Raw genomic sequence first — 68,102 nt, 5'->3', positions numbered from 1 at the left:
AAGGGGATCAACCATTAAGTCTGGATGTAGTGGATCAACTTTCCCCATTACAAGAAGTGTATGAGGAGCACTGCAATCAAAAAATTCAAAGCTTTTAGCTTTTTCTAACACCAAAGAGAGTATTGAAATTTGATAATATCAAGTCAGAAGAATTAAACAAAAACCTTCCGGGAAGTGTATTGAAGTCTCCACATACAAGCATAGGAATATCAGCACTAGCAGCTATTTTCTCTAGCCCCTTTAATAAAGTATGAACCTAAAACCCAAAAAGAATTAAAAAAAAACATACAGTGAGGTGAATACTAATTCTCTTCAGGTCAATGAAACTAGATGCACATACCTGCCAGAGCTTCACGTCCTTTAGTTCTTGTTGAACATTAACATGTGTGTTTGCCACACAGATAAGCTGGCGCTTCCCAGAGGGATCAGTAGGTTGATTACCAAACTTCGCTTCAAGAACAACTATCAACGCAATGTTATCCTACAACATAACAATCAGTCATCACAAGAATCAGTCATTGTACAAAAACTAACTCTCTAATAATCAGCTATAAGCATGCCAAAAAACTACCTTCACAAGCCGGTTTAAAGCAGTTCTCTTCTGCGTATGAGGGATTATAGCCTCAGTCAAAGACTGAGCAGCCTTATTGAACTCAACCTAGATTAACAGTCCCATGAATTAGCATTGATGATATAAATAGATAGCACAAGTAAGCATATAGCATAATAGATACAAACATCATATTTCTTGACATGTGAAAATCTATCCCGTCTGAAAAACGTTGCACATCCGTCAATTACACTCGTACTTCCACTGAGAACCTAGCAACGTGTAAGATAAGGTTAAGAGACTTTCCAACATAAGAAGAAGGGAGTGTGTGGGAATCATCAAGGACCCAACCTCATTAGTCTTTCTCTTGTAGAGAGCTTGATACCCATGTTTATCCAACTCCGGTGCGAAAATTTCATGGAAATGATCACTTTGTACCTGCCACATAAAGGAATAAGAATGAACATTTTTTTTTTCATTTATAACACTTAAACAAGTGTCCATACAATAAAAACCAGATGTTCTAAAAATCGGTCTAGACAGCACCTAAACATCCACTTAATCGGCAAATCGTACCTAAACGAAACAATTTTTCTAGAACATTATTTTCTTAATTCCCGGTCTAGGTGCTAAAAAATCAGTTTAGGCACCCGCATAATCAATAATCTCAGATAAAACGCCTAGTTAAATACCGTCTAGCGATTTCTTGAACATTGATAAAATCGGTCTAGGTGCTACAAATCAGATTAAGGACCTGCATAATCTATAATCTCATATATAACACCTAAATACCGCCTAACGATTTATTGAATATTGATTAAATTGGTCTATGCGCTAAATAAATCGGTTTAGGCACACACATAATAATCAATAATCTCATATGAAACGTCCAACTACCACCTAGCGATCGATTTCTTGAACATTATTGATAAAAAACATACCTCTTGTAGGCAAACTACATCAGCACGATAACCAACAATCTCCCTCAACAGATTCTGTCTTCTGTACGGCCAAGAAAGAGCCCAAGGAGGACAGTAACTGTAAAGGTCGCTACTTGCCGAAGTATCAGACAAAATATTATAAGAAAGAACAGTGAACGATCCCGCACTCTGAATCCGACCATCTTGATCCAAGTGACCCATCACATCAGCTCCATTAACAGGGATAAGCCTACGTGGACTCGGAGAAGGCGCAGGGATCACACGCGAAGTCAGAATCGTACTAGGATGTCCCACAAACTGTTTAGTCTCTGCATTAGCCACGACACACTCGAACTTCAACACGTAGCCAATGTCATCAGCGGTCGGGGTGTACGTTTTGCTGCCCCCGACCTCGATCAGCGTCTCTCCTCCGTTCTTCTGAGTGATGCTTGAAGGATAGAACGGCGTGGGGCCGTTGTTGGCGAGGGTGAGATTCGACATTGAGCCGGATAAGGTGCTGGCGAGAACGCCGGAGCCTGTGCTGTTGAACCGAGTTAGCTCATCTTCCTCGTTTCCGTTCTCTGCAGCTGCTCGCTCGTGTAAAGTCTTGTGGTGCTGCCACGCGTCTGTGAAGCATTTAGGCGAGCAGTGGTAGCTTTTTGCGACGAGGGCTCTACGCTTTGAGCAGAATACACATTGTAAGGTGGCTTGTTCCGTTGGATGCACACTGCAGATAGTTACTTTCTTATCGCTCTGTACACGATACCTACAATTAAAACAACAAAGAATGAACCTTTAAGACAAGACCAGAAGTAAAACCATAGTCGATGTTGGTTTTTTTCACAATTGCAATTCTCTTAACGACCTAAATCCGAAAGAGTGAAACTTTAATACAAGAACAGAAGTAAAACCATAGTTGCTGTTGCTTTTTCCACAATTGCAATTCTCTTAACGACTAAATCAGAAAGAGTTGAACTTTAAGACAAGAACAGAAGTAAAAAACCATAGTTACTGTCTCTTTCTTACAACCCCAAACCAATTAGCAAATTCTATCAACGACCCAAATCATAAATCTCTGAACTTGAGACCAAAGTTTCAAACTTTGAGTAAGAATGAAACTTTAAGACAAGAACATAACTAAAATCATAGTTCCTGTCTCTTTCTTACAATCCCCAAACCAATTAGCAATTCTCTTAACGACCCAAATCATAAATCTCTGAACTTGAGACCAAAGTCTCAAAAGTAAGAATGAAACTTTAGGACTTTAAGACAAGAACATAACTAAAACCATTGTTGCTGTCTCTTTCTTACAATCCCCAAACCAATTAGCAAATTCTATCAACGACCCAAATCATAAATCTCTGAACTTTAGACGAAAGTAAAGTGAATCTCTCGACTTTAGATCAAAGTTTCAAACTTTCAGTAAACCCCAGAAGCAATCAGACAAAACCCACAATCCACGACCAATAAAGTTTCAAACTTTACCATCTGTATCTCAAGAAGTAGCCATCGAGGGGAGCTGACTCAGGGACATCGTCAGTGGCGGCGGTCTTATCAGGGCGGCGAACAAGGACGTAAGGAGTTAACTCACAGCCCACAATAGGAATCTCGGAAGGGAGATGCACTCGGATCACGCTTAGCATTGCTTTGGTCGAACACTATCGAAGCAGAGAATCGAAAGAAGAGGTTGACGAAGAAAGGGAGATGGAATAGAGTCGAAGGTAGGCTGATCCACCATTTACCTTTCCACACCTAAAAACCCGTCACGACCAAACTCTCCGAAACCCTAGATACAGTTTTTATTTGTCTCCTCTCGGAACTTTAGTAACCCAACTTGGAGGATCTTTGAGAGAGGAACAAAAAAAAATTCTGGAATCGAGCAAATCTTTAATTTGTAGAATTGAGATGTGGATGGTGGTCTTTGAGAAAAGTTTGAGGATCGATTCTTACGCTGCTAAATGGTACAAAGGGTTTCGTTTTTATTTTTTTCTGTTAACAGTGGGATCAATCGTGAAGTATTAAAAAAGTAGTACATATTAGCTTTAGGACTTCAGACCAAACCAAAAAAAAAATCATTTTGTTGATTTACAAAAATTTAGAAATTTCAAAACAATTCGGTTTTGGGATAAAAGATTGAAAGCAAACCGGTTTCTTATTTTTTGTTTCTAAAAAATAAATCAATTTGAAGAAAAAAAAAATAATCCACAGCTAAATCTATACTATATTAAAAAGATTATATAATCAACAGGGAGAGTGTCCACGTCGACATATAAATTCAACCAATGTGGTGTGTTTGTTTGTCCACCTCAGTTACGTTTTGGGCTTTTGAGTTCTGAGATTAGCTGGGCCTTAAGCGTCGTTTTGATACTAGGTTTGAACTTGCTTTCATCTCCGACGGAACCTGAGTTCTGAGAACGTGTTTCATCTTCTTCCTTAGAATTCGAAAAGCTACCAGTAAGTCCTTATTAAATCCATCACCGACGATCTACGATCTTCCCTCATGCAAGGAGGTGGAACTGCGACTATAAAAATGTAAGCTTTCCTACTATGAGAACCATCTCCTGAATTTTGAGTTGATTTGGTTTCATTTTAGATGTGGATATGTTTATTCACGATTCGCGTTTTTGATTCCTTTTTTGTTCACAGTGATTGGAGAGCAGTTTCATTTAACTTCGATATATGACAGTGACAATGATTGCGGCTGTATCAACATCGATGAAGGAGTTCCCGTGATCGGAATGGGTATGTTGATTTGATTCTGATCTGTAGATACCAATCATATATCGCAGTCTCTCTAAAACGTTGGTTAACTAACGGAGGGTGTAGATGGTTTTTTCGTTGATTACATATCAATCGTTTTATGTACCTGATGTTACGGGATTGCTACCGTATTATCTTTGTAAAAGACTGATTTGAGAAATTTTGAATTGTGTAGAGTACAAACTGTCTCAGGTGTTGCAGTTCTCTTGGTCATCATTGAAAAAGTCAAGTATAAATAAACATTGATAAAGAAATAAGCTTTCCATCGACTATCAAATTATTTTTTTCAGGAATACTTTACTGACCTGAAGGCGTTGAAGCCAAACTATGGCAGGTCAGATTTGTCTTCCCCTCCATAATGGCTTTGTATTTCGTTATGTTCCTGTGAGAAACTATGTAAATGGGTAATATAAGTAGCTACCATGTTCTACCCAGCACTAGGATTTGAGTCATAAGTAGTTTGTGAATCTTTAAGAAAGGATAAGACATTCTGACAATAGCTTCAGGCAATCTTAGGACCATTGCCATTATCCAAGTTTCTTAATTTTCGATTCTTGGCTGATGGTTTCTTTTAGCTTAGCAAGTTTAGATTCTAATTTTTTGTCTAGGTTGTTTAGCTGGTTTATGGCCAACTGAACCGGTCATTGGCATAACAAGATGAAACATTGGCCTCCAAAGTTTTATCATTTGTCCTCCAGATTGTTTAACAAAGATATATGTTTTGATTATTTAGTAACTGTTTCAAGTTCCATAAATCTCAGGACTGACCCCTTCTTATGGCATCACGTCGTTTTGGTGATATTCTTGCTGTGAATCCTTTTCAATAACCTGTGTTGCAGTTTTAGTTTATATGTTTTGTGACACATGAATTTCCAATTCACAAGATATAGTTAGGCTTGGCTACACAAATCCATGTGAATCGTTGACCCTGATGAATTGCTGTTTCACAGGTACCAGAGACGCTTCCAGAATAAGCACTCTCTAAGATGAGCACACCACCAAAGAGTGAATCACCAATCATCACACCTGACGAACTAACTGAAGCTGATGGGTTCGTCTTTGGATTCCCAACAAGGTACGGCATGATGGCTGCTCAGTTCAAAGTCTTCTTGGACACTACCGGTGGACTCCGGAGAACTCAGTCACTTGCTGGTAAACCAGCTGGATCTTCTACAGCACTGGCTCTCAAGGTGGTAGCCAAGAAACCACTGCGTAAGTTCCCATGAAACCATGAGAGTCGTGAGCCGTAGTTTGTCAATAATAAAGTAGATGTTTTTTTCTCAAGTCATGTTCACGCATACGTGAGGTCAGTAAGTACACAAAACTTTAGCTCATTATGTCTCCGTTTAAACTATAGATTATGACAATTTTTTGAGCTTCTGTGAAACCATGAACTCTTTTTTTTTATCAACTACCATGAACCCATATCAAACATAGCAGACACCATGGTTAATGACATTTCCAGTCCACTAAAAGATCAATCTGCTCATGTCTACATCATTTGTGATGGAGGAAACATTGAAGGATTTGCTACCAAGTCAGCTATATAATAAAGGACTTATGGTCATTGCAAACAACCTTTTTATTAGATTTTAGATGTGTTATATGATTTCTGCAGAATGACTGAGCCTCAGCCTAAGTACTCTACCACAGAGAAGCAAGTTTTGGACATGCTATAATCTCGATAGAGAAATGTACATATGCGCAGTATGGATAGGACAGGAAAAATTTACGTAGTCAGGGCTGGCACCATGTGGTTTTACAACTGGTTATGGCATCCTGATGGTGATTCTACTTCTTTTTCTTGAGAACCTCAATAAATATATCAGTTGCAACATCTACAAATATAACCGTGACTGATAACAGAGACTGACTGCTAATGGTTCTGAGTCATTCCCACTGCACAAAAGAACAAAAAAAAAAAAGCCAAGTTGAATAATAAGACACAAACCATCCATACATTACGTAAGACGTAGAAGATATACTTTGAATTTACAAAACCATTTAACGTAATAAAAATACAATAAAAGAGTAGATATAGTCATGCACTGAAAAAATCTAAATAGATGTCAAGAACCCAAAGAATATCTACATTTAAAGAAAGAAACACACAACAAAATAATAAGCAACCAAGCTTTGTTGTTGTCAATATTACCCTTCACGCAAGCATCTCTAACCAGTAATATGTCTGATCTGCACTAAATGATTGAACCACTGAAAAGAGAACATCCAATATCAGCATGAAAGTGGAGAAGGGAATGGTAGCAAACAAAACAAACAGTGTAACCTATAACCTATAGGATGAAACAAAACTAAAACCAAGAAGACTTGGATGAATAAGAACAACGAAAACTATAAAGATAATGGTGATGATTGGTTCGACTGTGGCTTTAAAAATTTAGCTGTCGATGTTTAGCTATAGATAAATTGGTTGTAGCTGTAAAGTTGTTACTGTAGATTTTTTCTGCAGAGACTTTTGCTGTAGTTAAATTTGTTGTAGTTGTAAGTTATAGGCTGTAGATATTTTAAAATAAAATATATGAAATATGTGTTGTATATATAAAATTATTATTTTATATGAATTAAAATAATTTATATTAATATTTTTTTATAAATTATCAAAATTTATTGTAATTTAAAATGTGATATGTAAATAATATTTATATTATTTAAATATCTTAATAATTAAAAAACACTCAAATTCAAAATTAAACTATTTATAAAATTTTTTATTATGATTATATAATTTATTTGATATTATAGATTTTTTTTTTCATTTTACAGATTTTACAGACTATAAAAAGATGATGTAACATTTTTGCCTAAAATACATAAGAAAAAGTTTTACTTTATTTTTTTTGCTGTAGCTTTAAAAATAAAGCTAAAGCATGATTGGTAAAACTAAATAAAAACTTGATGTAGACTTTAATTTTTAAAAGTAAAGTTACAATATGATTGGTAAAATTTAGTGATTTAAAAATAAATAAAGCTAAAGTAGGGAGATAAATCTCAACCAATCACCCTCAATATATTTGTGTCATACTGTAGTTATAAAGTTAATAATATATTTTAGAATGAAAAACTAATAAATATAATTATTCTTATGTGTAACAACTACAGTAACCAAAGTAACCAATTAACTTTTGATGTGAGAGATCTAATGTAGAAAATAAATTTGTAAATAATAGTAGAAATAGATAAATAGATATTTTAAATGTACACAATACAATATATATATATATATATTCATATAATTAATTCAATTAATTAAAACAAAGAGGCTCAAAATCAACATGATATACTATATTTACTATTAAAATTATGGGCTGGAAAAGAGAAAATTATTATTAAACAGTTAAAACACATGATAAAATAAACCAAAACAATAAAAATTTAAAGATCTACACATTTTAAAAAATATAGCTAAACTAAATAGAAAATAAGTCATACGAATTTATAAATAAAATTTATATTATTTCAATATATATAAATGAAGAAGTTTAGATTAACCATTTCAGAAAAAACAAAATGACAAAAATAAAAATTTGTATCCTTGAGAACAAGTAACTTTGTTCAGTATACCCCACTCTGCGGAATTCTTGATAAAATAATACAGTAATACTAGGTGTTTGCCCACGATTTCGCAAATGATAATATTATATGAAAAGTACATGATATGTTTATAATGATGTAATTGTTGAATAATAATTATAAATATTAAAAATTAACATTTAATAAGTTGATATTAAAAAATTTCAGTATCTATTTTTAGAAGAGCTGTGAAATTTAAGATAATTACATAAATATAAGTCGCTAAAAATATTTTTCTTAAATGTAAGTATTATTACAATTGGTTCAAATAATTAGTTGTTAATACCTTTTTGTTTATTTAACACGTGGAAAACGAAAACACTCTTACATGTTCTTGTGTAGTTCCAAAAATATGGTTAGAGGCTTATATAGCTCTGGCTACTTCGTTAATGATTTGTTTTCTTTATGTTTATATAGATCTAATGTAAACAATCAATTCGTGAATAATAGTATAAATATATATTTTAAATTTACACATTACGAAATATTAAATATAATAAATATATTCATATGATTAATTCATATTAATTAAAAAAAAGAGGGTCAAAATCAACATGATATACTATATTTACTATTAAAAATAATTTAGGCTGGAAAAGAGCAAATTATTATTAAAAAGTTAAAACACATGATAAAATAAACCAAAACAATAAAACTTTAAAGATCAACATATTTTTAAAAATATGGCTAAACTAAATAGAAAATAAGACGTACAAATTTATAAACAAAAAATATATTATTTCAATATATATATATATATATATATATGCAAAAGTTCAGATTAACCATTTCTGGAAAAAAAATGACAAAAGTAAGAATTCGTACCCTTGAGAACAAGTAACTTTGATCAGTATACCCCACTCCGCGGAACTTTTGATTAACTAATACTAGGTGCTTGCCCGCGATTTTGTGGATAATAATATCATAAGAAAAATACGTGATATGTTTATAATGTTATAATTTTTGAATAATAATTATAAATACTAAAAATTTAACATTTAATAGTTTGATATTCAAAAATTTCAGTACCTATTTTTAGAAGAGCTGTGAAATTTAAAATAATTACATAAATATAAGTCGCTAAAAATATTTTTCTTAAATGTAAGTATTATTACAATTGGTTCAAATAATTAGTTGTTAATACCTTTTTGTTTATTTTAACACGTGGAAAACGAAAAACACTCTTACCATAAAAATGTATTTTTGTGTAGATCCAAGAATATGGTTAGAGGCTTCTATAGCTCTGGCATCTTCGTTGATGATTTGTTTTATTTAAATTTCTTTCATTTGTTTGATTGTTTCCAATTTATTTTAAATTTGACAAAAAAATAAATTGTTTTTATGTATTTTTTTCAAAACAAAAGTTTCGGGTATGACTAAAAACTCAATTTTATTTTTATATGTGAATAAGGTATTAAACAATCTTAACATTTATAAACCATTCACGTCCAAACATACTTTAAAACCATCAAAGTTGTTATATACACCTCTTACAAATCATCATAACACACACATACAGTGAAAATATACAATAATACGGTTATATATATATATATATATCACAATAATAGAGTGAAAATATGGATATTGGGTTTTTTTGGTCAAAACCAAATTAAGTTGTAGTTTAAAGATTGATTGGATCTGATATTTGATTTTTTTGGGGTGTTTCTATTTATTTTGAATCGACTGATGATTGAACCTGTCGAGTTGATTTTTGGGTTTGTATTTCCAGGCTAAATCTCTGTCGTCGACCAAACACTGATCATGAAGAAATCAGCAAACTATCATTTTCAAAAGCCAAGGATAACAGAAAGTCATCATCCAACTTATAATATTATAAGAGACATATAAAAACATACAAATTATATAAATAACACATATAACAAAAAAAATATGTGATGTTGAGATTAATAAAATATTTTATAAATAACTAAATATGTAAAAATATTTTTTGAGAATAACTTAGGTTTAAAAAATTATTTATTAATTTCACATTGTTCACTATCCCATACATATTTTAGATAGTAGAAGATAACAAATTGTGAGTTTTACTCATTTTAGTTCAATTTATTATTTATATTTTATAACATAGATGTAATATATTGTAATATACATATAAAATATATGTTATTTGTATATTTGACATGAATGTAATGAAATATTCATTCCATCAGTTCCAAAAATAAAAGGAATGGAATGAATTCCATAACAAATTTGATCATGAATTAATAGAATGAATTTCATTCCATTTTTTGATGTACTTCATTCCAACTATTTTAAATTCCACAAATTTCATATTTGTTTACCAGTTACACCCTTAGTTATTTGTGTATTGACAAAATAAAATTAAAACATTAAACTGAATCAATTGATTAGTGCTAAAACGACATCTTCTAAGAAATATGTAGGTGGTGTTATTCAATCATGTACTCTAATAAAGTTTAAATCTAAACATAATACATTGTTATTCAAATGATGTTTACAATTTCTATTTTAAAATATAATGTTAATCAATGAATGATTTAAATCTAGTTTTTAAAATCTAGTGTTATTCAACTTTTAAGGATTTAAAATTTTTTTTGTATTTTGGATTGATTTCAAATAATTTCTTATGGAGTCTTGATTGAACTCAAAATCCAATGCATACTGCAGAGATTTTAGAATCCATCAATTTAAACTATCTTAAATTTTTAAATTTTGTCATATTACAAAACATTAATAATTGATTTTAAATCACAATTGATAACACCCCTATATTATTTGAGATAATCTCCCACTTATCTTTATACTTCTTCTCAAACATAAAAAACTAATATACAGATAATTTTTGTTCTAATGCTTATCTTTATAATGTAAGGATTTTACTTTTGAAGAAAAATATAGATGAATGTTGTTTAGAAATGGATTAAAAGTTATCTCAAAGATCAAAGAGTCAAAATCTGCTCACGGCAGACAAGGTAGACATTTACTTCCAGCACCATCACCTCTTCTAATTCATCATTGCGGTGGTGATTCCTCCTCGCCGTCAAGGATTTATCGAGTCGATTGTATCTTGCGATCGAAATGATTGGGTTGAGGCTTCGTTTGTGGCTTCTAATCTCGTGGAAGGTAACGGTGTGGAAGTCAACGATGGTCATTTCAATGTGTGTCACGCTATTAATCTTGTTGAGCTAGTTGGCCAGTTGGCAGTCATTTTGCGTCGTTACATCTACCACAGGAATGGAGCCGCTAGCGTTTCTTGTTTTTACCATGTTTTTTAATACTTTTACTTTCCACTTAAATATATGTAATTCATCATATATGTAATTCGTCCGCTTTTTACCACAAGATTCTGTTATTGAATTTTTTCAATTTTCATTAAAAACAGTTTAAAAAAAATTAAAAACTAACGACGGAGACATATATAACTAGATTTTGGAAGATGTATGGTCAAGACGGAGTTGTAGTAGTTCATAAAGCACGACATGAACTACAACATCAGATGTGGATACAAGAGTTGGTCGAGACGGTTAACGAGCATTAAAGGAAGATTTACTGAAGATGTCAGTTTAAAGGAAGTATTGAAGAAGAAGCAATCGAGCTTAGAGGAAAGGTATATTGGCTTATTCGCTGACGAAGTATATATGGAAAGTTTCCATTAGGTAGATTTTACATCTAGGGTTTGCCTCTAAAAATATAAAGAGGAGTCTTGGCAATGTGTGGCCGTTTAACACACAGAGAGAGCTTTTAGCAATAGCAAGGTTTGCAAGTCCGAATAAGGAGAAGAAAAACCACTAGGGGTTAAGAGCTTGAATGGTTCATAGACTGCATCAAGTCTGTGAACGAGTGAGACTAGTCAACAAGTCAAAGTTTGTCTTGAGCTTACTTGAAGAATTGCTTTGAAGAAGAACTTGTATGTGCTTGTAAAAGGATTAATCTAGTCATATTTGTTGGAAAAAAATATCCATGTGTTACAGTGTGTTCTAGTTAGTGTAGTTTGATTATCTTACATTAACAGTTTTTACTTTTTATTACCAAGTAAGTCTTAAGTAAAAAAGTTATCTTATGATTTGGTTTCATCAATTTTGCAAGCATTAAAAATTCATATCAGTGCATGGATCTTAACCAACCTTCGTGTATTGCTTTTAATTTTAAGAGAAAACCAAACTATTAGGCAAATTCAAATTATATATCAAACTATTGATTAAGATTAGAAAAAAAATGCGACCATCAAAATGTTTCTTACTTTAAATTTTAACAATGTAAAATGGGACAATCAAATACCTTTAGAAAGCAAGACATGCATTTTGAATACCATTAAGTATGGTGTCTTCCAATTGTTTTTTTTAATGTTCTTGAAGATGTTATTTTGTGTCCTAAAGGTGTACATATAATGTGCCATAAGACTTATTATGATTCCACTAAGTATTTGGCAAACTGCTTTTTTGTTGAAATATTTATGAGTAGCATTGAGATGAGAAACTAGGTATGACTCACTTTCTTGTTTTTCATATAATATTTATCATTTGATAATAAAATATAATGAGATTTTTCTCCTCTTCAATTTTTACTTTTTTCCATAATATTAATAGATTAAAATTTACAACTAACTTAAAAATGAATATGTCCATATTATTTAAACTAACACACAATCTCATATCATAGCATGTATAAGAGATGTTTTTAGAAAAATATTTAGGATAACAAAAACAAATTATACCATAATATAGTACATAAGGAAAAATGAGTCAGTAATATTCATTAGGTTAAGCCCTTCCTCACAAAAAAAACATTCATTAGGTTGAAATTACTTTAAAACATATATTTACGGTTGATTGGTTAATAATTAAAGTCTAATTTTTTGGAAGTGAGAATTTAGAATCTGAGTATTATGATTTATGGTCAAGAATTGAAGAATTAGTATATAAAATTTAAAATAATAATACTTTAAAATAAACATTCAATGTATTATTAATTAAATGTAGCTTGTTTTTACATGAAAACTATTTTAGTTATTTTCTTTTTGACATCAATCTCTCTAACCAATAGCCAAGTTTTCTTGCTCACGGTTCGTTCGTCTCCGGTCATCGTGACTAATCGTGGCAACTTCAAATCCGACTCTTCGCGACTGAGCTATTGTATTTATACGCATCGTACCTGAAAAGTTCTCTCTTTTCACTCCCCTCCTGCATGAGCCTCACCCATGGAGATCTCGCCAACCCCAACAACCGTCTACTTAGCTTACGCAACGCCTGCAGAAAAGCTCCCACCTTTACGAGAACCAAAGCTCTCCACGCGCTTTCCATCACGTTATGGTACACCCTTTATCAGCCCGTTTACATCTGCAACAACGTCATCTCTCTTTACACGGAGCTCGGCGAGATATCACGTGCAGCCAAGGTGTTCGATAGAATGCCTGAGAGAAACACAGCTTCCTTCAACACGGTCATTAGCGGGTTTAGCAGATCCGGGCACGCGGAGAAAGCTTGGCGCTTGTTTTCTGAGATGAGGGAGTCTGGGTTTTCGCCGAGTCAGTTCACAGTTGGTGGTTTATTGTCTTGTCCGTCGTTGGATGTTCGTGTTGGAACTCAGTTGCATTGTTTGAGCTTGAAGTATGGGTTGTTTACGGCGGATGCATATGTAGGTACTAAGCTGTTGTGTTTGTATGGGAGGTTTGAGTTACTGGGAGTGGCGGAACGGGTGTTTGAAGACATGCCGTTGAAGAGCTTGGTGACGTGGAACCATATGATGTCTTTGTTGGGGCGTGGTGGGTTTTTAAAAGAATGTATGTTTCTCTTCCGTGAGCTTGTTGCGACAGGGGAGTGTTTATCTGAAAGCTCTTTCTTGGGCGCTCTGTCAAGTGTTAATGACTTGGAAACTATTAGACAGTTGCATTCCTCAGCAATGAAAATAGGGTTAGATTGTGAAACTTACATCGTTAACTCTCTTATCAGCGCGTATGGAAGATGCGGCGACACAGATATGGCAGAGAGAGTGTTTGAGGAGGCAGCTTCATGGGATGTAGTGTCATGGAACGCTATAATTGGTGCAACGAACCCGTTAAAAGCGCTCAAACTCTTTGTGAGTATGCAAGAGCGTGAGTTTTCCCCGAACCAAGGTACATACGTTAGTGTTCTTAGCGCCTCTTCTCACACGCAGATGTTGAGTTTCGGACGCCAGATTCATGGCACACTGATCAAGAATGGCTGCGAGACTGACATATACTTGGGGAACGCATTGATAGACTTTTATGCTAAATGTGGTAGTCTCGAAGATTCACGCCTATGTTTCGATTCTATACGTGACAAGAACGTTGTTTGTTGGAACACACTGCTTTGGGGTTACGCCAATAGAGACGATCCAGTCACTCTCTCGTTGTTTCTCCAAATGCTTCAAATGGGTTTCAAGCCAACTGAATATACTCTCTCCACAGCTCTCAAACCCTGTTGCGCCATAGAGATACAACAGCTGCACTCCGTTATTGTGAGAATGGGATATGAAGATAACGACTATGTCTTAACCTCTCTTATGAGATCCTACGCCAAGAATCAGCTGATGAACGACGCTCTTCTTCTGCTGGACTGGTCTAGCGAGCCGTCTTCTGTAGTCCGATTGAACATTGCCGCTGGAATATACAGCAGAACAGGGCAGTACGATGAATCGGTGACGCTGATCTCGATGCTAGAGCAACCCGACACTGTATCTTGGAACATTGCTATTGCAGCTTGGTCTCGTTCTGATAATACACACAGAGAGGCTACAGAGATTTTCAAACACATACTCCAAACAAACATCCGCCCTGATAACTTCACATACGTTAGCATCTTAAGCATTTGCTCCAAGTCCTGCGACTTGACGCTCGGAAGCTCTATACACGGCCTAATCACAAAAACAGATTTCAGCCGCGCCGACACGTTTGTCTGCAACGTGTTGATCGACATGTATGGGAAATGCGGAAGCATTACGAGTGCAATCAGAGTGTTTGAAGAAACAAGAGAGAAGAACGTCTTTACATGGACGGCGTTGATCTCGTCTCTTGGCATTCATGGATATGGACATGAAGCGTTTGAGAAGTTTAAGGAAATGGTATCTCTGGGTTTTAAGCCAGACTGCGTCTCTTTCATCTCTATCCTAACTGCTTGCAGACATAGGGGTATGGTAAACCAAGGAATGGAGTTGTTTCGGAAGATGAAGGATGATTATGGAGTAGAACCAGATATGGATCATTATTGTTGCGCCGTTGATCTTTTGGCTAGAAACGGGTACGTGAGGGAAGCTGAGCAGCTGATTTCTAGAATGCCTTTCCCTGCAGATGCTAGTATATTGCGTGCTATTCTTGATGGTTGGAATAGATCTGCAGAAGAAAAGCGAAGCACTCTCAATTTCGTCTCTGCACAGTAGTTTCAGAAAATTTCAGGAGAATTTTTCTTTATTTTTCTCTAGTTGTTTCTCCTGCAATTCACATGTTGCGTAATGTGTATGGTCATGGTTCTAAAATCGGTGCAGCGGCAAAATTATAACTCAACCGAGATAATAATTTTTTTTAAATTCAATTTATACGATGCAAATCGGTTTAAACCGTTGTAAATCAGTTACATCAAAATTAAAACTGATATGATCTAAATAAATTTTAATCTTTTAAACTAAACAATAATATTAGTATAAATCCACAAATTTGTATAACTTCTTATTTTGTATATCTAATATAATACATCAAACTAATTTTATAATTGAACTCAAAATTCTAAATAATATCTTATAAAAATAGAATAAATTAATAATTCGTTAACACCTAAATTTCTTTCTAAATCCCAAATAATCCGCCAAACCAGTAATCATCTATTTACGGTTTAGCTATTTTTTTGAACATTGTGTATGGCGAATAAATGAAAAGACTTGAAAGTATCTATCTAATCACAAGTTCAGAGAAATAGTCTTTGTATGCAATTGTACAGAAGGTGGACTCTCTCTCAAAAGCAAACAACCCAAACTTTGATCAGTCACATTACTTATAAAAACGATGCTTTATGTATGGTAAAATACTTAATGGTTAACTCAAATCAGCCTGCGGCTTGGAAATCTCCAAAGTCATCGTCTGGTGCATCTTCAGCGCCTATTTCTTTAGCTTCTTGGTCTTCTTTCTTCTCTACTTCTTCTCGCTTTGTATCTAGATCTTGTTGTTCAGACGATCTTTGGAGGCTAAGGCTTGATGGGGACTTCGGTGTGGTTGCCGCAGGAGAAAGCGGTCCAGGAGGTGGAGGCGGTGGGATGATTGGAGGAATGGTTTCTATTGACTTGCCCTTATCCTCCAACGAGAGATTGCTCAGACTCTTCTCTACCAATTTAGTCTTTGTGTCCTTTTCGTTCCTCTGTTTCAATCATTACCATGTGAAGAAAGAAAACAAGAAGCTTGCAGAATAATAAGTGTAAGTCTTACGTTTTTTAGTTGAAGAACAATGGTTTCTCCTTCCTTTAAGCTGTAATCAACAGATGAAGTGTTCTGAAAGTGTTGTTCCATCTCTTCTGCTGTTTTCTTCTTGTTCAAGTACCTTTTACCAAAGAGAGAGAGAGAGAGAGAGATTCAGAGATAATGTAGTTGTTCTAATGTCTGAATAGAAGTGGAATGTTACTTCATGTGGTCATGTAGTGCAGCTTGGAAGTCATAAGCTTCAGTTCTCTCCCTGAATCCAAGTCCAATAAAAGCATGACGAACACGACCACCTGCAATGCCTTCAAATAAGTATACTCGAAAACAACTTTACATCTCTATATATCTATGTGGTCAGTACCTATGTTTTCTTCCACACGGAGAACAAAGTATCTACAAGACAAAAACAGAGCTTCCATGTTACAGACCAAGTTTAAGTTATATGGTTCATTTTATTTTTTAGTTACCTGCTACTGTCGATTACGGCTTCTACTGGATGAAGTTCACCATCTCGGAGAAAGGCCTGAGCGTAAAGTTCTCCTGTGGTTTTATCAACAAGTTTGATAATGCACTCTTCTCCTTTGCTCACCACTTTCAACGCTCCTTCCCATGCCCATTTGTTCACGTCCCACTCATCTGCCCTGTAAGGATCATTCATATAAAAGGTATGAACGCATGTCTATCTCCATCTTCCGACAGGTTGGTTACTCACATCTTTGGCCTAAGAAGCCAAGTTGAGCTGATTAAAAGCAAATGTAAATAGAAAAGCGACTATATTGATACAAATTAAGTCTAAACAGACACTCCTACTAACTTAAGGAACTGGTTTAATAAGTTTGTTCCGAGTTATTGATCAGTGGCTAAGCAACAGAAACAAGGGCTCTTAAAGAATCTCCTAACTACAGATCAGACATTGTGTGATCATGAAGGCAGGAAAGAACCTGTAGGAAGCTGCACTTTTCCTTGGAGGTATCTGCATACACACACCAAAAAGACAAAGAACAGCTTACTTGCTGTAACATTCCCGGAAAGTAACAAACACAGTCACGCTCCAATTTTGTCTATAATCTAACTAACAGCACTTCACAATGTCAATGAGTTTTCAAGGCAACCAATGGTAATGACAATGATCTCAAGCAGCTAATATGATTGCAGAGACCCCATCAAGAAATCATCAATTAACCTAATCAAGATTAGAAATTTCAAATACCCATCTCATTATAATCTAATAAAGGTTAGAACTTTTACCAAATAAACATAGCATTCAGGCACTTGGAAGAGAGGAATCTCTATAGCTTCTCTCTCCTCGTTTTCATCGACGGTCACAGGATCAGTGGAAGATCTCTTCTCTTCCTTAACATTCGACGAAGACGAAGCTTGATCCATTCCAAGAACCACTAGAGAAGAAAACCCAGATGACTAAATCGATCAACCCACCTCGTAGAATCTATAAAGTTAAAGTCTTTCGTTTGCCCTACTGTGATCACAATCTCACGAGTCGAAGAAGACGAAGTAACGCAGAGGTTTCGCGTTAGTTGTAGTCCACCCGATCCTCTTAACTTTATTTTAATCCTGACCGTTGATTGTTTATGACTCTTGATATAGACTAGACACGTGTGTATTGTCCACCGCTGGGAAGTCAACATTAAAGGAGTTGATGCACCAAACTAATGAAAGAACGTTGAGATTTCGGCCTTTTGGACCTTAAAACAGTTAACAGGCCTTAATGAATGGGCTTTATCATTCCTCGGCCCAACTCGGGATTAATTCGTCCGTCCACTTGTATCGGAGATGCCCTTTATCACCCAATCTTTAAATCTAGACCGTTCATTGTGTTGTTGACCTTTGACTTGACACGTGTGTACGTCCACCGTTGAGAAGTCAACATTGAGTAGTTGATAGACCAGCCAAGGGTTGACATAACTACCCCGTATACTATTATCAGTACAAACATCCTCCTATGTACTACTTGTTTTTTTTCGTTCAAATGTACTACTTGTTTTTTTTTTGTTCAAATGTACTACTTGTTAATTCTCAATTGTTTTACTGATTGCAGGAGTTGGACGGATCCGAATATCCTAAAATTTCAGAGTATTTAGATCCGGAACCGTGATTTTAGTCTTTGGATTCATATATCCAAATTTGTATATTGTCTATTATTGTATTATTTGCAGATATTCAGACTGAGATCTGAATCCGAATATCCAAAAAACAGATATTCAGATATCCAAATTTGTATATTATCTATTAGTTGGACGGATCCGAATATCCAAAAACTAATAATAAGATTTTTAAAAAAATACATAAATTAAATATTTATACAATATTTAGAAACATATATACATGCATATAATATTATAAAATATAATATAATATTACAAAACTAATTGTATGGATAAATATTAGTATATCAAATATAATTATTAATAAAATTAAAAATTTAATATATTTTTAAAACCTAGATCCGGATATCAGGATCATAGATTTTACTATCCGGATTAGGATCCGGGATCCTGGAAATTCTATCTTCATAACGGATTCGAAACAGATTTCAAATCGGATATAGATCTTGGATAATTATTTCCAACCCTACACTAAACTAAACTATCAAACTAACAAAACTACATTTAATTAACACAATCGCGATTTGTTTAAGAATATTATCCAATTAGGTGCTTTCCTGCACCATATGCATTGATAATGTTTTTAAATTTAAATTTTATTTAAATTTTTTTAATTGATATTGTGGATTTTATTATTTTCTTACTAGTATTTTAATATAAATTTAATTTAAAAATATAAATTAAGATTAAAAATGATTTTGCTTATTTAAAATTATAATTAAAAAAATATATATATGTATATATTTAAAACTATAATCTTAGATAGATTTATCTAAAGAAATATCAAAAAAAAAAACGCTTTTCTCTCTCAAAAAAGGCGACGACAATGGCGATTTTCTAGGGTTTCAAATATGTTTCATGGATGGGATCCTGGTACTGATGGGGAAATTGGGATTTGCAGGGAGATCTTTCTTCCTTTCGCGATCGGCAGGGTATGGAATCAAGATGGATTTGTGGTGATACGGATTTTGGGAGTTATGGAGGTTCAATTGGGTAATGATTTCGGATCGGTGGAAATCTGGAATTGGGAGACTCAATCATGGAAGATTCGAGGTACGGCTCTTGTTATCATCACAACGAGAACCTTCCTTCTCCTAGCGGGGGTTTTTTTTTCTATAAGTCGATTCTGTGACTATGGAGTTTGGAAAGTCTGGATTTGGGTTTTCAATACTGATGGAAAGTTGGAAACTTTGATTTCATTAAGCAATCGGATGATTACGATTTTACGAATCAAGTGGAATGAAGGGGTTATTTATGGCTTAGATTTCAAGATCAATATCGATTCGAGTTTGTATCTATATATAAGGGAATGGGTCTTGAGCTATAGATTCATATTTTCAAAGTTCTTTTTTTCTATCTTACGAAACTGGTGGGTGCTTATTCCTTTTCTGGCGACTATGAATCAGGGTCAACTTGTGGGAAAGAGGGGCGTTTCAACGACTGGAGAAGGGGTCCGCAAGAAGCTGAAGGTTTCTGTTCCCCACTTTGACAACTCTGATTTGATCAAGAGTTATGCTATGACCTTGATTGGGCGGTGCATGAACCCGGAGAAACAAAAGATTGGTGCGCTATTGGTGATGATTCTGAAGATATGGAAGGTGGAGGAGAGGGTGACGGGTGAAGATTTGGGAAAGGGGATGTTCCAGTTCCATTTTGAGAAGGAGGAGGACATTGCAGCGGTTTTGGAGTCACAGCCATACCATTTTGATTACTGGATGATCTCAGTGGCTCGGTGGCAGCCAAGAATGTCAAGAACTTTCCCATCAGAAATTCCTTTTTGGATCAAAGTGGAGGGTCTCCCAACAGAGTTCTGGTCAACACCAGCATTTCAGAGCATTGGAGATGCGATTGGTGAGACAACGGACGTGGATTTGGACTATGGAAAGATGCGGGTCGTGGTTGATGGCTTTAAGGAGTTAACATTGGAGTCCACTGTGGAGTTCAAAGGGGGAGAATTTTATGATGAGGAAGAGGTGCCGGTTTCTCTTAAATACGAGAAACTGTTTGGCTTCTGTAAACTCTGTTTTAGTCTCTGTCACGAGGAAGATCTTTGCCCACTGAATCCAAAGAGCCCAGAGAAGAAGAAAGATATCAGAGATGAGCAGGTGGGCAGGAGAGAGGATCGAGCCAGGAGCTACAGAGGGGTTGTGATTAATGGTGAAGAGAATCATCAGGACAAGGGTAAAGATCAGAGGAGTTACCAGGGAAAGGGGAAAGGAAAAATGTATGAGGAAGAGTCACAGTGGGTGCGGGTTCCTGAGAAAGGGCATAAGCGATACTCAACTTATCGTGGCAGCAACAGAGCAGATGAGGGAAACATGAGGTCTCGGAACTCTAGGTGGGAGCAACCTCGGAACCACACGCAAGACGCAAGAGAGAGGGGTCATCGGGGCACACGACGTGAGAGGAGTCCTCGGGAGGAGCCAAAAGAAGAGGGAGAGATACAGGACACGGGTAGTACTAACAGGGGTGTGACGAGGGAGGGAAATACTTCTGCATCAAACAACCTGCAAGTGTCACAACAGGAGGAACGAAGAGGCTATGGCAATGTGGTTAAGGTAATTAGTAAACCTGTGGGCGTGGTGAATGGTGAAATTACTGCAATGGTTTCAGAAAATATTGGTACTGGATTAGAGCTGGCTCAGAAGCAGATAGGAGTTGGTAATGATCGCTTAGTGAATGAGGGTATGGATTTGGAGGAGATAGGGAATCATATTGATGGTGAAGTGGGGCTTATGTGCGATGATGATGGCTTCCAAAATTTAACTGATGGAGAGATGGAGGAACTTACTGGGGCACAGGAGGTGGCCTTAGTGGAGGTTGCGGAAGATTCACACGCAAAGGAAGTTGGAGAGAAGGGTCCTCAAGCAGGGGAGGATGAAAAGAAGAAAGGAACTCGTAAGTTGTTGCTTAAACAGACAGTCATGGCTGCTGGAACCTCCAAGAAGAAGTTCGTTCAAGCGCTACTTTCACAGAACAAGAGCGTTCAATCTCGACAAGGCAAGCGTCAGGGAGAAGGTATAAGATCGCAGGAGGAAAAGGGTCCCTTACAACCCAAACCAACCTCTTCCAAACCCTCAAATGCGCCCCATGGATAGTAAAATTTATGAAGATTTGAGGAGTGGTTCTTTTGGAATTTCTGGTTTTTATTATGTTTGGTCTTTAATAAGCTCTGTGAGCATTTCTTTATGATTTTATTTAGTGGTTGTTTTGCTTGTTATCTGGCTATGTGGTGGCTATTTGCTATTTGTTTTATCTGGTTATGAGTTTGGTTTATGGAATGATATTGGCTTTTTTGGTTGCTTTGGCTTTGTTTGGATGTGTTCTTGGCTTGGGATGCATGTTAATATTAATTATAAGGTTGGTATGTCTATCGGAAAATGGATAAAATGGACTGAGAGGAATACTATGGCGGTGCGTTATGGACATAGGGGCAAGGAGGATTGGTGTTAGGTGGGGATACATGGGGTCTTCGGGAGATCAATAAGGTTCAACGTAATGGATGGACATAAAGCATGTTCTCTGGTCTCATTAAACCAGAAACAGATGCTATATTATTCATACAAGATTGGAATTGGTTATCCGGATGGCAATCATTTACGACAGGCTAAGGTATTGATCACACTTTGGTCTCTGAGGAAGGTTGTTGGTACACGGTATACGTGGATGACATTTCCACGGACTACAGGTCTTTTATTGTATCGAAGGATCAGTCTGCGAGTTTGGGGGAGAGTGACTATATGGGAGAGTATTAAGGTTTTAAAAACATTGGTGCCGCATTTTTGTTTGTTTATTACAGAAGGGTGGTTGAGGTTTTCGGGTATCATTAAACCCAAATTATATAGCTCTACAGAGCTTTTTTCACATTTTTAAAATGAGAGTGCTTAGTTGGAACTGTCGAGGAATGGGAAGCAAATGGACTACAGCCTATTTAAGGGAGATATGGCATAAATATAAACCAGATTTTTTATTTCTATCGGAAACAAAGCAGGATTTTGAGTTTGTTCAAAAATATCAATCACATTTTGGATTTGATAATTTTGCCACAGTTGACCCAGTAGGGCGGAGTGGTGGTCTGGCGCTTTACTATAATAATGATTATCAAGTTACTGTTTTATATTCAAGTAATCGAATGATAGATGTGGAAGCAGTGATGCTGGGAAAAACAGGTTTTTTGACTTTTGTGTATGGGGATCCTGTCAAAGATTTGAGGGAACAAGTGTGGGAACGCTTAACTAGATATGGACTGTCAAGATCGGAACCGTGGTTCATTATTGGTGATCTGAATGAAATTACAGGAAATCATGAAATGGAGGGTGGAGCTATCAGGAGTGCGGATTCATTTGTACCTTTCAATAACATGATCAGGAATAGTGGATTACTGGAATTTCCGGCAAAAGGTAATAAATTGTCATGGCAAGGGAGACGAGGTAAAGGAAAGGGGGCAGTAATGGTTCGTTGTCGATTAGATCGGGCACTCGCTAATGAGGAATGGCATACGCTATTTCCATGCTCTCATACTGAATATTTAGGGATGGTGGCATCTGATCACAGGCCTCTGGTGGCTTTCCTAGATGATAAAGTTCAAAGGAAAAAAGGTCAATTTAGATTTGATAAGAGATGGGTTGGTCAAGAGGGTTTAATGGAATCAATTACAATGGGATGGTCGAAATATAATGAAGGCAGTGGAAATGGCATAGTGGAAAAGATTAGTAATTGTCGTCGCCAAATTGGAAAATGGCGGAAAAATAATCCACCTTATGGAAAGGAAAAAATTGCAGATTTGCAGAAGGCATTAGAGGAGGTACAAACTGATGATACTAGGTCTCAGGAGGATATATTGGAGGTATCCAGGAAGTTACAAGAGGCATATAAGGATGAGGAGGAGTATTGGCACCAAAAAAGTAGAAATATGTGGTACTCATCTCGGGATCTTAATACAAAATTCTACCATGCTTTGACAAAGCAACGAAGAGTACGTAATAGGATTGTAGGACTACATGATGTAGCTGGAAATTGGATTACAGAGGATAATGGTGTCGAAAAGGTAGCGGTAGACTATTTTGAAGAACTTTTTAGTACCACATCTCCATCGGAGTTTGACGATTTTCTTTCGGAAATAACACCGGGGATTACTCCTCAGATAAATCGATGGTTATTGAGGACGACAACTGAAGCCGAGGTTAGAGAGGCGCTATTCATGATGCATCCAGAAAAAGCACCAGGACCGGATGGTATGACGGCGCTTTTCTTTCAACATTCGTGGCATATTATTAAAAAGGATTTGGTAGAGATGGTGAATAACTTTCTGGTATCGGGTGAAATGGATTCCAGGTTAAATATTACTAATATATGTATGATTCCAAAGATAGAAAGGCCTACAAGGATGACGGAGCTGCGACCAATCAGTTTATGTAATGTGGGATATAAAATTATATCGAAGGTTTTGTGTCAACGGTTGAAAGTCTATTTGCCCTCTCTCGTTTCAGAGACTCAATCGGCTTTTGTGGCAGGGTGGTTGATCTCCGACAATATTCTTATAGCTCAGGAAATGTTTCATGGATTACGGACAAATAAAGCGTGTCAGGGGAAGTATATGGCAATTAAAACGGATATGAGCAAGGCGTATGATAGGATAGAATGGGATTTTATTAAAGCATTACTGCAGAAGATGGGTTTTCATCAACACTGGATTAAATTAATGATGGAGTGTATATCCTCAGTTCAATATAGGATTCTCCTCAATGGACAACCACGGGGACTCATTGTACCACACAGAGGTTTACGACAAGGAGACCCGTTGTCCCCTTATTTATTTATTCTGTGTACGGAGGCTTTGATTGCCAATATAAGGAAAGCGGAGCGACGGAAACAATTAACAGGGATTAAGGTAGCTAGAGCTTGCCCATCGATTTCACATTTGTTTTTTGCGGATGATAGTTTGTTTTTCTGCAAGGCTCAAAAGGAGGAATGTCACACTATTCTCAGGATTTTAAAGGAGTATGAGGTAGCTTCTGGGCAATTGATAAATTTTGACAAATCCTCGATTCAATTTGGACACAAAATTGAGGAATCGGTCAGGCAAGAACTAAGGGATATTTTGGAGATTCAGAATTTGGGGGGCGTGGGATCCTATCTAGGATTACCGGAAAATTTAGGGGGTTCCAAGATTCAAGTTTTCAGTTTTGTGCAGGATCGTCTAAATAACAGGGTCAATGGTTGGACTTTTAAGTTCTTTACGAAAGGAGGAAAGGAAGTGATTATTAAGTCAGTGATTACGGCATTGCCGAATCATACGATGTCATGTTACCGTTTACCTAAGGCCATTACACGAAAATTGACGAGTGCGGTAGCACAATTCTGGTGGAGCCCTGGGGGTAGTTCAAGAGGTCTGCATTGGAAATCATGGGATAAAGTATGTGTTAGTAAGGAAGAAGGAGGTTTAGGTTTCAAGGATATAACTGACTTCAATACAGCGATGCTTGGTAAGCAGTTATGGAGGCTGATAGAACAGCCAAACACTTTATTCTCTCGAGTTTTCAAGGGGAGGTATTTTCGTCATGCCTCACCTCTTGATCCGATCCGTTCATTCTCCCCGTCATATGGCTGAAGGAGTATTGTATCTGCTAGATCTCTGGTAAGCAAAGGACTAATCAAACGGGTGGGAACAGGATCTTCTATCTTTGTATGGAACGATCCTTGGATCCCAACCACTCGCCCGAGACCAGCCAATAAAAATCAACATAATTTGTATCCCGATCTCACAGTGGATTCACTTATTGACCCCACTACGCGAAGATGGAATTCGCAGGTTCTCAGGGATTTGGTAGATCCTCAGGATGTGGAAATTATAGAAAGAATACCACTGAGCAGGAATCAGATGGTTGATAGAGAAGGATGGCATTTCACAAATAATGGAAAATTTACGGTTAAATCAGGATATCAAGTGGAACGGATCTATCCGGATAGGGAACGATTACCATTATTGGTGGGACCAACAGTTGATGTATTGAAGGCATTTTGTTGGAAAATCCGGTGTCCACCTAAGATAAAGCATTTTCTTTGGCAACTGGTTTCAGGGTGTGTAGCAGTTAAGAAGAATCTGAAGGCGCGAGGGATGCAAGGTGAGATAAATTGTGCAAGATGTGGAGCGGAGGAGGAGTCGATTAATCACGTATTTTTTTAGTGTCTCCCAGCACTTCAGGTTTGGGCTCTTTCAAAGATTCCAACAAATCCAGCCATTTTCCCCACGAGCTCTCTCTTTACGAATATGGATCATCTCTTCTGGCGGGTTATCCCACAGCTGGAGGATCATCAGTTTGCTTGGATATTATGGTATATTTGGAAAGGAAGGAATAATAAGGTATTTAGTAATTTGGATATGGATCCTAAGGATACTCTTAAGTTGGCAGAAACGGAAGCAACACTTTGGGCAGAGGCACAGCTGTTGAACGAAAAGAAAACGGACACACACGTACTGGTTACGCCTCTTCCGGCAATCCCCGGACGATGGTGTTTTACAGATGGATCATGGAAAGAGGGCGATCTTTTCTCTGGTCAAGGTTGGTTCAGTTCTCTAGAAGGATTTGAAGGACTGTTGGGAGCTAGGAACGTCCGGGCATCTCTAAATCCCTTGCATGCAGAGATGGAAGCATTACTATGGGCTATGGAATGTATGAGAAATTTACGACAATCTCAGGTTACGTTTGCAACGGACTGTTCTCAATTGGTGAAGATGGTTTCGAAACCAGAAGAATGGCCAGCTTTTGCAAGCTATTTGGAGGATATTAAGAGTCTGCGAGAGAGTTTCATACGCTCAGAGATTATTCATGTCCCAAGAACGCAAAATACGAAGGCGGATAGCCTAGCACGCAGTGTCAGGATTCAGCCGTCTTTCGTCGTTCACATGGATCAACATCTCCCAGTTTGGTTTACAGGGTCAATATGAGTCTGTAATGTTGTCGACAAAAAAAAAAAAAAAAAGATAGATTTATCTATTTCTATTGGTTAAATATATTAAATTAACTTGTATTAATAAAATTGATATAAAATTGTATAATCATCAAAAATTAAAACTAAACCATATTTATAAAATTTATAGATTTATAAAAGAAACTAATGATTTTACGAATAAATTTATAATTTTTTAAAAAATTGTAATTTTTTTTTGAAAATTTTAATGATATAATTTTATAATTATAAAAATATAACTAAATAATATTTCGAAATTTATGACTACCCCGTATACTATTATCAGTACACACATCCTCCTATGTACTACTTGTTTTTGTTCAAATGTACTACTTGTTTTTTTTTTGTTCAAATGTACTACTTGTTAATTCTCAATTGTTCCACTGATTGCAGGAGTTGGACGGATCCGAATATCCAAAAATTTCAGAGTATTTAGATCCGGAACTGTGATTTTAGTCTTTGGATTCAGATATCCAAATTCGTATATTATCTATTATTATATTATTTGCAGATATTCAGACTGAGATCTGTCGCATAAAAAATATTTAAATTAATTAATAAGAAGGCAAAAAAGAAAGGTAATTTAGATTACCTTATATTAGCTACCAACTCAAACAGCATGATTGTCTAGGATAGCGATTCCCGACCATAGATCTTCACTTCAGGGAAGATCCAGGGACAGAGGCAGAAGAGTTTGATCAGAACTCCCCTCTGTAACCACCTCCCGCGAAATCACTCGCGCTAGAGGGAGAAGCGAAACAAGCAAAGCTTATTATCCTTCTCTCGGGTCTGTACCAATATATCTTGCTCGAACCCTGGTGGGACTCTCTCTTCATGCCGAGTCTCTACCATGTATACTGGGTTCGAATTGGTGTCTTATCTCGTAATTCAATTCTACTTGAACTTAAAATAAACCGGGTTCTCTATTCAAACACCGGTTCGCAAAATAATTCCACGAAGACGATCTCTCCTCATCCTTAACATTCGACGAAGAAACGCAGAGGTTTCGCGTTAGTTGTAGTCCACCCGATCCTCTTAACTTACTTTTAATCCTAACCGTTCATTACGTTGACTTCTGGGACTCCCTGATATAGACTAGACACGTGTGTATTATTATCACCGCTGGGAAGTCAACATTAAGCAGTTGATAGACCAACCAATGAGAACTTTGAGATTCAGGCCTTATGGGCTTTAACGAATGGGCTTTAGACATATTATAGAGATCCATTGTATTATTTTATTTTATTTTAATTATTTAATTAAATATTTACCACTTCGTCGTCTTGAGTAGAGAGGTGTGTGCTCGTTGTCTCTCCACCCTAATTAGCAATAATACACTGTGAGACTCAAAATGGCGGCTGCGACTTCATCCATCGCTCCTTCCCTCACATGCCCATCTGCTTCTTCCTCCTCCAAAGCCCTCAGGTCATCGAAAGTCTCAACCTTTGCTTTCCCCAACATCGGTTTCACCTCCTCTGCTTCCAAGTCTCTGAGGTCTCTCTCCGCCGCCGTCTCCGGAAATGGCACCGGATCTTCCCTCGCCGCGAGAATGGTCGCGTCGTCTGCGGTCAGAGCGCCTATTTCTCTAGACTTCGAGACGTCTGTGTTCAAAAAGGAGAAAGTATCTCTTGCTGGTCACGAAGAGGTTCTTATTCTATAAAGATCTTCTATTTTGGTTTAATCATTTGTGATTATTGCTAAATATTTGTTTTTTTTCTTGCTTATTAGTACATTGTGAGAGGAGGAAGGGACTTGTTTAAGCATCTCCCTGATGCTTTCAAAGGGATTAAGCAGATTGGTGTCATTGGCTGGGGTTCTCAGGTAGTTTTTTTTGTCTCTTGTCTTATAATGTCTGAACCTTTCCTTAATTGTGTCCTTACTAAATTGCTGTGCTTTGATTTGTGATTCATTACTTAAGAAGCAAAGCTTGTAACTTAGATTCTTAGATTACATCATGTGAATTATATTAGTCATGGAATTAAAATTCATGTATTTTCTTTTACATGCTTTCGAGTTTGAAGGAGAAAAATGAAATTAAAACTCATGTATTTTATTTCTCTTGTGTGTTTTTATTGTGCTAAACACACTATATGTATTTGCAGGGACCTGCTCAAGCTCAGAATTTAAGGGATTCACTTGTGGAGGCAAAGTCTGACATTGTTGTTAAGGTAAAATCCCCAACGGATTTTTGTTGGCTTCATATTTTTGTTTTATTAGATTTATCTTTGTTTTGTTATGTTACTTTGAAGGCTGTACCCTGACTTGGTTTCTTTTATTCTTTTCTTCCATGAAAATGTAGATTGGTCTTAGAAAGGGCTCTAAATCGTTTGAGGAGGCACGTGCTGTTGGCTTCACCGAAGAAAGTGGTACTTTGGGTGATATATGGGAAACTATCTCCGGCAGTGATCTTGTATTGCTTTTGATCTCTGATGCTGCTCAAGTAAGTGCATTTCACAATCTTGAATTATCTTGAAATTTTTTTAAACTCTAATGCGTCCTGTTTTCGCTCGCAGGCTGATAACTATGAGAAAATATTCTCTCACATGAAACCAAACAGCATTCTCGGTTTGTCACATGGGTTCTTACTGGGGCATTTACAGTCAATGGGACTTGACTTCCCAAAGAACATCAGCGTGGTAGCTGTTTGCCCTAAAGGAATGGGTCCATCTGTGAGAAGGCTTTATGTCCAAGGCAAAGAAGTCAACGGTGCTGGAATCAACGCCAGTTTTGCTGTCCACCAGGTTTTCCATCTCTCTACAGCTAAAGCTATTTATACCTTCCTATGTTCATTCTTTAGGCCTTGAATAATCCGCCTACTCCCTAGATATAGGTAAAGCTTTTATACCTCATTTGTTCATTTTTCTCATTACCTGTTTGCAGGATGTTGATGGTAGAGCCGCAGATGTTGCTCTAGGATGGTCAGTAGCACTTGGTTCTCCTTTTACCTTTGCTACTACTCTTGAGCAAGAGTACAAGAGTGACATCTTTGGAGAAAGAGGTGCGTTGAGGCCTCACTTATATAACTGTCTTTCTATTCTCAATCCCATGCCTGAAGGCTGAAACTTATCTTCAATCTTTTTGTTTGTTAAATAGGTATTTTGCTTGGTGCCGTTCACGGAATAGTGGAGTCTCTGTTCAGAAGGTACACTGAGAACGGAATGAGTGAAGACTTGGCTTACAAGAACACAGTAGAGTGCATCACAGGAAACATTTCTAGAACTATCTCTACTCAGGGAATGTTGGCTGTCTACAACTCCTTGTCCGAAGAAGGCAAAAAAGATTTCGAGACTGCCTACAGTGCATCCTTCTATCCTTGCATGGAGATTCTCTATGAATGCTACGAGGATGTAGCAGCTGGCAGCGAGATCAGGAGTGTTGTCTTAGCCGGTCGTCGCTTCTACGTAATAATAAGTCCTCTCTCAAACCTCTCTCTTCTTACATTTACTCAGTGTGATGGTAATATCTTGGCTTGTAACAGGATAAGGAGGGCTTGCCTGCCTTTCCAATGGGAAAGATTGATCAGACAAGAATGTGGAAGGTCGGTGAACGTGTCAGGAAGTCAAGACCAGCTGGTGACTTGGGTCCGTTGTATCCCTTCACTGCTGGAGTTTACGTTGCCCTTATGATGGCTCAGGTATGTATGTATGGATGTCTTTTGTTTATGTTCAGTTTGGTTTTGGTTTTAAAATCATTACAGTAGATAAATTAATACTCATAAATTAATAAATTATTTCATGTACACCAAATAACATAATAAAAGTCAAATTTCTAAAATTTAATTAATATATGTAAAGTAAAATCAACCACTTTTCTTATTTTATAAAAAAATTCTAAAATAGAGAATTTTAAAAAACTTTTCGTAAATTATATAACTCTATAAATTAATAAAATACCATAGTTCCAACATTCCAGTTTTTATTGTAGCTTTTTATTTGGTCAACGGAAACACTAAATCTTGGTTTTTGTGTTCTTATGCAGATCGAGATCTTGAGGAAGAAGGGTCACTCTTACTCAGAGATCATCAACGAGAGTGTGATTGAGTCTGTTGACTCTCTAAACCCGTTTATGCATGCCAGAGGAGTGTCATTCATGGTGGACAACTGCTCGACCACTGCAAGATTGGGATCGAGGAAATGGGCACCGAGATTCGACTACAATCTGACTCAACAAGCTTTGGTGGCTGTGGACAATGGTGCACCGATCAACAAAGACTTGATCAGCAACTTCTTTGCTGATCCAGTCCATGGTGCTATTGAGGTGTGTGCACAGCTCAGGCCTACCGTTGATATCTCTGTGCCTGAAGATGCTGATTTTGTTCGACCAGAGCTCCGTCAGTCCAACTGAGTGCAAGGGTTGTTAAACTTATCAGTTTCTATGAAAATGTAATCGTGTTTTAAAAAAATGACGAGAGCTTTTGGAAGTTGTAGGCGTGAGAATGTTTTGTTTGAATGGTTTGAATAAATGATGTTTCTTTGGAGTTCCACATGTGATGTTCTCTCTCTGCTTTCAATAATGATGTCTCTTGTGAATGTTTAGTTTGGAGAGATTAAAAGAACTGTAGCTCTTCCTTTACTTGTTGAAGATACATGAGAAAATGAATAAAGAACTTTCAAGAGGTTTAGATTCAGAGATGATCAGTGTGGTGAGAGCACAATGATTTGGTCTCTCTCTTTACTGTGAAATGAAAGAATCTAAATTATAAGAATCACATGTAATGGACATTTTCACTATATGTTGTCTTTTTCCCATTCCCTCCATTTAAAAAAAAGTTGAATAACAGACATTTTCATTATACAGTGGAACCTTTATAAATTATTAATGTTAGGATTACACTAAAACTATATTTTTTTATTAATTTATAAATATATTAATTTATTGATATACTAATTGAACAAAAAACTCAATTTGAAGTTTAAAATTATATTATTTTATAGAGATTTTTAGTGTATATTAATTTATAGAGTATTAATTTAAAGAGGTTACTGTATGTAACCACTTCAAATCATCATCAAACCGACTAAGCGATGTTTTATCTCCATTCGTCTAACACCTTGTGCTTGCGATATCCATTAGTACATTTCTACAAGGCGAGACCACATGTTCTTATGCTCAACCTTATGTTGTTACATAACGAGATATGGTTTTTAAACTGGGTATGTTTCGCCTATAGGTGGATGTGGACGAGAGCTTGGCATTGGCGAAAGCAGAGAGCATCAAGAAAGTTCCAACGTTTAAGGTATATAAAGAGGGAGAGAAAGTGAAGGAAATGGTGTGTCCTAGTCACAAGTTACTTGAGGACTCAGTTACACATTTCCTCTTATAAGAAATCTTTCTTCCCTTGGCTTGGCTTCTGTGTTTATATAGAGTGGCATCTATAGAGCTTAGAAGTTATAACGACTTGGCTTTTGTGTTTTAATAATGTTAGTAGCATCCAATGAAGTCAACATTGTTATATGATTCCAATAAGTCAATGTGTATACGTTGTTGCAATTTGAACTTTCTAGTTTCAAACATAAATGCAATTTGAACATTTTGAATTGGTTAGGGGACAGAGAACACACAATTTTTTTTTGAAAAAGGTCGTAACGTTTGATTTTTCTGTTGAAGAACATGAAATAAAGGCAAACAGCTTTATAGTAAACAGTGCAGTGCAGTGTGTACCAAACACTAAATGTTAGTATTTTATAGTCTTTTATTTTATTGATGCTGAATCCCTTTTGAAGTATTTGTTATATGCTCATTTGGTTATCATAGATATATCTATCCTTCTATACTTGTAAAATTTTAATTACTTGAAAGTTAAACTTTACAAACTAGTACAAAAATCAAATCAAAATACTAAGAATCTTAACCTTTTAATCATATCATTATAATAATCCCATCTCAAACTGTCAATTATCATTACATATAATCTCATATCAAATCGAATTATCAATCTGTTCCAGACATATCTCTACCATCAATGTTCCAAAACGAAATATTTTCAAAAACAGAGAGAGAGAGAGAGTTAAAAGAGATTTTGACCACTAAAAGAGACAAATCACAAAAATACAACCATGGTTAAAATTTAAGCCCATAAGTTCAAAGAAAATGAATTACGGGCCGAAAGAGTCAGGCCCATTAACTACCAGGGCACAGAATCAGCAACGTATAAATCTTTAAATCACACCCTTCTTCCCTCTCTCCCTCTTCCTTAAAACCCTAATCTCAATGACCACCACCGTAGCATCGCCGCCGCACCACCCAGAGGAACTTGTTCCATCTTCAAGAGTAAGCCCCAAGACCGTCGACACCGCCGTCACCGCTCTACTCAAATGGAGAAGCGAGAAATCAAAAACAGAGAAGCCACAGCTCCTCGAGCAAGACGAGTTCATCTACCTAATCGTCACCTTAAAGAAGATCCCTCAAACAAACCGCACGAAGCCTCACCGCATCCCCCTCCCTCACCCTCTCATCAACACCTCCGAAGACTCCTCCTCCTCCTCCCCCGAGCTCTGCCTCATCATCGACGACAGGCCTAAAAGCGGTTTAACGAAAGAAGACGCGAAGAAGAAGATCAAATCCGATAACGTCCCGATCACGAAGATCCTCAAGCTCTCGAAGCTCAGGAGCGATTACAAGGCCTTCGAGTCGAAGCGCAAGCTCTGCGATTCCTACGAGATGTTCTTCGCGGACCGGAGAGTGATCCCTCTCCTGCCGAGGCTGATCGGGAAGAAGTTTTTCACTTCCAAGAAGTTACCAGCAGCTGTTGATTTGAAGCATAGGAACTGGAAGGAGCAGGTGGAGAGGGCGTGCGGGTCGGCGATGTTCTTTGTGAGGACGGGGACGTGTAGTGTGGTGAAGGTTGGGAAGTTGTCTATGGAAGGGGGTGAGGTTGTTGAGAATGTGATGGAGACTTTGAGTGGGGTTGTTGAGGTGTTGCCTGGGAAGTGGAAGTATGTTCGGTCGTTGCATTTGAAGTTGGCGGAGAGTGTTGCGTTGCCTGTGTATCAGAGTGTGCCGGATTTGAAGATGAAGATTGATGGTGGGAATGGGAAGAGTGTTGTTGTTGTTAAGGAAGAGGGGGAGAAGAGTGGTGTGGTGAAAGGGGAGAAGAAGAAGAAGGGGAGGATTCATGAGGTTAGGTATATGGATAGTAATGTCTCTGAGGTGCTTGATGATGATGAGATTGGTGATGTTGAGGTGAGTAATGACGTTGTTGAGTGTGGTGGTGATAAGAAGAAGAAGAGGAAGAAGGTGAGTGAGGTTGCGGAGGCTGAGAAGCCTAAGAAGAAAGTGGCCAATGGGAAGGTGAAAGAGAATGAGTTAAAGCCGAAGAAGAAGACAAAGGTTATGAAACAAGAGTCTGGAGGTGGTTCGAAACCGAAGAGGAAGAAGAGTGCTTAGAAAGTAAGATCAAGGTTTTTGCTTCTTTTTCAACTGGGTAATTTTATGTTTTTTTCTTAGTGCTGATTACATTTTGGTGTATGCTTCTCTTTAAATGTTGAAACTGTGTTACTATGGTTTTGGTGGTTTTGTGGAGGAAACAAACAAATATCAGTTTTGAGCATTTCTTATTTAACCTTCTTCGTTATGAACTTGTGTGTTACAGCAATCAATCTTTTGATTTTCTAACAAAAAGGATCATCATATGTTTGATATGAGATGGCTCAAGCAAGGTTAACTCTCCAAACTATCTATCTAGGAGGTTTCACATGTGTAACTTTTATCCAACAACATTGACTATGAACTTGCTATGATTTTGATATTTAAAGATGAAACATAAAGGAAACTGATAATTTATGAAACTAAATTATTGTTTGTGAACCATTGTTCTTTATGCTGATCAAAATATTATCATACTAAACTTGTAAAGATGCATATAATGGAGTAACAAGTATGTAAGAACCTCTTGACCACAAATCAGCTAGCCTTCTGAATGGTTGACCAAGTTTTTTCTAGAAATTGGTCCTATAGAAGCTGGTGTGTTTTTCTCCATCTGCTCCTTCCAGTTCCTAAAAGCTGCTTCTTTTCATATTGGTTTATTCTTTCTACAGAAGTTGTGGACTTATTAATATGCACCAACTGATTTCAGCCAAGGCCAGATCCCAGCCACTTGGGAGTGGTTACAGCTTCTCAATTAAAAAACTAGATCAAAAATGGTGTTATATTTTTTTTTTAAATATTAATCGCTCTTTTGAGTGTGCTTAATTAGATGTATTTTGTTGTATGCTATATTATGATCTCTCTCAAGTATCAGTCCATCACGTTTATAAATCCTTGGGGTTAAGAATTTTGATCAATTCATCCAAGTATAGTACGCAGGATATTTGTTAGAAGTTGAACTATGAATCTATGATTTTGATATATGAAAATATAAAATGATGAAAGGGCAAGGATAGGTGGAACTAAAAATTTATGAAACTAAAATACATTGTTTGTGAGCAATTGTTCTAACAAAAAAAATTTATCATATTGAACTAGTAAAAGTGATAGTAAAGATGTATGTAGTAGTATAACATTTTATCATATAATGAAATAGGCTGAAACTGGTCACTGAGAACTTCTTGACCACAAGGCCTTCTGAATGGTTGACCAAATTTTATTCTCCTGATGATAAGCTTCTTCTCATTCTTTCTGCTCCTTTTTGTAGTCTCATTTCCTAATCACAGGACCTCTGTAAGGAACTTTCCATATCACAAAGTTATCTGGAGGCTGATACTCTTCAAGCCATGTCACATTTGATATCACTTCTCCATTCATCACTTCAATCTCACCTGGTTTCCATAGATCATCATCAACAACATTCTCCATAGTAACAAATGATAACCGTAAACCAATTATGTTAACCTATATAATCAAGAACCTATCTAAACCATGATTTATTTAACAAAGGGTTATGAAAGTAGAAACACTAAGGTGGTGTGTATTGGTTAAGTTTGTGTTATGGTTACCAGGCAAGTCACGTATTGGGGATTTGCGGAAGTAGTTGCAGTGTCTTCCATGAGTAGGAGAGTAGGGAGGAGATAAGATATCGAAGATTGCACAATGAGTAATGGCTTTGAAACAATGGATGTTCCCGCCGGTTGTTGGATACAGTGTGGTGGCTGGGCAAGGAGCCGTCATGTCAGTATCCTTGACAAGCTTTGCAGGTCTTGCTATGAATAAAATGAGAATAATAGATTAATCAATCAGAGATGGGTTACTGAAATTATACGGAAGTTACATTGGGCGGTTTACATGTGTTACCTTGTAATGGATCGTCTAGCTCTGATGGATCAGGCTCAACCCAATCATATGACTTCACGTGCATTGAGCCGTAGACTAGCTTGCTTACCACTGTCATGCCTGGATGATTATGGAGTGGTATGATAGACGAAGGTGGCATGCAGAAAATTCCAATCTGACAGAAGAATAATGATCAAGTCCTAAGCAGAGACAAGAAAATCAAGAAACCATACCAAAATGGGACCAATAAAGATGATGTTTCTTCAGTGTTTGACTATTTAAATTCAAAACCCTCATCATCACTACTCACTAGTAGTTCTGGCTACAACATGAGAAGTCTATCAATGGTATTCCTATGTAAACACTATCATGGTGATATGAAGGATGCATTTGTTTGAATATATTGATTAAGGCACACTCAAGAGCAGCACCAGCAATCTAAAAAGGAAGTTTGCATACCGAGAAGCTGTCACACTCATGTAAGTGAAGGTATTTAATGGCTGGGAGAGAGTTATGGTTTCCATTACGATCGTTCCCAGGACCAGACCAGTTACGCACTAACTGAGCTTCCTGTTCGAGACCAACATCAGACGGCTTGATTTTCTCTGAAATAAAAAAAAATACCAAGTATCACGTACGTCTGCTATTAATAGTCACCTGATAAACAACAGTAGCCTAACGACGGACACAAGAAACTGAGATACTCAAAACAGCACTGCACTTCAGACATAATGCTCAAAAATGGAAGAAAGTTGGGAGAAAACTTGCAAGACAGCTACAAGACTAGTCTAGCCACATAAGACCTTCAAACAAAAAAAAAAACAAAAACAAAATAGCACTGCAATTCAGAGATAATGCTCAACAAAAGTTCCTAAACACATGGCGAAATAGCAGTGCGGTTCAGACAACATGAGCAAAACAGAGTGCCTAAAGAACACGATGGAAGCAAGCTCAAAAACTGAAGACAAAAAGAATGAAAGAAACCTCAAAAAACGGTAGTCTAAGGACACAAGAAACTGAGATACTCAAAATAGCACTGCCATTATAGACACAATGCTCAACAAAAGTTTCCTAAAGAACACGATGTAGCAAGCTAAGGTGATGTGTAAAGAAGACAAAAGTGAAAGAAACTTCAAACAAAAAAAAAAAAAAAGGTAGTCGTACCCAACATGTTGCGAACCTTGTCTAAGGCCTCCTCAGACACAGGTCCATTAGTAGACAGAGATGCCTTGCAAGTATTGAAAAGTCTCTGAATATAATACGGCATGTTACAATACTTCCCCCAAGCTCAAATAAAAGGTTTGAACTTTGATAAATGGGCAGCGTCTGTTCCCAGTTCCACCAGATATATTATTATTACAAAAGGGCAACAACATAGACCAATCAAATCACCTTCTTCAAATGATTCTCAAGCACTGCCCTGATTAAAAGACAACAACTTTAAACAGATATCACAAATAATCAAGTAAATAATCAACCTTTTCTTGACACGTCGAATTTAAAAAAGAAAGTTTATATTGCTTTCACTAAATCTCAAATCGAAATGAATGGTTCACAACCAATAGGAACAGCTTAAAATAGAAGCAGGAGGAGAAGACAAGTGGATTTCAATTTCAAATGATTAAAGAGACAGAGACAGAGACAGAGACAAAGAGAGAGAGGGACCTTTCGAGCAGATGAGTGAAAAAAAAAATCAGAAGAACGGCGAAGGAAGAAGAAGAAGAAGGAGAATTGAATCGGAATCAGAATTTGATCCTGTTTTGTCTCTTTTGCTTTCTAAGTCATTAAACAATCTGGAGATTCACTTTCTTCGCCCTTACTTTTCGAAACAGTCAATTTACACCCTTGCTTTTATCACCTCGAATCAATTCCCACTGGCGTTTTCTTTTGTAGCAAGGAGGAAGTCAAGGAAAGAAGAAGACACCAACAATTACAGCTGTATTTTTTTTAACAGTTACACACACGTTAAAGTTACATATATACAAATTGATTGAGTTATGTAAAGAAGATGTGACAACATTTTAATGGCATTGATTGTATTTCCTATATATATGCAACCAAAATTGAGAAAAGAATCAAACAAAATCTCGTACTAATCAATAATCCAAGTTACTGTAGAAAAAAAAAGTAACCATTTGTGGATTTTACTTTGCAAAGCCCACAGTTTTGTTTTGAGTATTTCTGATCTATCTCTATATTTGTTTCTATAATTAACATTTAGAAATAAAACTACTCCAATTTATTTCTATTTATTCACCTAAAACAGAAATCACTATACTTCTATTTGTATAGGGAAGAAATTTTCTCTAATTTAGGTACATTATTTAAAAGAAATATATGAGAGTAAATTTTATATTTATTATAAATTTTCTTTATTTTTAAAAGTAAAAATAAATTACATTAGATATGATCTCATGTGGAAGTTCTTTTGGTCCGGTAATTTGATCAGGAGTTCATTAATACTTATACACTAGGAGGTTGGATTTCAATTTCTAAAAAGATGAATTATGCAGAAAATTGGATAAAATGTTAAAGAGAAATCTTCCGCATGACGCAAAGAAATACCGTCATGAATAAATTTTATAAGGCGGCTCAAGATGATGCAGGTAGAATTATCTGCTGTAGTTCGTCTATGTAATGTAATGTTTATCATAGTTTGTAACGTATAATTAAACAGTGTAAAAAAAACAATGATCTTATAATTGAGATGATTATGGTAAGAAGTTAATAGCCCGTTTTATTTTTCGGCCTCTCTACTACCAGGTCTAAACGGGCTTTAAGAAAGCCTCAGTGTCTCGGCAAAAAGATATTTTGTTGAGTATTCGCGGTAGACCCCATCAATGCTGACTATTTACTAAACTACCCCCAGAAAATATCATAGATATAAAATTGCAAAACGATATATTGTTTATCCAGAATCTCTCTCTCTCTCTCTCATTATCCACGAAGAAGGAAGAAACCCTAGAAAGGCGGTTTGAAGAAGAAGGATTAGAAGACATGGCAGGAGTAGGACCGATGACTCAGGACTGGGAGCCCGTGGTGATCCGTAAGAAGACCCCCAACGCTGCCGCCAAGCGCGACGAGAAGACCGTCAACGCTGCTCGGAGAAGCGGCGCCGAAATCGAATCCGTCAGAAAACGTTTGTCTTCCTTCTCGATCTTTGTGTTTTCTTTTAGATCTGGTTTAGATTTGGGCGTTTGAATCGAGATGAGTTTTGCGATCTGTTATGGAATCTAACGTTGTAGATAATGCTGGAACGAACAAGGCGGCCTCAAGCGGCACCTCCTTGAACACCAAGAGGCTTGATGATGACACTGAGAACTTAGCTCGTGAGTAATATAATTAATTTCATTTTATGTAGTTTAGTATCTTTGTTTGTTGATTGGTTATAGTGAAAAGAGCCAATAACTTTATGTATTGGATCGATTAGTATGTTGGTTGTGTTAAATGGTTTTTGTTTAAAATTTTCAGATGAACGTGTGCCTACTGAGTTGAAGAAAGCCATCATGCAAGCCCGTGGGGAGAAGAAGCTCACCCAGTCCCAGCTCGCTCAAGTATACACTACTTTCTCTCTTGTTTCCTCTTGTAATGATGATGCTAATATGAAGATATGTTGGTTGGTGTAGTTGATCAATGAGAAGCCGCAAGTGATCCAAGAGTACGAGTCTGGGAAAGCAATACCGAACCAGCAGATCCTTATTAAGCTGGAGAGGGCGCTTGGAGCTAAACTCCGTGGAAAGAAGTAATAACAAGAAGAGCTTTCTCTCCAGTTCATATGCTATTGAAACTGTGTGCCTGGTTTAATGGTTTAGTGGAGAGTTCTGCGTGGAATCTTTTATGGTTTGTAAGAAAACAAATAAACAAAAAGCTGTTTGGAACCTTTTGTCTTTATAAATAATCCGCTCGTTCTCTTTGCATATCCTCATTATCACAAGTGTAATTCAGAATTCAACATCGTGATTCAATTCGTACTTAACTAATCTACTACGTAGGCTGAGACAAAGTAGTATACAACTAAACATATTGTATCCGACACTGGTAGGACAATCCTAGCAATGTGTGCAAGCAGAAGCTGACTACAGAGCTCAAGTGGCAGACGTGGTGCAGTCACCGGTTCTATCAGTGAGAAGCCGTAGGTCAGGTTCAAAGCTTAGTGGCTGCTCTGGTACGTTTAGCTTGGATCAGACTAGTTCACTCGGTAAAGCACGTGTCGGTTCCAATAAACCAGAAAAATAACAAATATTCGGATCTTCGGGTCGGTTCTTTTCGGGTCCGGGTCTTTCGGGTCTAGAAAATTTATACCCAATAGGTACTTGAGAGTATCTTGGTTCGGGTCGGTTCGGGTTTAAAAATAAAAAACCTGTAAAAGAACCTGTTATTTTCGGATCACATCCGGTTCCGGTACAGGTTTTTCGGGTTTTTTCGGTTTGGTTCCATTAGTTTCGGGTATTTTTCTGTAGTTCTCGTAACATTTAAGCTATGACGACTTTTAGTCATCAAAATCATTTTGGAATAATACGGAGAACTGGTTGCTCAAAAAGAAAAAAATAACAGAGCAAATCTCAATATATCTATGGCCAATCCTCGCCTATTTTGGATGCAAACCGGGTATCCGGGTATAAACCGAAACCAAATGTTAAGAACCGCTAAGTCACGTGAGGGGAACGTGGGCCTTGTTGGAAGGACGAGGATAAAGTCGTCATTTCAGTAGTCAGATGAGATCTAGGGCTTATATATTTTGCTGCCGCTTCTTCGCTCTCTCTTTCGCTTCCAGCTTTAACCGTTCGTCCGCCGGAGTTTTCTCGCAACCGGAATCCCAAATGGTCCGTCGCAGTTCCCTTCTTGTGTTTTCGATGTTATTAGTAAAGATTGTGGTACTGATTCTTCTTTTCGTGTTTTGGTGGGGTTGAAACAGGCGTCGGAGAAGAAGCTATCGAACCCAATGAGGGACATCAAAGTGCAGAAGCTGGTGCTTAACATCTCCGTCGGTGAGAGCGGAGATCGTCTCACCAGAGCCTCCAAGGTGCTGGAACAGTTGAGTGGCCAGACTCCTGTTTTCTCCAAAGGTTAGTCATGTTTAGGACAACCAGCTTGTTCATGTTTAGTTACTTGTTGTTCTGAGTTTTGTCTTTGCAATCTGTTTTGCAGCAAGATACACTGTTCGTTCCTTTGGTATCAGACGTAACGAGAAGATTGCTTGCTACGTTACCGTCAGGGGAGACAAGGCAATGCAGCTCCTTGAGAGTGGACTCAAGGTTAAAGAGTATGAGCTCTTGAGGAGGAACTTCAGCGACACTGGTTGCTTCGGTTTCGGTATCCAGGAGCACATTGATTTGGGTATCAAGTAAGTGTTTAGACACAAACTTAGAAAGATGGGTTTTGTGTAATTATTCATTGATCTCAGGTATGACCCGTCGACTGGAATCTACGGTATGGACTTCTATGTTGTTCTTGAGCGTCCTGGTTACCGTGTGGCTCGTCGCAGAAGATGCAAGGCTCGTGTTGGAATCCAGCACAGAGTGACGAAGGATGATGCCATGAAGTGGTTCCAAGTTAAATACGAAGGAGTCATTCTCAACAAGTCTCAGAACATTACTGGTTAGACAACAAAAGATGTCTCAAACAGAGATTTGTGTTTTGTCCACCTGGTTCGAATCGTATTTTATCAGTTTTGTTTTTGCTTTTTTGTTCTTCAGACATTTGAGTTTTATTTATAGACATTACCTATCTACAATGATTGCCATTAAAACAGGTATAGAGAGCTAAAACACATTCATCTAATCGTTTATTTTGAAACTAGTTATATGAATGTTAATTTCTTAACTGAAAGGTAATGAACGTTCTTTAGATGTGGGGTTTTTTTGGACAACCTTTAGATGTAATTAAGTTAACTCAAACCATTTTTGTAAAACAAGATTCCATAGCTCAACAACTATGAGAGACGATTCTTCAAGGGAATGTTTCTTTTAGAAAATCTTCATTGATATTTTTGACTTGATTGTTCAAAATTATTTCTGAATTTGTTTTGGCTCTACTCTGATTCAGTTTTTTTTTAAGAAATAAATATAATGTAAAAAAAGATGATAGTTACAGAAAAAAGAATTAAAAAAAAATATTTTTAATGTTGTCAACAAAACCCTAAATCCTAAACCCTAAACCCCTGGGTAAATCCTAAACCCTTGGGTAAATCCTAAACCCTTGGATAAATCCTAAACTCTAAATAAAAAACGACTAAAACCCTAAACCCTAAACGCTTGAATGTTTTAGTGTATAGTGATTTTGATTTAGAGTTAAGGATTTATCCTAGAGTTTAGGATTCATCCTAGAGTTTAGAGTTTATCCAAGGGTTTAAGGTTTAGGATTAAGGATTTATGGATTAGAATTTAAGGTTTAGGGTTTAATGTTATACTGACGACGTAAAATATTTTTTTTTGTAATTTTTTTTTTTACCTTTTAATTTTAAAAATATAATATAATTTGACAATATTTTGTTTCCTTTTTTAAAAGATATCGAATATAAAATAAGATAATTTTATTGGTTGGTGAACCTACTCTAAGGGGTGGACCTAAGAATAAGTCATAAATTTATTCACATACACTTGACAGAACCTTAATTTGAGAACCTCTCAATTGTTTTTTTTTTTTTTTTTTTTTGGTAAAATGTTAAAATATTATACCAATTTTTCGTTTTTGACAGACATTACAATAGAAGACTAGTAGCGGGTAAGTAAACAACAACACGACACCGAAACAACTACGGACAACATCAACGACTGAATCTAAAAGCAATACAACAAAGTGACTAAACAGTTTGATAACGAGACAGCCTCGGACCAAACTACTTTGAACCTAGATGAGAAAACCGATCAGTTGCCGCGAGCTATCGAGAGAAGAGCGCCCTCAAACCCTGAATGCTACGACTCCTACAACTTCCGACTGATACCCCATAGCGAACCAAAGCATAGAATCCAAGCTCGAGCTCCGAAGCCTAGCACGGAAGAAGAAACCACCGGCGGTACGAGGAGAAGCTGAAGTCCGACGATGCCGTCGTTCAGTGGTTTGCGCTAGAGATTACCGCCTCTATTGCATTCCACCAGGACCGTATACACCCATCTAACCGCAACCCATATAGAGAAGACGGATCGAAAAACAGACAACCCTCCGGAGGAGACAAAACCAAAGCCTGGCTAGGGGCTTGTAGCCCAATTATCTCACAAGAAAATCACACGAGCTGCAAACAGCCTCAAGACACATTCACGATGATGTTGCAATTATTGAGTAGAGCAAGGTGACGGAGCAGGCCACAACACCTTCACCACATATATCTGAGGGATGTCATGAGTATACGGAAGCACAAGCTAACGCTCAAGCGAACCATAGACAACAAAACATCAACCCGAAGCCACTAGGAGAACACGGACAGCGAACCCAACGGCACCACCACCGACGAAACCCTACGCGCCACCACCACCGGAGAACTCGACGGCGGATCCTCAGAGTAGGCAGAGAGAAGACGACATAACCGGAAACCAGCAAGGCCATAACCCCAACACCACACACAGCCTCACTCACCACTAGACGACGCCAAGAGAGAGACAAGACCGACGAGGCGCTTGACGGTGCAGCACGCGCCACCATGCTTGGAGAAGGATGTCTTTGTCACGGGAAAATTTCCAGTAACACTACACCAGACAGAGACTGACCCCGACGCCGGAAGAAGCCGTCCTCAAGCGACTCCAGCCACCGAGAAGCCTAGATCTGACAGCAGCGCACCAGATCTGAAACGAAGACACACATCTCCCTCTACCGAGAACAACGCATGAGATGAGAAAGAGACACAAACAGAGAGGAAATGGAAACGGAGGTCCGGCGGCCGCGTAAAGGAGGCGGCGGCCGCCGGAGAAGACTCACGATTAGGGTTTTCTGTTTGGTTTAAGAGAGAAGGAGGAGAGAAAGAAGGAGGAGAGAGACTATAAGATATCAACCTCCTCCTCCTCCTCAATTGTTGCTTTACATTCCCCTTTTTCAATTTATGATGGCATGACATTCCGGTTATTTCTGTAAGATTAAAGACAAAACTCATCTTAACTGGATTAGAGCTCGGTTTAACTTTCTTACCGTATTTTCAGATTTTGCTTAATCCAATTGGGTATATACTGAACGCATAAAACAACGTGAAACTATCGAACAAATGCGAGAAAATACATTTTTACTTTTGTTTTCCTGTAAGAATCTTTGACTATGTGATTATATGCATATTTATAACAAGACGTGTCGATTACAAATTACCTTGTACTTTGTACACCATTATAATATAACACAAAAGCAACAACATTATCCAATCATGTTTCCATTGTCAATTCTCAACTGCATCAGATTCGAGCAAATTATTGATTGGTTCCACATTAACTATCATGAAGAGAAATATGACCAAATCAAAACATTTACATATATAAATTAATGAATAACTTACACAACCAGAAAATAAAAACTTTGGCTGCATTATGACAGACGTTGAAGACAATAATGGAGTAATTAAACTAATAATTGTGACACAAGCAATTATAACTTTTTATCTATTTATTATTTACAATTTAATAATGACTGGATGGATCTTGACTTGCTCCAACATATTATACTACAGAGTCATTGACAGCCAACTTTCCGCACACATTTATAAAAATATATATAAAGTCATATTTTCGATATAAATACATTTTCTCTTTATCACAAATAAGTTGCAGCTTTTATCTAAAGCCAAATCTCTGCACAAACACAATCAGATGTGTCAATCTTAAACTACATCTATTTGTCATAGAAAGGGTCCATCGCTCTCTGCGAACTTTTTGGTTAAGATCTCATAACCTCTTTTTATTGGATGGTACGAGCCAAAACACAAAAGCAAACAAATCATTGCATACAACTGATGTAAATTAGTAGTTTGTGTAAGGTTCTTCAGTTTATTATTCCAAGTTTTCAAATGCTAGTATTGGTTTCTTTCATTTTATGATATGAACTTTGATAGTTCTTTGACTCATTTATTCGGACCACAACTCAAATTTTTTTTAACCGGTATATTCATTTGATATAGTATTATATATATTTTCAATTTAAAACTAACTAATAACGAATTAATTTGTTATATAATATTTTGTTTTGTTTTGAGCAATATCGGTAAGAAGAATATTATACACAAAGTTTTGAACTATTATAATTTTTGGATGAAAATTACTTTTTTATAGAAATTAACCCAGATGGATTAGTTTCTGAGATAATTATTTCTCCACGATCGTTCTCCACCCAAATACTTTTATATATATACCAGACCTTTAATATAAGGTTTCTAAGGTCTTTTTGAGGTCATATATATATATATCCCAAATTAGTTACTAATTACAAACTAATAAATATGCATTAATGTATACAAAAATATCATGGCAAGTTCTCAACATGATTCATCCCGCGAGATTGACATAGACCAAATCAACTCATTATTTAAGGGGTCACAAACAGACTAATCGGATTCACTAGACAGCTTAAGATCCCACTTAAAAGTTGATAGTTTCAACTTAACAGCATCATGCGTTTATATCATCTTTGATTTGTGAGTTTTTTAAATTAACTAGAGTTAGTTTAATTGTACTTAGCTTCATTTTGGATAGTACAAAAACGAGCATGTGTGTGTGTGTGCATATATAATTTTCTTTTCTATTACATGGACAGCAAAAAATTTAAAATCACAGTCTACACTAGATCAGATGCGGATAAATTAAAATAAAGATTTGCATAGACTTAATCAAGATGTCCAGCTAATTTAACAAATCATTTGATCAGCAATAAGCAAGCCTTATAGTATAATAATTAAACTAGAGCTTGACCCGCCCGCCCGCGCGGGTATTAATTTTTATGTATTTATACATTGATATTTGTTTTTCATGATTAGTGTTATATATTTTATATATGTTTCCATATAACAAATTGCATTCAAAAGATCCGGATCGAACCGGATAATATGATTATTTTTGGTTCAAATATCCAAATCATTTTCAAATACATTCGTTATTTAAATATTTTTAATTTTCTGTACATGAGAACCAAATTCATACAGATCCGGGAGATGCAACTTGAAACTCACATATAAATTTATATCCAAACATGGCCTAATTTCAAAACCCAAAAAATCTATACTCGAAAAAATGACCCGTACCTAAATGGATACCCGAATGTCTATGCCTAACAGATTCCGTAAAAAAAATATATATATATGTGTTTGGCTAAACTAAGTGAAATAGAAAAAAATATATTTAGTAATATTTTTACAATATTAATAATGATAAATATATGAATATCGATTTGTTTAGATAAGTTTTGAATTGTAATTAATTAATTTAAATTGATTTTAAATGCAGTGGTAGAATCTGTAAATAAAAAAATACAAAAAGAAGTACCTAAAAACTTAAAAAGAAATTTCAAAATCCAAAAAATCTATACCCGAAAGAAACAACTCGTACTTAAATGGGTACCCGAATATTCGTCTATGCCTAACTGATTTCGTAAACAAATAAAAAAATATTTTAATGTGTTTGGCTAAATTAAATGAGATAGAAAATTTTTTATTTAGTAATATTTGTACAATATTAATAATGATCAATATATGAATATCTATTTGTTTAGATAAGTTAGATAAGTTTTAGAATTGTAATTAATTAATTTAAATTGATTTTAAATGTAGTGTTAAAATCTGTAGATAAAAAGAAATACAAAAAGAAATACCTAATTTATTATAAATGCAATGACTAAATGTGTAAATAAAAGAAAATACATATACTGCTATCCAAGTTTCCATAAAATTCTCATTTAATATTGTCATCCATGTTTCCAAACAAACCTCATTTTTAAACTGCAATTCATGTTTCCAAACAAACCTAATTTGTACTTCAGTTTTAATAATATAGATAATAATTCCCACGAGAGAACCTTTCAAAAGAAATAAACAAATGACTAGAATACAACTGGTCATATTCTATTCAAATAAAATACAAATACCGAATATAATAATAGTATAACACCTTTGATATTTGCCTGCACGTCCCAAAAAACAAGTCGAGAATAATAACCACATCTCGTTGATTAAAACCCTCTCGCTAATCACCTTCCTAATCATCTCCATCAACTGAAAACAAAAACATTATTCGTTCTCTTTAATCGTACGGTCGAGAGATCAACCATGCACCATAGAGGAATTCAAGAATCTGACGACGAAGAAGATGAGACTTACAACGACGTCGTTCCTGAATCTCCTTCTTCTTGCGAAGACTCCAAGATCTCAAAACCAACTCCCAAGAAGAGGTTTTGCTCCATGTTCTTACGAATTGTTAATGTTTTTTCTCAAAACAATTGTCTGAAAATGTGATGGTTGTGTGTAGTAGGAGGAACATGGAGAAGAGAGTTGTCTCGGTTCCGATTGCTGACGTGGAAGGATCTAAGAGTAGAGGAGAGGTATATCCACCGTCTGATTCCTGGGCTTGGAGAAAGTACGGACAAAAGCCGATCAAAGGTTCGCCTTATCCCAGGTACAATTACCGTTTTATCCTCAGTGGCGGCTGCGTATGTTAAGTGTAGACGGTGGTTGGGCTAACATACGCACATCGTTGAGTTTTAAAATAACGGATCGCGTCTGATATTGCGTGGTTTCACGCGCCATCTCCTTCATTCTTGGTCTGCTTTTTAATGTTAAAATTTTTTAATTACGAAACAATTTGATGAGTCATTCGCTAACTTAAGTTATCTAGAAGGTTTTGCTTTACTTTGATGATAATAACCTTGGGGGAGATGAAATATTAAAGTAGGTCTAGATCTTGTTGATTCTAATCACACAAAGCTACAAAGGGTAATGCGCACAAAAAGGAAAAGCATTTTACATTTATGTACGTGTTTAACGTGCCAATATTTTATATATTTTTTACTTATTTATTTTGCTGTGAGTTTTACGACAAATATTTTCAAACGGTTTGTAACAATTTTAAAACGATAACCGTAAATTTTAATTAATTTTAATATTAATCATAATTAACTTTATTAATCTTAGTATTATTCAGTTCATTAATTTGATTTTGTTGAAAAGTTAAGGAAATCGTTAAAGTTAATCACTTTTCTCGTATGTGGATCTCTCAGGGGTTATTACAGATGCAGCAGCTCAAAAGGCTGTCCGGCGAGGAAGCAGGTGGAGAGAAGTCGTGTGGACCCCTCAAAGCTCATGATAACTTACGCATGTGAACACAACCACCCTTTCCCCTCCGCCGCTAACAACAAATCCCACCACCACCACAGAACAAGCTCCGTCGTCCTAAAAGCCGCCAAGAAAGAAGAAAACATGGAAGAAGAAGATGACGAAGAAGAGGAGGAAGTAACCGCCGCCGCAGAGGAACCGGTGGGGCTAGACCTGAGCCACGTGGATTCTCCGCTGCTCTTAGGTGGCTGCTACGGCGAACTTAACGAGTTCGGGTGGTTCTACGACGCGTCCATTTCATCATCCTCTGGTTCATCTTCTTACGGTGGGAGTTTCCTCGACGTGACACTAGAGAGTGGTTTTTCAGTAGGCGGAGAGGAAGATGAATCACTGTACGGTGATCTCGGTGATTTGCCTGATTGTGCCTCCGTGTTCCGCCGTGGAACGGTGGCTACGGAGGAGCAACGACAGAGATGCGACTTTGGTGCCGTTCCTTTCTGTGATAGTTCTAGATGAGTTGTGTGTAGCCAAAAGCTATAAAAGGAAACTTTTTTTTGTCCCAGTGTAAAGGTGTATCAATGGTGGATTCATATGATTCATTAAAAATAATAATTAATAAAATAAATATAATGTTTTTGATACAACAAAGCGTTTATGATTTCTATATGCGACGAGGAATACCAAAATGGAAAGTTTCTCAAACCACAGAGATTAGGTCTAAACTCTAAAGTGAAGACTGAAGAGATCGTTTACTGTCAAAGAATGATGAATCTAAAAAGTGGACACTGTCCTTTGGAACTATACATTCCTCATGAAACATATGTTTGCATGGGGTGAGCGAGCATCATTGTTTCCTTAGGCTCAGAGTCTTTTTTTCGAATGATGTTATATTTATTCAACCCAAAAAAAACTTTGTACAAAGAATGCGTCTAGTCTCGTATCAAAAAAAATGCGTTTAGAAACAGAGTTTAAAAATAGAGCTCAAAGTCTTCTTCACCAGAGTAACCTTCAGAGTTTCTTGAGTTTTCGCTTCTTGAGTTCTTGTTTTTGTAGTATAAGAACCAAGACATTAAGAGCATGATAATATGATTAGAAAAATAGTCTACTGACTAAATCACTCTTGGACCTGATGATGATCTTGTATTCGAGTCATATCTATCCGATTGATTTGGAACATCAGAGTAGCTATTTCTAGCGTTGTTCTGGATAAATGGCCTTTTTGTAAGAAATAAAGAGATTACATGTTTTTGTAATTGTAATGCAAGTTCATATCGGATTTGATTTTGAACATCAGAGTAGCTACTTCTGTCGTTGTTCATAGCTGAACACATTGGCCTTTTTTGTTAGAAAGAAATGGATGACAAGTTTTTGTAATTGTAATGCAAGTTCATATCACTTTTTTTTATAACAACGGAGGTTCGAAGCCCGTAATCTCCCTCTCCCAGACCCGAAACCACATCATGTAATACCACTTTTCTTGCTTTGAGTTGTTGTTTTTCTACTTATATTAATTTCGTAACAGCTGAAAAGTTAAGCAAGGAAAATACCCTAGTGTGATATGATAATGCCATGTCTTCTCTCCTGAACAAGTACCATGCACACACATCATGAACTAAATCTTAAAGTGGTTGTGATGTTGAGGAAGAATCATACCAGAAAAATCAAAGCTTGTACCGAGTACATTTGTGTGATATATATAGTTTACCATAATGAACTTTTAAACCTTGATTCAACTAGAGAAATGCCAATCGGAAACGATACTGTCATCATCAATGTATAAATCTGCAGGTTTTTAAACTGAATATATACATAATTGCAGTGTTTTGATAGATTAGGTTTTATATCAGATTTGAAAGAAATAAAGAAATAAAACAACGGGGTTGGGCTAGAGGCACTTGAAGGCAACACCCAATACTGTGAACCCGCAGTTCGACTCCGTTGGCTACCAGGAGATTAAATTGTCAGCATCGCTGGAGTCCACATAATAGTCGGTTGGTTTCTGCCGTTGTGGTTAATTAAAAAAATGAAGAAAGAAATAAAGCTTGATATTGTGTCCTAATGTGTCAATATGGCTATTTCTTTATGAAGGTACCATTAAGCATCTTTACATGTCTAAGCCTCAAAGCTTCACAAATTATAGCAAAAGCACAATCCAAGATGATGCAATATTTCACCTAACATCAAAATCTATTTTATTTGAAGAAACATCAATCTGATGAATAAAGAAAAAAAAACAGAAACCAAGCAATCACCTCAGAAAATAATGTCTGCATCCTTCTCTCCACCACCACCAACAAGCAAGCTCCTAGCAGCGTTTATCGATATACCTCTCTGCATAGAGATCCCTTCAAGCACCATCTCCTCAGCAAACGCCTTCGCATTAGCCGCTTGTCTCTCAACCTCCCTCCTCTTGTATCCCTGAATCTTCTTCAACCTAAAGAAATCTTCCCTCTCAAGCTCATCAAGCTCCCCCTTGATGTAACTAATCGTATTCTCAATCTTCGGCTTCACCACATTCTCCAGAGCGTTCACCCTCCGATTAGTCGTCTTGATAGCCTCATCAAGCGTCAAGAACGAAGTCTGGAGAGAAGCAAGCTCGACAAGCACCTCGATAGCTTTAACGTAAGCCACACGACACTCTTGGACTTGTTGTCCACCTCTAGCTAAACACCGGTTAAGTCGTTCTTGGTCTCGCCTTCGGAGAAGTGGTCGAACTTTGGGAGCTTCACGCCGGCGATGTTCTCTTGTCTGGACCGGACTTTGAGCGTGGCTTCTTTGACGTTCTCGAGGACGACGTGTTTGACGTTTTCGCCGGCGACGTACTTGACTTCGGTTAGAGCGAAAGAGGATGTCTTCATCATGTCTCCCATTGATTCCTTGGCGGTAACGATTTTCTTGAGGAGGGCTCTGAACTGAACGGTTAAAGCGTCGCTCTTCTTCTTGAGGAGAGCGTGGCCTCTCGTGGCGCCAACGAGACGAGCTTTCATCACGCCGAGCATTGTAACGGTGGGAACCACATTCAAACGCGCGTTTTGGCCAGCCATGACTCAGAAACTACTGCAAATGAAATCATTATTAGGAGCAGAGAACAAAAACATTAGATCTTTAACAATAAATCAATCTAGTAAACTGATGAAACAGAGCAACTCTGATTTTAAGAAGTGTCGACAGGCGTGAGAAGAGAGAGCGATCCTCGTCGCTGAACGTGGAGGAAAGAAAAGATTGGTTTTCTATTACTTCAAAGTTAATAAGTATATCACAACATCATATTTTATTTTCCCATATTACAGAAACAACAAAGTTCTTATATCACACAAATACAACACTTTATTTTCATAACATATATATTACTTATAATTATATCCGCACCACCATATATTTTTTTTCCACATATTTGCTGATATAGGTTGAAGTTTATGTATCACACACATATACAAATATAGATTGAAGTTCTCTGTCTCACTGGCTAGTAGTCCCCATTTCAAGTTGATAATTAGCGTTCGAATCCAGATCACTTGATACTTCATTCTCTCACTGGCTCGTAATGCCTTAGCCACACTCCATTATAGGCCTGTGCAGCCAAACGATACAATGAGCCAATAAAAAAAGCATCTTGATCTATCAAAGAAGTAGATGTATGTATGCATAATATATCACCAATGAGCCAAACAACCTTTTTAAGTCATTGATCTATCAAAGAGTGTATTTACCTGCTGGGGTCTCATGATCTTAGTGTCAGGATCATCCAACGACTCACGCCAGTGCGACAAGTATCCAGCCAAACGTGAGACTCTGGTGAAATGTGATGGGACTCCCATTGCTCTGTGTTTTTGCCCATTTCAATTACCAAAACAAAAGTTTTAGGCAGAGAGCTAAATGGTTAAAATAACTCATTAGCAAGAATACCGTAAGATCAGATGACACATCAATGTCTCTTACCTATAGACTAATCCAGAGTAGAAATCAACATTTGGGTAAAGCTTTCTCCTAACAAAATATTCATTAGAGAGTGCCGTTTTCTCTAGCGCAACTGCTACCTGGTTACATAATAACATCAAAAACCATACATTTTCAACAAACCATCAAGCAAGAGATCATACAATAATCTAAAGTACCTCGACGAGAGGATCCTTTCCAACAATGGAGAACACTTCATCAGCCAGTTTCTTAAGGAATTTTGCTCTTGGGTCATAGTTTCTGTAAATGCGGTGTCCAAAACCATACAGCTTCCTCTTCCTGAGAGGAAGGAGTTAACATTAATGTAATGACTCAACACAATCCAAATACTATTGAGTCTTAAGTATATTTGTATTACTTGTTCTTCACACATTCGATGAACTCTGGAATATTTTCAACACTCCCAATCTCTGATAACATCTTAGGCACAGCCTCAACTGCGCCACCATGAAGTGCACCATTGAGGGCTCCAGTAGCTCCCCCAATAGCAGTGTATACATCAACACCACTACAAAAGTACATATATATATATACTGATTAAAACATAGATATCGTAGCAGAGAGTCGATGAAAAATCTCTAACCAATGATATTATTAGAGGAACTCCCTCAGTAGTATGAGGATGGAGTTCTAAAAGAGTGATTAAATGCTAATTATTATTAAAGTAATAGATGGGGTTCACAAAACCTTATCTTATAATTTCTCATTTGATCATTTTTTAGAACCCTATTTATTATTTTACTAATAATTAGCATTTAATCACTCTTTGAGCTCTTCATAACCATGGATGAAGGTGTTCTTAATACCTAGAGGAAAGATGCCGAGCAGCAGCAGTGGAGCAATTCATTTCATGTTCACAATGCAGTATGAAGATGATGTCCATTACTCGAGCTAGCCGAGGATTAGGCTTGTAATACCTATTGCCCCTGTATCAGTGGAAGATGAGAGGAATTAATATATATCCAGTTAAAGACACGATCAACACTGACTAAAGCAGTAAGTTTACTTCCTTCAAATACAAGTGTTTATAATCAAGACTTATTCTTGGGTTCACTCCCTAGAGTGAACCTCTAGGTTCACCAACCAATAGGATTGTTTTATTTTATATTCGAAATCTTTTAAAAAAGGAAACAAAATATTTTCTCAAGTTATAAGTTATATTATATTTTTAAAATAAAAAGGTTAAAATAAATAAATTTAAAAAGTAGTAATTAAAAAAAAAAAATTTTAACATTCTCAACAAAATACTAAACTCTAAATCCTAATCCCTAATCCCTAAACCCTAAATCCTAAACCCTTGGGTAAACCTTAAACCTTTAGATAAATCCTAAACTTCAAATCAAAAACACTAAACACTCAAGGGTTTAGGGTTTTAAGATTTAGTGTTTTTGATTTAGAGTATGAATTATCCAAGGGTTTGGAGTTTACCCAAGGGTTTATAGGGTTTATGATTTAGAGTTTAGGGATTAGGATTTAGGGTTTAGTGTTTTGCTGAAGACGATAAAAATATTATTTTTTTTTAAATTTGTTTTTCTCTAACTACTATTTTTTCTAATTTTTTTAACCTTTTTATTTTAAAAACATAATATATCTTGACAATATTTTGTTTCCTTTTCTAAAAGATATCGAATTTGAAATAATAAAATCTTATTGGTTGGTGGACCTAGAGGTTCACCCTAGGGGGTGGACCCAAGAATAACTCTATAATCAATCAAAGAGGGGAGATGGAGAGAGGCTTACATTGAATTCAGCATATAGAGTAAGTTCTCTGTATAAGAAAGGTTGCTCAAAGGAAGAACAGGAGGCTTGCCTACTGTCCTCAAAAAAGCAGCTGCTGCAATAGTAGGTGCCTGTATATGACCCACATTATGTTGCATAATACATTAATTAGGGCACCAAATCAATAGACACAACAATACCTGTCCAAGAATACGAAATATCTGTTTATCACGAACTTGTCCAGACTTGTAAACATCTGGGCCCTGAACCCACCCAATGGGAAATTCCATGAAATCAAGAACACAAACAAATGAAGAACGTTTTCAGGAAAAACAGGGTTTATAATACTTACCATATGAGCAGGGTTTGCATCAGGATGAAAGAGAGAAAGTGCACTCATCGCACTGTCAAAAGCACTCGTTGGATATGCATCTTGAGGCATGGACTGAATCATATCCTAGCGAAAACGTTCAGAGAAGAAATTATTAAAATCGACATCAAGTATCTATAACCACAATAATGATCAGATAGACAAATGCTTCAATATTTCTAACTATATATATGTGACTTGTCAATATTAAGTTTTACAGGGCAAAAAATGGTCACCCATCATATAAACATAATCATATTTACAACGGTAAGATAGACATGATGCAAACAGCTAAAAGTGCTAAATTTTTTTAATCTGAAGTTATTTTTTATTAGTTGATATAGTTTGGTTAGTTTAATGGTTTTTAAGACACAAAATAGACATGATGCAGCAATCCTTGAAAGAGCTAAGAAGCATTATGGTTTACACAAAGCAACTTATAAAGGAAAGAGTAGAATAAACTCACCAACAATCCTTGTGGAACAGCTGAATGCTGAGAAATCGCTAATTCCCAATCAGCTAGCTGACTTTTAGAAGGCAGATTCCCATAAACTGCAAGAGAAAGAAAAAACAAGAAATACCAAGATACTTACTGAGGAGAAAGCAACATGCAAAGAGAAGCTACATGATGATAATGATGATGATGCAAGACTTACTGAGGAGATAAGCAACCTCAAGAAAAGTACTACTCTCAGCCAACTCTTCAATTGGGTATCCCCTATAACGTAGGATTCCTTCATCTCCATCGATGTAAGAAATGGAAGATCGAACAGGAGCTGTGTTTAAGTAACCAGGATCGTATAACTTAACCCCCTTGTCGTCCTTTCCCATCGTTATCTGCACCAACCATGCAAGTAAGTCCATATATAATCAATATAACTAGAATAAAATTTATATTATTATTCGAATTAATATTTTTGGCCATTAAACAATTTTTTTAAATTTTTTTTGTTAATTACATAATATGTTTACTAATGAACCGATCCCGTTTTCAAAAATATTTTAGGTTAAAAAATTATTTTATCACATAAAAACCTAATGTTTAAGCAGAAGAATCTCATGCCTATTATTTGGTTACAATGAAACTATGTCAGCTTGATTTTATATCATGATTTAGCAATTTAAAAGTTAATTATGGTTATGAAAAGTTTATGTTCACGTGTCAATCCTATCTATTTTCGATATTTTTCTTTTTTTTTGTGTCATTTTAGTTATTGCTCGATATAAATATTGTTTTTTGAGTTTATTCTCTTTTCTTTCTTTTATTTTGGCCTGAGATTTAGAAAATGTTTAAGATTCAAAATATTAAATAGATACATACTTAGGTTAAGATCTGCATCTTGTGCAGAATAAATATAAAATATTTATAACTTATTTTATATTTTTTTTGCATATTATGAAATAATAAAATAATAATAATATATTAAGCAACTAAGAAATTAGTTACTATTATGTAATAAATTGGCTTGCACATATAAATCAAATTGCCGCTCTTATTTATTCGCAATCATTTTAGGATAAATAAATCAAAACAATCAATCTTATTTATCGTATATGATATATAATTAAATTTAAACGATAGGAAAAATATATATATATATATATATATTAACATAAACACCTATTAAAATAAAATTATTTATTTATATGATTTTATTATCATTGTATCTTATTATAGAAAAAAATTTAAACATTGATCACAAAAGGTTTATGTGAGACTTTTAACAGTTTTCGTAATTTATTTCGTTTTGAAAATTTTAAAATACAACATATACAAAAAAATATAATTTTTTAATATATGATTAATGTAATTATGTAATTTATTTTAATAATAAAGTATTAAACAAAAATGATAGAAAATATACAGATTATTAACAAACTCTTCATTATTTAAAATCATTAAATATTATATATATCATAATAACATTAGGTAATTCCGTAGGTTTTATTTAAAGATATAATATATAATAGTTTCAACTTGACAAATCAATGGTCCATAACGAACATACTATATAATATAACATTCCCTAGCAATTTAATTCTGGACTAACAAAATTTTCAATTGATTTTCAAGCCGCAACGTAAACAAACTAACATTCCAATTACATGAAAAATCAGCATGACACTTTTTTAATTGGAACAAACTACATGTTCTACACTTTTTAAATGTTTCTCTTTTAATATATAGGGGACGTTAAACCATTGATCATTAATTTTTAACACAATAATTTTAAAAAATTTAGTAATTTTGTCGTTTTTGAAAATTCAAAATATAACATATACGAAAAAATCTATATTTTAATTTTATAGGTAATTTGATTGTTTAATTTATTTTAATAATATAAAATTAAACAAAAACGATGGATGAGATATAAATTGCTATCAAATATTTATTATTAGAATCATTAATTGTCATATATATTATAGTCATATTTGGTAATTTCGTAGTTTTTATTTAAGGAAAGAAAATAAAATAGTAATTATACACTTTAATTAATTTGATGATTAGTTTTACGAAAAGTATAATATATATTTAATTGGACCAATATTTTCTAAGGATTCTGAATTTCATTTTGGTGATGACACATGGCTACACTTAAAGGTTGTAATGTTTCTCAATTAATATATAAGGGATATACACACAACGTGCATTCTTAAATATTCAGACAACTTTTTTTGATATACAAACAACATGCATCTCTAATCAACGTGTATAATCCATATAATATACAAAACATGCATCTCTAATAAACTGCATGCTTTTTTCAACATGGACCAGTCATAGCCGAATAACACATTCGAGGCCCCAATTTTATAGAATTATTATACATATGTCATGTGGTTTTTAAACTGCCGATTGTTTATTAAGATTAGTTTCAAATATTATGACCTCTTAAGTCTCAGGTCCCATCCTACTTGTCACTAGAAAACTTTTTTTAATATACCTTCTTGAGATCGATGGATTTAACAGTACCATCTTCTGCAACTGGGACCTGGTACTTCTTTCCTGTGCGCTCATCGACTATGGTCAAGCTTCCTTTAAGGGATCCATGCAGTTCACTAGCACCCGATGTGCACCATGGCTCGATCGCTGGCAGTATCACCTGATCAGACACCTCCAAGTGCGCAGAGAGAACAGCCAAACGAGCAATCCCCCTCTCCATTTTCACCTCAAAAGAAGAAAGGAAGTTATAAGTGAGTACTAATTGAAACTCACTACGCTTATTCTTATAGTGTCTACCCACACTTGTTATCACTATACTTCTGGCTTTTGAGGCATGGTTGGCATGAATCTACTCTCATTACACGTTTATGGATTCTCTGACCGTTACTCTTATACACATTGCTTCTCACACGAAACATTATTATTAGCAAAGAAAAACGATAGGATGATCATGCAAATTTGTAAAATCTAGTGCTGTCTCTGCTAACAAGGGAGAATCACTAGGGAGTTGAAAACGTTAATCGATTTCTACATGATTCTCGGGCCCGATACATCATATAGCATAACACATGTTATCTGCGACCATCAATATGTTCTCAAATGCAAATTATAGTTTGGAAAAGATAAAATTAGGTTCACTTTACGTACTATTTCAGCAATTATATCCCCACCTTTAACGTTTATTCCAGAAAAAATATCTTCCTTTTTTAACACAATTTATGACAATTAAACACATAAGACATACTTATGTTTACATACAAAACAATGCAGTTTTTTTTGTAAGCTCAAAACAATGCATTTGCTTTCTCAGAAATAAAAATAATTATTTTTGTCGGTAAAATATACTGATCATTTAAAGTACTTAGTAATTAATTTCATGTTTTTGGTAAAATTTTAATTTCATTTAGATCTCTTTTTACACTTTTGTATAACTCCTTTTGTTCTCCTTGTTTTGCATCATTGATCATTGTTTTTTATTTTATTTGTCTTGTTTTCCTTAATTTTTCTTAGATTATGAAATTATTACAAAAAATGTAATTAGATTTGAATAAAGCAAGTGATGAAATAACTAATTAATTAAATCAATTAAAGTATATAAAATCTAGAGTACAAAACGAGTATGACACCTGACCCGCATTAAAGAGGCAAACCCTTAATACCTTACTCCAATTGGATATGCTTTTTCCCTTATTTATTTAATTTATTCGGTTTCTGCCGTTACAGTTCCATCTGCAGCTCATCTCACTCTCTCATAACCCCCCCCCCCCCCCCCCCCCCTCTCACATGTTATCTGCGACCATCAATATGTTCTCAAATGCAAATTACAGTTTGAAAAATATAAAATTAGGTTCACTTTACGTACTATTTCAGCAATTATATCCCCACCCAAACTTTTAACGTTTATTCCAGAAAAAAATATCTTCCTTTTTTTAACATAATTTATGACAATTAAACGCATAAAACATACTTCTGTTTACATACAAAACAATCCAGTTTTTTTTATAAGCTCAAAACAATGCATTTGCTTTATAAGAAATAAAAATAATTATTTTTGTCAGTAAAATATACTGATCATTTAAAGTGCTTTAGTAATTAATTTCATGTTTTGGTAAAAAATTAATTTCATTTAGATCTCTTTTTACACTTTTGTATAACTCCTTTTGTCTCTTTGTTTTGCATCATTAATCATTGGTTTTTATTTTATTTGTCTTGCTTTCATTAATTTTTCGTTAGATTATGAATTTATTGCAAAAAATATAATTAGATTTGAATAAAGCAAGTGATGAAATAAATAATTAATTAAATCAATTAAAGTATATAAAACCTAGAAAACAAAATGAGTATGATACTTGACCCGCATTAAGAGGCAAACCCTTAAGACCTTACTCCAATTGGATATGCTTTTTCCTTTATTTATTTATTTATTTAATTTATTTGGTTGCAGCAGTTACAGTTCCGTATACAGCAGTTACTATACTTCTGGCTTTCGAGGCATGGTTGGCGTGAATCTACTCTCATTACACGTTTATGGATTCTCTGACCGTTACCCTTGTACACATTGCTTCTCACACGAAACATTATTATTACCAAAGAAAAACGATAGGATATTCATGCAAATTTGTAAAATAGAGTGCTGTCTCTGCTATCAAGGGAGAAGCACTAGGGAGTTGAAAACGTTAATCGATTTCTACATGATTCTCGGGCCCGTTACATCATATAGCGTAACACATGTTATCTGCGACCATCAATATGTTCTCAAATGCAAATTATAGTTTGGAAAAGATAAAATTAGGTTCATTTTACGTACTATTTCAGCAATTATATCTCCACCCAAACTTTTAACGTTTATTCCAGAAAAAAATATCTTCCTTTTTTAGCACAATTTATGACAATTAAACGAATAAGACATACTTCTGTTTACATACAAAACAATGCAGTTTTTTTTTGTAAGCTCAAAACAATGCATTTGTTTTCTCAGAAATAAAAATAATTATTTTTGTCGGTAAAATATACTGATCGTTTAAAGTACGTTAGTAATTAATTTCATGTTTTTGGTAAAAATTTAATTTCATTTAGATCTCTTTTACACTTTTGTATAAATCCTTTTGTTCTCCTTGTTTTGCATCATTGATCATTGTTTTTTTATTTTATTTGTCTTGTTTTCCTTAATTTTTCGTTAGATTATGAAATTATTACAAAAAATGTAATTAGATTTGAGTAAAGCAAGTGATGAAATAAATAATTAATTAAATCAATTAAAGTATATAAAATCTAGAGTACAAAACGAGTATGACACCTGACCCGCATTAAGAGGCAAACCATTAATATCTTACTCTAATTGGATATGTTTTTTCTCTTATTTATTTAATTTATTCGGTTGCTGCCGTTACAGTTTCATCTACAGCTCATCTCACTCTCTCACAACCCCCCCCCCCCACCCCCTCTCCAATTAAAGTATATAAAATCTAGAGTACAAAACGAGTATGACACCTGACCCGCATTAAGAGGCAAACCATTAATATCTTACTCCAATTGGATATGTTTTTTCCCTTATTTATTTAATTTATTCGGTTGCTGCCGTTACAGTTTCATCTACAGCTCATCTCACTCTCTCACACCCCCCCCCCCCCCCCCCCCCCCTTTCTCACATGTTATCTGCGACCATCAATATGTTCTGAAATGCAAATTATAGTTTGAAAAATATAAAATTAGGTTCACTTTACGTACTATTTCAGCAATTATATCCCCACCCAAACTTTTAACGTTTATTACAAAAAAATATCTTCCCTTTTTAACATAATTTATGACAACTAAACGCATATGACATACTTCTGTTTAGATAGAAAACAATCCAGTTTTTTTTGTAAGCTCAAAACAATACATTTGCTTTATCAGAAATAAAAATAATTATTTTTGTCAGTAAAATATACTGATCATTTAAAGTGCTTTAGTAATTAATTTCATGTTTTGGTAAAAAAATAATTTCATTTAGATCTCTTTTTACACTTTTACATAACTCATTTTGTTCTCTTTGTTTTGCATCATTAATCATTGGTTTTTATTTTATTTGTCTTGCTTTCTTTAATTCTTCGTTAGATTATGAATTTATTACAAAAAAATATAATTACATTTGAATAAAGCAAGTGATGAACTAAAAAATTAATTAAATCAATTAAAGTATATAAAACCTAGAAAACAAAATGAGTATCATACTTGACCCGCATTAAGAGGCACACCCTTAAGACCTTACTCCAATTGGATATGCTTTTTCCTTTATTTTTTTATTTATTTAATTTGTTTGGTTGCAGCAGTTACAGTTCCATATACAGCAGTTACTATACTTCTGGCTTTTGAAGCATGGTTGGCGTGAATCTACTCTCATTACACGTTTATGGATTCTCTGACCGTTACCGTTATACACATTGCTTCTCACACGAAACATTATTATTAGTAAAGAAAAAACGATAGGATAATCATGCAAATTTGTAAAATAGAGTGCTGTCTATGCTAACAAGGGAGAAGCACTAGGGACTTGAAAACGTTAATCGATTTCTACATGATTCTCGGGCCCATTACATCATATAGCGTAACACATGTTATCTTCGACCATCAATATGTTCTCAAATGCAAATTATAGTTTGGAAAAGATTAAATTAGGTTCACTTTACGTACTATTTCAGCAATTATATCCCCACCCAAAATTTAAACGTTTATTCCAGAAAAAATATCTTACTTTTTTAACACAATTTATGACAATTAAACGCATAAGACATACTTATGTTTACATTCAAAACAATGTAGTTTTTTTTGTAAGCTCAAAACAATGCATTTGCTTTCTCAGAAATAAAAATAATTGTTTTTGTCAGTAAAATATACTGATCATTTAAAGTACTTTAGTAATTAATTTCATGTTTTTGGTAAAAATTTAATTTCATTTAGATCTCTTTTTACACTTTTGTATAACTCATTTTGTTCTCCTTGTTTTGCATCATTGATCATTGTTTTTTATTTTATTTGTCTTGTTTTCCTTAATTTTTCGTTAGATTATGAAATTATTATAAAAATGTAATTAGATTTGAATAAAGCAAGTGATGAAATAAAAAATTAATTAAATCAATTTAAAGTATATAAAATCTAGAGTACAAAACGAGTATGACACCTGACCCGCATTAAGAGGCAAACCCTTAATACCTTACCCCAATTGGATATGCTTTTTCCCTTATTTATTTAATTTATTCGGTTTCTGCCGTTACAGTTCCATCTAAAGCTCCTCTCCCTCTCTCACAACCACCCCCCCCTCTCTTACATGTTATCTACGACCATCAATATGTTCTCAAATGCAAATTATAGTTTGAAAAATATAAAATTTGGTTCACTTTACGTATTATTTCAGCAATTATATCCCCACCCAAACTTTTAACGTTTATTCCAAAAAAATATCTTCCTTTTTTTAACATAATTTATGACAATTAAACGCATAAGACATACTTTTGTTTACATACAAAATAATCCAGTTTTTTTGTAAGCTCAAAACAATGCATTTGCTTTATCAGAAATAAAAATAATTATTTTTGTCAGTAAAATATACTGATCATTTAAAGTGCTTTAGTATTTAATTTCATTTAGATCTCTTTTTACACTTTTGTATAACTCCTTTTGTTCTTTTTGTTTTGCATCATTAATCATTGGTTTTTATTTTATTTGTCTTGTTTTCATTAACCTTTCGCTAGATTATAAATTTATTACAAAAAATGTAATTAGATTTGAATATGGAAAATTCTCTTAAATAAACCATATTTAAGTTTTGGTCACAAAAATAGACCACAAGGAAGAAAATAACAAAAATGTTTCATTTAATAGGTAAAAGGACCCTAATACGCTAGATATATTAAAAATATATAAAAACATAAAGAAAAAATTTAAAAAAAATAATAATAATAAAAAAATAATTTTTTTTATAGTTTTAAATTATAAGCTCAGTTTTAGATAAAATAATTAAAAAAATACTTCTGTTTACATACAAAACAATCCAGTTTTTTTTTGTAAGCTCAAAACAATGCATTTGCTTTATCAGAAATAAAAATAATTATTTTTATCAGTAAAATATACTGATCATTTAAAGTGCTTTATTAATTAATTTCATTTTTGTGGTAAAAAATTAATTTCATTTAGATCACTTTTTACACTTTTGTATAACTCCTTTTGTTCTTTTTGTTTTGTACCATTAATCATTGGTTTTTATTTTATTTGTCTTGTTTTCATTAACCTTTCGCTAGATTATAAATTTTTTACAAAAAATGTAATTAGATTTGAATATGGACAATTCTCTTAAATAAACCATATTTAAGTTTTGGTCACAAAAATAGACCGTAAGGAAGAAAATGACAAAAATATTTCATTTAATAGGTAAAACTACCATAATACGCTAGATATATTAAAAAATATATAAAAAAATAAAGTAAAAATTAAAAAATAATAATAATAATAATAAATAATTTTATTTATAATTTAGATTATATGTTTTCAATTTCGAACTTTTTTATAATTTGTTTTTTGAAAATATATATTATTTTTTCAAATTTTCTTTTCGTAATTCTAAAATACTTTTTGAAACTATTTTAAAAATTTTATTTTCAAAGTTTTAACTTTAATTTTTTATTTTATAAAATTTTTAACCTCAATCCCAAATTCACACCCCTTAACTCCAAACTCTAAAGTATATAAAACCTAGAGTACCCAACGATTATGATACTTGACGTGTATTTAGAGGCAAATCTTAATATTTTACTCCATTTGGATATGCTTTTAATTATTTATTTTTATTTATTTAATTTATTCGGTTTCTGCCGTTCCATCTGCAGCTCATCTCCCTCTCTCACAACCCCCACACCCCCCCCCCCCCCCTCTCACATGTTATCTGCGACCCTTGTTCGGAAACTCGCTAGGCGCTACGCGTGCGGTGCACACGGGCCTAGCGATTTATTAAAAACGCGGAATAAATTCGGGGAGTACTCGGGGAGGAATTTTTTGTATTTTTTATGTATAATACTTTATATATACATATAAAACATGTATAATACATCATTAATACTTAGATTCATAGTTTATAAATAAATACCCAATGATATGAGATTTTTTTTTTCGAAAGCTGGCCTAATTATATGATAGATCACGGTTTTGAGGTGAATATGTTGCTGTTTTTGTAATTTATTTCAGTCTTTAATGAATTATATACATATTTAATTATATATTACATTATTACGTATATGGTCTTACATAATACGTACGGGTTCAAGCTTCAAGGTAAATAAAGAATGTTTATTTTTTTTACTTTTTCTTTAGTGGATGATAAATTACTATAATGCCATCATCTCTTTCCTTTCGAATCTGTCCATAGTTGACCCTTTTCACCATTTTCACACGATTGTTAAACAGATTTTAATAATCTTTTATTGTTTTTCACACGATTTTGATTGATTCTCAACAAAACTTACGATCTTTGAACTTACAAATCAGAGGAAGTGAGTAATTATTCCACGATAGATTTTACTGTTTAGTTAACTAATCGGCGATTTTGTTAAACCACGTTCACGGCGGACAGAAATCGGTTTGCCGAATAATTGCACCGATCACCCCTAACTCGCCACGGTGACCCACTGCGTAACGAGTTCTCGGCCGAGTAATCGGTAACTCGGGCGAGTTTTAGAACAAGGTCTGCGACCATCAATATGTTCTCAAATGCAAATTATAGTTTGGAAAATATAAAATTAGGTTCATTTTACGTAACATTTCATCAATTATATCTCACACCCAAACCTTTAACATTTATTCCAGAAAAAATATTTTCTTTTTTTTAAAACATAATTTACGACAATTAAACGCATAAGACATACTTTTGTTTACATACAAAACAATGCAGTTTTTTTTGTGTAAGCTCAAAACAATGCATTTGCTTTCTCAGAAACAAAAATAATTATTTTTATCAGTAAAATATACTGATCGTTTAAAGTGCTTTAGTAATTAATTTCATGTTTTTGGTAAAAATTTAATTTCATTTAGATCTCTTTTTACACTTTTTTGTATAATTCCTTTTGTTCGCTTTGTTTTGCATTATTAATCATTGGTTTTTATTGTATTTGTCATGTTTTCATTAATCTTTCGCTAGATTATAAATTTATTACAATAAAATGTAATTAGATTTGAATATGGGCAATTCTCCTAAACAAACCATTTTTAAGTTTTGGTCACAAAAATAGACCACAAAGAAGAAAATGACAAAAATGTTTCATTTAAATAGGTAAAATGACCGTAATACCCTAGATATATTAAAAAAATATAAATTAAAAATTAAAAAATAATAATAATAAAAATAATAAAAATAATTTTTTTATATAGTTTAGGATTATATGTTTTCAATTTCGAATTTTTTTATATTTTTTCGAAAATATATATATATGTTTTTTCAAATTTTCTTTTTGTAATTCGAAAATACTATTTGAAACTATTTTTAAAATTTTTATTTCAAAATTTAATATTTATTTTTTATTTTATAAAATTTTAAACCTCAATCACAAATTCCAACCCCTTAACTCCAAACTCTAAAGTATATAAAACCTAGAGTACCCAACGATTATGATACTTGACGTGTATTTAGAGGCAAATCTTAATATTTTACTCCATTTGGATATGCTTTTCCTTATTTATTTTTATTTATTTAATTTATTCGGTTTCTGCCGTTCCATCTGCAGCTCATCTCCCTCTCTCACAACCCCCCCCCCCCCCCTCTCACATGTTATCTGCGACCATCAATATGTTCTCAAATGCAAATTATAGTTTGAAAAATATAAAATTTGGTTCACTTTACGTATTATTTCAGCAATTATATCCCCACCCAAACTTTTAACGTTTATTCCAAAAAAAATATCTTCCTTTTTTTAACATAATTTATGACAATTAAACGCATAAGACATACTTTTGTTTACATACAAAATAATCCAGTTTTTTTGTAAGCTCAAAACAATGCATTTGCTTTATCAGAAATAAAAATAATTATTTTTGTCAGTAAAATATACTGATCATTTAAAGTGCTTTAGTAATTAATTTCATTTAGATCTCTTTTTACACTTTTGTATAACTCCTTTTGTTCTTTTTGTTTTGCATCATTAATCATTGGTTTTTATTTTATTTGTCTTGTTTTCATTAACCTTTCGCTAGATTATAAATTTATTACAAAAAATGTAATTAGATTTGAATATGGAAAATTCTCTTAAATAAACCATATTTAAGTTTTGGTCACAAAAATAGACCACAAGGAAGAAAATAACAAAAATGTTTCATTTAATAGGTAAAAGGACCCTAATACGCTAGATATATTAAAAATATATAAAAACATAAAGAAAAAATTAAAAAAAAAATAATAATAATAAAAAAATAATTTTTTTATAGTTTTAGATTATAAGCTCAGTTTTAGATAAAATAATTAAAAAAAATACTTCTGTTTACATACAAAACAATCCAGTTTTTTTTGTAAGCTCAAAACAATGCATTTGCTTTATCAGAAATAAAAATAATTATTTTTGTCAGTAAAATATAATGATCATTTAAAGTGCTTTAGTAATTAATTTCATGTTTGTGGTAAAAAATTAATTTCATTTAGATCACTTTTTACACTTTTGTATAACTCCTTTTGTTCTTTTTGTTTTGTACCATTAATCATTGGTTTTTATTTTATTTGTCTTTTTTTTTTTGGTAAAAATGTAAAGATATTATTACCAATTTTCAGTTTTTTGACAGAATTACAAAGATAACAAAGAAACAGAAGAAAAAAAATAAAAACCTAAACAACAACTCGAACTTGACAAAACAAGAGACAGACACAACAAGAAAAAACTGCTACCGGAGGTCTCAACTAATCCGCACAACCGCTTGCCGCAAAAGGAAGAATCACAGTTAATCCGAGAGTCAGAACCCAGTAATTTTGGCCTCCCCGATGATCCGCTCTTTATGATTGACTCGACCAAGAACAGCTCGCGGTAGACTTCCTAAGCGTTGACCAACACGAACAGCAGCCTCTCAAGAGGCCTAGAACTCCCGCATCACCAAGACCAAGCAATTATTGAGACGCAAGAAGCTCCGAAGAACCATACGCCAAAAACCTGCACAAAAATGGGGTGATAAGCAACCACATCTCCACGCCTTGCCCTCCGGGTCACCTCACGAGCCGGAAGAGCACATCCACAAGAACGCAAAGCGACCACGCGCTTGGCTCTAGTGCTGGGATGACGTGCTCAAACACATGGAAACACGAGACACGTCTTAACCGAATGACCCAACGGATAAGGAAGTCCTCGACATGGACAGTCTCTGAGAACCAGAGAAGCTGACCGGCACAAACGGAACCAGATTGGATAATGAAGAACAGCCGTAGGAAGACACCGGAGGAGAGTCGAAGAGTTTCTTCGCCAAGGAAACCGTCACGAGCGCAAACGTGGAACGCCATGACCCGAAAGGGGACAAGTAAGCAGCCCACGAAAGGTTCCAAACCCAAGCCATAGACGACTTCTCGTCGGAGGCCTAAACGTGGCGACACACGCCATAATGAAGATAGCCGGAGACGACACACGACGTCACCGGAGACAATCTTACAGACGCGCCGTTGAAGATGAACCTCACCGCACCTACTGAGCAATAGACAACATGAACCGACCTACGATGAGACACAACACGTAAGGTCGACTCACGCGCCGCCGCACATCGCCGTCGGGATAACGTGAAGACATGGAAGACAGGTAAACGAACAAATCCCGAGCAGCGAAGCCACCCTCCTAGAGCACGCGCTGCAAATCAGCAGACTTTGTCGTAGATCTAGGAATGAAAAAATGACCACCAACAAATCCCGACCCCAAAAAGCCGACCCTAACCACCCACCACCGCTACACCTACCTCGCATCATCACCAGAGACTCAAGACATCTGTCGGCTTCAGCCTAGGTTCCTCCACCGACGAAGCTCGAGCCACCAGGGACAAACGCATATCGGAGGCAGCCAGGGGAGGAAAGCAGAGCAAAGGAGAAAAGAGAGAGACAGGGGAAGAAGCCCTCCGGCGACGCCGCACGGTCCAGCCGCCCCGGAGGCAAAAGGAGATCTGGTTTTTTTAAAGGCTAAGGTTCGAGAGAGAAGAAGGTTTAGAGAGAGAGAGAGAGTCCAGGTAAATCAATATTTTATCTCTATTTTATTTGTCTTGTTTTCATTAACCTTTCGCTAGATTATAAATTTTTTACAAAAAATGTAATTAGATTTGAATATGGACAATTCTCTTAAATAAACCATATTTAAGTTTTGGTCACAAAAATAGACCGTAAGGAAGAAAATGACAAAAATATTTCATTTAATAGGTAAAACTACCATAATACGCTAGATATATTAAAAAAAAATATAAAAAAATAAAGTAAAAATTAAAAAAAAAAATAATAATAATAATAAAAATAATTTTATTTATAATTTAGATTATATGTTTTCAAATTCGAACTTTTTTATAATTTGTTTTTTGAAAATATATATTATTTTTTCAAATTTTCTTTTTGTAATTCTAAAATACTTTTTGAAACTATTTTAAAAATTTTATTTTCAAAATTTTAACTTTAATTTTTTATTTTATAAAATTTTTAACCTCCATCCCAAATTCACGCCCCTTAACTCCAAACTCTAAAGTATATAAAACCCAGAGTACCCAACGATTATGATACTTGACGTGTATTTAGAGGCAAATCTTAATATTTTACTCCATTTGGATATGCTTTTCCTTATTTATTTTTATTTATTTAATTTATTCGGTTTCTGCCGTTCCATCTGCAG

At 35.1% G+C, this 68,102-nt stretch overlaps 10 protein-coding genes, 2 long non-coding RNA genes and 1 pseudogene across 15 annotated transcripts in view; 7 read left to right on the top strand and 6 right to left on the bottom strand.

The window, feature by feature from the left end:
* The window catches only part of LOC106432620 (carbon catabolite repressor protein 4 homolog 2), a 4,318-nt gene extending 841 nt beyond the window's left edge, over positions 1-3,477 (bottom strand). Inside the window, exons 1-8 of the mRNA XM_013873469.3 lie at positions 2,956-3,477; positions 1,492-2,236; positions 902-988; positions 739-822; positions 572-658; positions 341-481; positions 165-256; positions 1-70 (exon numbers count right to left, since the gene is read on the bottom strand). The exon at positions 1-70 is cut by the window's left edge and continues 45 nt beyond it. Coding sequence (XP_013728923.1) covers positions 1-70; positions 165-256; positions 341-481; positions 572-658; positions 739-822; positions 902-988; positions 1,492-2,236; positions 2,956-3,113 — 1,464 coding nt within the window. The 5' untranslated portion in view covers positions 3,114-3,477. The remainder of the gene's footprint in view (positions 71-164; positions 257-340; positions 482-571; positions 659-738; positions 823-901; positions 989-1,491; positions 2,237-2,955) is intronic.
* A 159-nt stretch (positions 3,478-3,636) lies between these two features.
* On the top strand, positions 3,637-5,617 carry LOC125608260. Its single transcript, XR_007339231.1, has 4 exons — positions 3,637-4,002; positions 4,117-4,212; positions 4,406-4,564; positions 5,181-5,617. It is a non-coding gene; the product is annotated as an uncharacterized LOC125608260 (long non-coding RNA).
* A 7,196-nt stretch (positions 5,618-12,813) lies between these two features.
* Positions 12,814-15,353, top strand: LOC106412351 (pentatricopeptide repeat-containing protein At3g58590-like). The gene has a single exon (XM_048778332.1). The coding sequence runs from the start codon at positions 12,991-12,993 to the stop codon at positions 15,199-15,201; it is 2,211 nt and encodes a 736-aa protein (XP_048634289.1). The 5' UTR covers positions 12,814-12,990; the 3' UTR covers positions 15,202-15,353.
* Positions 15,354-15,676: 323 nt separating this feature from the next.
* LOC106432622 (uncharacterized protein At1g03900-like) lies at positions 15,677-17,795 on the bottom strand. The gene is made up of 7 exons (XM_013873471.3): positions 17,477-17,795; positions 17,170-17,201; positions 16,696-16,869; positions 16,590-16,621; positions 16,431-16,521; positions 16,238-16,349; positions 15,677-16,169 (listed from the first exon to the last, which is right to left on the bottom strand). Exons 1-7 carry the CDS (start codon positions 17,612-17,614, stop codon positions 15,861-15,863), a joined length of 888 nt encoding a protein of 295 aa, XP_013728925.1. The 5' UTR covers positions 17,615-17,795; the 3' UTR covers positions 15,677-15,860.
* A 9,776-nt stretch (positions 17,796-27,571) lies between these two features.
* LOC106413092 (ketol-acid reductoisomerase, chloroplastic-like) lies at positions 27,572-30,805 on the top strand. Its single transcript, XM_048778331.1, has 9 exons — positions 27,572-27,967; positions 28,051-28,143; positions 28,425-28,490; positions 28,622-28,762; positions 28,836-29,063; positions 29,203-29,320; positions 29,416-29,723; positions 29,801-29,956; positions 30,301-30,805. Exons 1-9 carry the CDS (start codon positions 27,674-27,676, stop codon positions 30,664-30,666), a joined length of 1,770 nt encoding a protein of 589 aa, XP_048634288.1. The 5' UTR covers positions 27,572-27,673; the 3' UTR covers positions 30,667-30,805.
* A 1,681-nt stretch (positions 30,806-32,486) lies between these two features.
* LOC106411872 (putative ribosome biogenesis protein C8F11.04) lies at positions 32,487-33,878 on the top strand. Its single transcript, XM_013852718.3, has one exon. The coding sequence runs from the start codon at positions 32,533-32,535 to the stop codon at positions 33,706-33,708; it is 1,176 nt and encodes a 391-aa protein (XP_013708172.1). The 5' UTR covers positions 32,487-32,532; the 3' UTR covers positions 33,709-33,878.
* Positions 33,879-34,700: 822 nt separating this feature from the next.
* LOC106411862 (plant cysteine oxidase 5) lies at positions 34,701-37,511 on the bottom strand. 3 transcript variants are annotated; one of them, XM_013852707.3, is made up of 6 exons: positions 37,195-37,511; positions 36,694-36,944; positions 35,989-36,134; positions 35,551-35,704; positions 35,256-35,459; positions 34,701-35,078 (listed from the first exon to the last, which is right to left on the bottom strand). In XM_013852707.3, exons 2-6 carry the CDS (start codon positions 36,794-36,796, stop codon positions 34,957-34,959), a joined length of 729 nt encoding a protein of 242 aa, XP_013708161.1. In that variant the 5' UTR covers positions 36,797-36,944; positions 37,195-37,511; the 3' UTR covers positions 34,701-34,956. The 3 variants fall into 3 exon arrangements, with proteins under 3 accessions (XP_013708161.1, XP_013708160.1, XP_048634287.1); XM_013852706.3 differs by having other exon boundaries at positions 36,694-36,949; positions 37,195-37,413; XM_048778330.1 differs by having other exon boundaries at positions 36,694-37,412.
* Positions 37,512-38,404: 893 nt separating this feature from the next.
* On the top strand, positions 38,405-39,446 carry LOC106415973 (multiprotein-bridging factor 1b). Its single transcript, XM_013856788.3, has 4 exons — positions 38,405-38,668; positions 38,775-38,858; positions 39,001-39,083; positions 39,156-39,446. Exons 1-4 carry the CDS (start codon positions 38,527-38,529, stop codon positions 39,273-39,275), a joined length of 429 nt encoding a protein of 142 aa, XP_013712242.1. The 5' UTR covers positions 38,405-38,526; the 3' UTR covers positions 39,276-39,446.
* Positions 39,447-40,185: 739 nt separating this feature from the next.
* Positions 40,186-41,258, top strand: LOC106415365 (60S ribosomal protein L11-1). Its single transcript, XM_013856044.3, has 4 exons — positions 40,186-40,352; positions 40,445-40,595; positions 40,678-40,873; positions 40,934-41,258. Exons 1-4 carry the CDS (start codon positions 40,245-40,247, stop codon positions 41,130-41,132), a joined length of 654 nt encoding a protein of 217 aa, XP_013711498.1. The 5' UTR covers positions 40,186-40,244; the 3' UTR covers positions 41,133-41,258.
* A 5,244-nt stretch (positions 41,259-46,502) lies between these two features.
* On the bottom strand, positions 46,503-47,030 carry LOC111207747. Its single transcript, XR_002660004.2, has 2 exons — positions 46,808-47,030; positions 46,503-46,702 (listed from the first exon to the last, which is right to left on the bottom strand). It is a non-coding gene; the product is annotated as an uncharacterized LOC111207747 (long non-coding RNA).
* Positions 46,636-48,399, top strand: LOC106415363 (probable WRKY transcription factor 69). 2 transcript variants are annotated; one of them, XM_013856041.3, is made up of 3 exons: positions 46,636-46,878; positions 46,956-47,102; positions 47,704-48,399. In XM_013856041.3, the coding sequence occupies exons 1-3, from the start codon at positions 46,757-46,759 to the stop codon at positions 48,272-48,274; spliced, it is 840 nt and encodes a 279-aa protein (XP_013711495.1). In that variant the 5' UTR covers positions 46,636-46,756; the 3' UTR covers positions 48,275-48,399. The 2 variants fall into 2 exon arrangements, with proteins under 2 accessions (XP_013711495.1, XP_013711496.1); XM_013856042.3 differs by having other exon boundaries at positions 46,637-46,878; positions 46,959-47,102.
* A 1,336-nt stretch (positions 48,400-49,735) lies between these two features.
* On the bottom strand, positions 49,736-50,876 carry LOC106412457 (annotated as a pseudogene).
* Positions 50,877-51,012: 136 nt separating this feature from the next.
* On the bottom strand, positions 51,013-57,297 carry LOC106447819 (citrate synthase 2, peroxisomal-like). The gene is made up of 12 exons (XM_048778329.1): positions 56,750-57,297; positions 54,461-54,641; positions 54,271-54,356; positions 53,787-53,891; positions 53,635-53,697; positions 53,456-53,565; positions 52,522-52,641; positions 52,074-52,223; positions 51,874-51,994; positions 51,698-51,795; positions 51,469-51,580; positions 51,013-51,329 (listed from the first exon to the last, which is right to left on the bottom strand). Exons 1-12 carry the CDS (start codon positions 56,966-56,968, stop codon positions 51,282-51,284), a joined length of 1,413 nt encoding a protein of 470 aa, XP_048634286.1. The 5' UTR covers positions 56,969-57,297; the 3' UTR covers positions 51,013-51,281.
* Positions 57,298-68,102: the final 10,805 nt, after the last annotated feature.

Source organism: Brassica napus, chromosome A4, assembly GCF_020379485.1.
Source record: "Brassica napus cultivar Da-Ae chromosome A4, Da-Ae, whole genome shotgun sequence".
NCBI classification, from domain to species: domain Eukaryota; kingdom Viridiplantae; phylum Streptophyta; class Magnoliopsida; order Brassicales; family Brassicaceae; genus Brassica; species Brassica napus.
Note: the sequence above shows the minus strand (reverse complement) of the source record. Positions and strands in the feature narration are given on the sequence as shown.

Bases quoted from the DNA above. Each gene is read 5' to 3' on its own strand.
- LOC106415363 (XM_013856041.3), top strand. From the start codon at position 46,757: ATGCACCATAGAGGAATTCAAGAATCTGACGACGAAGAAGATGAGACT. The intron at 46,879-46,955 runs GTTTTGCTCCAT...GGTTGTGTGTAG, and splicing joins AAACCAACTCCCAAGAAGAG to TAGGAGGAACATGGAGAAGA. The intron at 47,103-47,703 runs GTACAATTACCG...TGGATCTCTCAG, and splicing joins AAAGGTTCGCCTTATCCCAG to GGGTTATTACAGATGCAGCA.
- LOC106413092 (XM_048778331.1), top strand. From the start codon at position 27,674: ATGGCGGCTGCGACTTCATCCATCGCTCCTTCCCTCACATGCCCATCT. The intron at 28,491-28,621 runs GTAAAATCCCCA...ATGAAAATGTAG, and splicing joins AGTCTGACATTGTTGTTAAG to ATTGGTCTTAGAAAGGGCTC. The intron at 29,064-29,202 runs GTTTTCCATCTC...ACCTGTTTGCAG, and splicing joins CCAGTTTTGCTGTCCACCAG to GATGTTGATGGTAGAGCCGC.
- LOC106412351 (XM_048778332.1), top strand. From the start codon at position 12,991: ATGAGCCTCACCCATGGAGATCTCGCCAACCCCAACAACCGTCTACTT.
- LOC106415973 (XM_013856788.3), top strand. From the start codon at position 38,527: ATGGCAGGAGTAGGACCGATGACTCAGGACTGGGAGCCCGTGGTGATC. The intron at 38,859-39,000 runs GTGAGTAATATA...TAAAATTTTCAG, and splicing joins TGACACTGAGAACTTAGCTC to ATGAACGTGTGCCTACTGAG. The intron at 39,084-39,155 runs GTATACACTACT...TGGTTGGTGTAG, and splicing joins CCCAGTCCCAGCTCGCTCAA to TTGATCAATGAGAAGCCGCA.
- LOC106415365 (XM_013856044.3), top strand. From the start codon at position 40,245: ATGAGATCTAGGGCTTATATATTTTGCTGCCGCTTCTTCGCTCTCTCT. The intron at 40,353-40,444 runs GTCCGTCGCAGT...GGGTTGAAACAG, and splicing joins CGCAACCGGAATCCCAAATG to GCGTCGGAGAAGAAGCTATC. The intron at 40,596-40,677 runs GTTAGTCATGTT...TCTGTTTTGCAG, and splicing joins GACTCCTGTTTTCTCCAAAG to CAAGATACACTGTTCGTTCC.
- LOC106411862 (XM_013852707.3), bottom strand. From the start codon at position 36,796: ATGCCGTATTATATTCAGAGACTTTTCAATACTTGCAAGGCATCTCTG. The intron at 36,135-36,693 runs GTACGACTACCT...TTTTTATTTCAG, and splicing joins CAAGGTTCGCAACATGTTGG to AGAAAATCAAGCCGTCTGAT. The intron at 35,705-35,988 runs GTATGCAAACTT...TTCTTCTGTCAG, and splicing joins ATGAGTGTGACAGCTTCTCG to ATTGGAATTTTCTGCATGCC.
- LOC106411872 (XM_013852718.3), top strand. From the start codon at position 32,533: ATGACCACCACCGTAGCATCGCCGCCGCACCACCCAGAGGAACTTGTT.
- LOC106432622 (XM_013873471.3), bottom strand. From the start codon at position 17,614: ATGGATCAAGCTTCGTCTTCGTCGAATGTTAAGGAAGAGAAGAGATCT. The intron at 16,622-16,695 runs GTAACTAAAAAA...TTTGTCTTGTAG, and splicing joins GCCGTAATCGACAGTAGCAG to ATACTTTGTTCTCCGTGTGG. The intron at 16,350-16,430 runs GTAACATTCCAC...CTTTGGTAAAAG, and splicing joins GCACTACATGACCACATGAA to GTACTTGAACAAGAAGAAAA.
- LOC106447819 (XM_048778329.1), bottom strand. From the start codon at position 56,968: ATGGAGAGGGGGATTGCTCGTTTGGCTGTTCTCTCTGCGCACTTGGAG. The intron at 53,892-54,270 runs GTGAGTTTATTC...CGTTTTCGCTAG, and splicing joins CTGTTCCACAAGGATTGTTG to GATATGATTCAGTCCATGCC. The intron at 52,224-52,521 runs GTATTAAGAACA...GTACTTTTGTAG, and splicing joins GCTCGGCATCTTTCCTCTAG to TGGTGTTGATGTATACACTG.